The sequence below is a fragment of the Balearica regulorum genome, chromosome 16, assembly GCF_011004875.1.
Source record: "Balearica regulorum gibbericeps isolate bBalReg1 chromosome 16, bBalReg1.pri, whole genome shotgun sequence".
Classification (NCBI taxonomy): Eukaryota; Metazoa; Chordata; class Aves; order Gruiformes; family Gruidae; genus Balearica; species Balearica regulorum.
The window spans coordinates 8382553-8452341 of record NC_046199.1 but is presented as its reverse complement, the minus strand read 5'-3'; the positions used below and the strand labels follow the sequence as shown (position 1 = coordinate 8452341).

At 48.7% G+C, this 69789-nt stretch overlaps 4 protein-coding genes across 7 annotated transcripts in view; 2 read left to right on the top strand and 2 right to left on the bottom strand.

The window, feature by feature from the left end:
- The window catches only part of TGM2 (transglutaminase 2), a 14625-nt gene extending 3205 nt beyond the window's left edge, over nucleotides 1–11420 (top strand). For both annotated transcript variants that reach the window (XM_075768745.1, XM_075768744.1), the window contains 11 exons: nucleotides 1908–2150; nucleotides 3216–3334; nucleotides 4231–4359; nucleotides 4642–4822; nucleotides 5848–5983; nucleotides 6112–6215; nucleotides 6350–6589; nucleotides 6759–7031; nucleotides 9651–9811; nucleotides 10057–10193; nucleotides 10507–11420. In XM_075768745.1, coding sequence (XP_075624860.1) covers nucleotides 1908–2150; nucleotides 3216–3334; nucleotides 4231–4359; nucleotides 4642–4822; nucleotides 5848–5983; nucleotides 6112–6215; nucleotides 6350–6589; nucleotides 6759–7031; nucleotides 9651–9811; nucleotides 10057–10193; nucleotides 10507–10663 — 1880 coding nt within the window. In that variant the 3' untranslated portion in view covers nucleotides 10664–11420. The remainder of the gene's footprint in view (nucleotides 1–1907; nucleotides 2151–3215; nucleotides 3335–4230; nucleotides 4360–4641; nucleotides 4823–5847; nucleotides 5984–6111; nucleotides 6216–6349; nucleotides 6590–6758; nucleotides 7032–9650; nucleotides 9812–10056; nucleotides 10194–10506) is intronic.
- A 6109-nt stretch (nucleotides 11421–17529) lies between these two features.
- Nucleotides 17530–45767, bottom strand: RPRD1B (regulation of nuclear pre-mRNA domain containing 1B). Its single transcript, XM_075768743.1, has 7 exons — nucleotides 45381–45767; nucleotides 43482–43611; nucleotides 42260–42393; nucleotides 35097–35209; nucleotides 33247–33373; nucleotides 32032–32207; nucleotides 17530–20067 (listed from the first exon to the last, which is right to left on the bottom strand). The coding sequence occupies exons 1-7, from the start codon at nucleotides 45529–45531 to the stop codon at nucleotides 19918–19920; spliced, it is 981 nt and encodes a 326-aa protein (XP_075624858.1). The 5' UTR covers nucleotides 45532–45767; the 3' UTR covers nucleotides 17530–19917.
- A 38-nt stretch (nucleotides 45768–45805) lies between these two features.
- On the top strand, nucleotides 45806–60987 carry TTI1 (TELO2 interacting protein 1). 2 transcript variants are annotated; one of them, XM_010300350.2, is made up of 8 exons: nucleotides 45806–48402; nucleotides 48904–49092; nucleotides 49885–50030; nucleotides 50883–51023; nucleotides 52416–52620; nucleotides 53361–53448; nucleotides 59458–59946; nucleotides 59984–60987. In XM_010300350.2, the coding sequence occupies exons 1-7, from the start codon at nucleotides 46104–46106 to the stop codon at nucleotides 59690–59692; spliced, it is 3303 nt and encodes a 1100-aa protein (XP_010298652.2). In that variant the 5' UTR covers nucleotides 45806–46103; the 3' UTR covers nucleotides 59693–59946; nucleotides 59984–60987. The 2 variants fall into 2 exon arrangements, with proteins under 2 accessions (XP_010298652.2, XP_075624857.1); XM_075768742.1 differs by lacking the exon at nucleotides 50883–51023.
- A 3664-nt stretch (nucleotides 60988–64651) lies between these two features.
- The window catches only part of VSTM2L (V-set and transmembrane domain containing 2 like), a 16815-nt gene continuing 11677 nt past the window's right edge, over nucleotides 64652–69789 (bottom strand). For both annotated transcript variants that reach the window (XM_075768373.1, XM_075768374.1), the window contains exons 3-4: nucleotides 69348–69398; nucleotides 64652–66083 (exon numbers count right to left, since the gene is read on the bottom strand). In XM_075768373.1, coding sequence (XP_075624488.1) covers nucleotides 65772–66083; nucleotides 69348–69398 — 363 coding nt within the window. In that variant the 3' untranslated portion in view covers nucleotides 64652–65771. The remainder of the gene's footprint in view (nucleotides 66084–69347; nucleotides 69399–69789) is intronic.

The window sequence follows — 69789 nt, the reverse complement described above, 5'->3', positions numbered from 1 at the left end:
GATTTGCTCAGGAAACACAAACCCTGGAGAAAGGAAACGTTCCCATTGAGCCTCCCCAGCGCACAGCACTGCTGCCTGTCCCCCCTCCAAGCAGTATACAGGAGCCAGGCGCAGCATCCGGCGGGTCCCTGTGGCTCTGGGGGCTTCTCCTGCTGCTGCTGTGGCCCTGGCAAGAGCCTGCTGGGAGCAGCAGGGACAAGGACATCGCTCCTATGGCCAGCTCTGGCCGCAGCCACTGGGCAGGGGCTTGGCCCCCGCCAGTTCAGAGTAAAGGGAGAGGAAGCTCTTTCTTGGGCAAGAGTTATTTTGGGGCTGCAGCATCCTGCCGAGTTAACCAGGCCAGAACTCAAACTCCACATGGGTTTCCTCGCAGTGTAAAACGCTCTTTTTCTTTTCCCCTAAAACCTCTGATCCCACCACGGAGTGACAAAGACGAACTCGGAACCCCCCAGCTTCACCCTAAACCAGCAGCTCTCCCATTGCCCCCCCCGGTCCCAAGGCAGCCATGGCAGGGGTCCGCCTGCCCGCTGCTCAAACCCGTCGGGTTTTTACGAGGTCAGGCTGCATCCTGGGCAATCCCAGGCTGGTTTTGCAAGCGAGGAGAAGCTCCCCCCCAGCACAGCCCCCTGGGGCAAAGGCACAGGCCGTCTGGCTGGAGCACAGCCCCGGAGCTTGCAGAAAAAGGGACAAAGGTGCTTCAGCTCTCGCGAAGGCACCCGGCTGTGCAGCCAGGGCAGGGGCTGTCAGACCTGGCCCCCCCTGGGACAGTGAGGCCGCCGAGGCCACGTGCCACCTCCCGCAGGAAAGAGATGAGCGGCTCCATGCGAAAATAGAGCCCATATTTTTAAAGCAGGTGTGTTTGAAGAGCCCTGCTGAGTCACCTGGGCGGGCTTTGCAAGGCGAGGAGGAGGAGGAGGAGGCAGGCTCCCATGGCTGGCCATCCCCACGGCAGCGCCAGACTGGCCGTTGCCAAAAGGACACAGTTACCTCAACCCAGCCTCACTGAAAGGACAGAGAGGAGAAACTGTGTCACTCTCATGAGTTCATGAGTATTTTTGGTGACTCGCCTGGCGTCCTGCCCACGCTGCGGGCGAAGGCTGGCAGGGAACCAGCCCAAGGCTGTGCTCCCGGCGGGGGGGCGGGGAGCCGGACCATGGCGGCACTGCTGCACTGGCTGCCAGCCAGCCCTGCACGGTCACCGGCACTGGCATCACCACAGGGCCAGGTTCAGCAGGAGCTGGGCGTCACCGCTCCCCGGAGGAGCGGTGTTTGGAGCCAGATCAGTGCAGGTGGCTTGGATGCAGCCGCATGCTTGGAGGGGCCAGCAGAGATCATGCTGTCCTCGGCTCGAGTGCTGCGGCCACTGATGTAATCACTGGTTGTGGGATGTTTGCAGCAACGCCTGAGGCTGTACGCACGTAGTGAGGCTCCTGCTAAGAGCACCCAGGTGATGGGGGCTCTGGGGTTTGCAGCTGTGCTCTACCGGGGCTCCCACACCATGGGCCGTGGCAGGACCGGGCTGCGTGGCACAGGGACTTGGCAGCTCTGCTCCGAGCAGAGGCAGGAGTGGGTGCAGCTGAGGGGAGGAGACATGGCACCGGCACAAGCCCCCCCTCCACTCTGCTGGCCCTTGGCACCCACAGGGCAAGTCCCTCTGTCCTGCCCCTTCCCAAACAGCAAGAGACACACATGAGCTTCCTACAGCTGGGCTGCCCCGTGCCTGCAGTACCCGACAAACCAAACAGCAAACGTTCCTGGGTTGCAAGACCCGAGGTCCAGGCAGCCGGCGGAGGGCATAGGAACACCACAGGGCGCTTGCAGGGCAGATCCCCTCGGCACAGCCCCCACGGCATGGGGCTCCCAGGGCCTTGGAGCACCGGGAGAACTGACGTGCTCCTTCTTGGCAGGGCCCTGTCCCATCGAGACGTCGGGAACCAGGTCCCACTTTGCTGTGACTAGCTTCCCAGAGGAATCAGGCTGGAGTGCCGCGGTGCAGCAGCAGGATGGAGACTCCCTCTGTGTCTCACTCTGCTCCCCCACCAGCGCCTGCATCGGCCGCTACAGCCTGACACTGGAGACCTCCACCGGCTACCAGGGCTCCAGCTACCGCATCGGGGACTTTGTTCTGCTCTTTAACGCCTGGCACCCAGGTGAGGCTTTCACCTTCCCAAGACTGGGGATTTCCAGGTAAGAGGAGCACAAGCCACCCCCAGCTCTGCCGGGCCAGCACATCCCCACAGGTCTCACCCCATTGCAGACCCCGGGTACCCCAAGCCCTGCCCTGAGCTCAGGTCGAAGCAGAAACCTCCACTTTGCTTCCACCTCCACATGGTCCCCTCAGCAGGTTGAGGCTGCAAGCAACATCCCCCACCCCAGAACACGTGCAGCCCCTTTTGCCTGCACCCCAAACACCTGACGCCCCATCTGGGCCACCCCCACCCCACGAAGCCCCACGGCAGCTCACCTCTGTGGTGCTGGTGTGAAGCCCTGGGCACCCCCGGCAGGAGGTCTCAGGTGGGTGGTGGGTGGAGGAAAAGCCCCTTAATTGTCCCTAATTGCCCCCACCAGGACAGGGTTTAACGACCCGGGGCAAAACAACAGCCGGGATTTTAATCTCTCCACATCCTTCCTCTGCCCCGTGGAGCAGCCTTGCTCCACCCAGCCAGACCTGCCCTGAAACGGTCCATTTCCTGCATCCCAAAGGCTTGGTGCCAGCTCCACCGAGATAAGGGGCTTTGGGAAGATTCGCTCACCCAGGGCTGTATGTGTTGGGTTTTTTTGTGAAAACATTTCCAGTAAATAGTGATTTTTTTTCCAGCAGTAACTGCTGTGTGAGCAAAATGGCTTCAGCTGCGATCTCAGCCAGTGTGCCCTGTTCCCACTGCTCGCTTCTCTTACCAGGAAGATTTCCCCTCCTGGGAAAAGACCCAACTCGATAAAACAAAAGGGAGGAAAAAAGAGACAAATGAGAAAGAATGCAAAAGAAAACCACAAGCTTGCTGAAAATCTCCCATCAGCTCAAATCAAACTGGGGTGAAATTCTCCAGCAGTTTTTTCAGACAGGAGCAGTTCTGGCCCCTCCTGCCTCATTTCCCACCAGATCCATCCCCGGTCACTGCCCAGCACGTCGTCCCTGGGGAGGGAGGGGGGCGGCTCTGAGCAGGGCCAGGGCGCACGGGGCAGAGCACTGTCCCCATCTCTCGCTCTTCCCGCAGAGGACACGGTCTTCCTCCGAGACGAGGAGGAGCGCCGCGAGTACGTGCTGTCCCAGGAGGGGCTCATCTACCAGGGTGCCCGTGACTACATCACCTCCATCCCCTGGCACTTCGGCCAGGTGAGTGGGGCACGGCCCCCCAGGACCCCTGGGACCCCCAGCCAAGCCCAGACCATGCAGCCCTGGCGTGCAGGGTGCGGGGGCTGATGCCACGTGTGTGCCCCCGAATGTGCAGCCCAAACGCAGCCAGCACCTCGGGGAGGATCCAGCCCCACCACGCAGCCGTGGGACAAACCAAAATCTCATCTCCAAGAGGGGAACGTGCTGACTTCAAAGCATTGGCAGAGTGAGGGGAGCGTTCCTGCACGGCTTCTGGGGGCCCCAGGGCCACAAACTCCTAATCGGGGCAGCCACGCTGTGCTGGGAGCCGGTGCCCGATAACGTGCTCCCAGGCGCTGTGCCGGCCGCACCGATAAGGCAGCGCCCACACCCCGAGCTGCAGCCCCCTGTGACCACGCTGGGCCCCGGTGCAGGGGGAGCCCCAGCCACCCTCCCTGAGCTCCGGGCTGTCCTGGAGGGGCTGTGGGGGCGGTGGGAGCAGGGGTGCCCGTGGCCCCCGCAGGATCCTTGCCTGGATTTGGGGCAGGGCTGCGACTCACCCAGTGATGGGAAATAGGGGGTTTTCCCCAAAGGTCAGGTCTGTGCCTGACCCCTGTGCAGCAGCATCTGCAGGAAGCAGGATCCGGCTCCGGCACGAGGGTGGGAGCTCGCCCTTGGGCTTCACAGGCTGAGCCTCCACCGGCCGCAGTGCCAGCCCCTTGTCACAGTGGCACAAAGGGGGGATGTCACTCAGCGGGCACTGGCTCAGGGAGGGGACCCTGGGTATGCGTGACCCCCACGTGCCCGGCAGCTCTGCTGGCAGGGCATCGCGGTGAGCCAGGGAGGGAGGACAGGGGCGGGAGAGCCCCCGTATACCATGGGGACCTCACACACCTTTTCTCCACTCTCTGCACCAGTTCGAGGATGACATCTTGTCCATCTGCCTCAAGCTGCTGGACACAAACCCCAAATTCCTGAAGGACCAGAACCGGGATTGCTCCCGCCGCAACGACCCTGTGTACATCGGCAGGGTGGTGAGCGCCATGGTGAGTCCCACGGAGCTCTGGCCACCAGCGCACCCGGCAGGGTGTCCCCAGGGTCCTCAGCACTCCGTGTCCCCCAGGATGCAAACATCCTCGCATGGTCCCCCCAGCTACAGCTTGCAACTATAGCTGTGACAGAGAGGTGGCATTTGCCATTCCAGGATGGCTAACGGGGGTGACAGCACGTTTGAGCTGGGGGAAGGCGCTTTCCCTCCCTCGCCAGCCTGCTCCTGCCCCTCAGTGCCCTGCCGTCCCTCCATTGCGGCCCTTCTTGTTGTGCCGCAGGTAAATTGTAACGACGAGGACCGGGGGGTGCTGGCAGGGCGGTGGGACAACTGTTACGAAGATGGGATGAGTCCGATGGCCTGGATTGGCAGCGTGGATATTCTCAAGAGGTGGAAGAAGTTTGGGTGTCAGCCAGTCAAGTACGGCCAGTGCTGGGTCTTCGCTGCCGTGGCGTGTACCGGTGAGAGCAGATGTCTCCCATCTCCCCTTCCCTGCGGGATGGGGTCACCCGTGTGTGTCCCCCGTCTCCCATCTCAACCCCCTGCCCTCCACCCTGTGCTTCAGCAGGAGGGAACCACTGGTGCTGATTATAATCATCCCGCAACGATCACTTAGCAGTTAAGCTCTCTGTTACTCTTAATTTGTCAGGAAATGGAGGGAAAAAATGATAGAAAAGGGCTCTGGCTTTTCAATTAGTGCCGCCTCCCCAGCCTGGCAGAGAGGGCGGAGCTGGATGCACGGCCCAGGAGAAGGAAAGTGGCTTTAAGGTCAAGTTTGCAATAAAGTTGTTAATCCACTGAGATAAAAATAATTTCACTGCCATCGAGGCAGTTGGGCTGGGGCGAAAGAAAAATTCCAGGCTCGCTTCTGTTGAGAAGTGCACACATGCACTTGCACGCTTGCACAGTTTCGCCTTGAGAAAAATGCTGCACTTGTGGGGTTGCATGAGCGTGAGTGTGCGTTTATATATCACAGATATATGAGTTCCTTTTCAGAGTTGAGAAATAGCAGAAAACTAAAGTGGATTTTCTGCGACTCTCAGAAGTTTATAGCTTTCCTTTGAAGCGTTATAACTACCTCGCTGTTCCCCAGGGAGCTCCGCTCACAGTAAAAGGCAGCTGTGAGATTAAATAAGAGGTTGCGGCGTGCTGCTGCCCATGCACTCCCTCAAAAGCACTCGCAGCCTCTTTTGTGCCTTTTTTCTACTGCAATATCAAAACCTGGCAGACTGTCAGTGCCACGTGCCACCCATCTTGCCTGCGGCACGCCAAGTCCCATGACAACTGCAGGAACCGGCTTGTCCTGGGGATCAGTCCCCGGGCACCTCTTTGTGGGGAAGGACAGGAGCTGTGCAAATCCATGGCTCCATGCAACAGGAGCTGTGCAAACCTGTGGCTGTGCACACCTGGGACTCCCCAGGGCAGGAGCCATGCAAACCCAGGACCCCCGGTGTCCCCCATCTCACCCTCCCCTGCCTCCCTGCAGTCATGCGGTGCCTGGGGGTCCCCAGCCGGGTGGTGACCAACTACAACTCAGCCCACGACACCAATGGCAACCTGGTCATCGACCGCTACCTTAACGAGATAGGGGAGGAGGACCGGCGCTCCAGGGACATGATCTGGTAAGCAGCACGGCGGGACCCCAGCCTGCCCACCTCTGGGGCGGTGTTTGCCCCTTTCCCAGCTCCTCCTGAGAGTCCGGCAGGCGCTGGGGGAGGCTGAGGCCCCTACATCCTGGCTTCCTTTGCAGGAACTTCCACTGCTGGGTGGAGTCCTGGATGGCCCGTCCAGACCTGGCACCCGGCTACGATGGGTGGCAGGCGCTGGACCCGACACCCCAGGAGAAGAGCGAAGGTACAGCGTGCGCTGTGCAGGGACTCCGTCCCACCCCGCGCCCCTGCCACAGCAGCATCTTCCCCCACCACAACCGTGTCTTGCCCCTGTGGTGGTCAAACCCCGAGCGGTGATGGCGGCTCCGCTCCCTGCAGGGGTTTTCTGCTGCGGGCCGGCCCCCGTCAGAGCCATCAAGGAAGGCGACCTGCAGATGAAGTACGACATCCCCTTCATCTTCGCGGAGGTCAACGCCGACGTGGTGTACTGGGTGGTGCAGCACGATGGGTCGCAGAAGAAGAGCACCCACTCCTCGGTCGTGGGGAAGAACATCAGCACCAAGAGTGTGGGCAAGGACAGCAGGGAGGACATCACCCATACCTACAAGTACCCGGAGGGTACGGGGCAGCAGCGGGGGCAGAGACGCTACAGGGGGTCGGCTGTTGGGAAACAGAGTGGGGGAATGATTAATTAACGCACCAGGAGGGCTCCAGGGATCAGGGCAAAGCAGCCCAGACCATGCCCTCCCTGTACCCACTGGGAACCGTGGTTTTCCATGCACCGCAGGGTCTGAAAAGGAGAGAGAAGTGTTTGCGAAGGCAGAGCATGAGCAGAGCTCTCTCAGGGAGGAGGATGAGGGGCTGCACCTCAAGATCAAGCTGTCGGAGGGCGCAAACAACGGCTGCGACTTTGATGTCTTCGCCGTCATCAGCAACAACACAGACGCAGAGCGAGTCTGCAGGCTCATGCTGTGTGCTCGAACTGCCAGCTACAACGGCACCGTCGGGCCCCAGTGTGGCATGAAGGACCTGCTGAACGTCACCCTCGCACCCCAGGCAGGTAAGAGACCTGCTGGCAGCGAGGTGAGGATGCTTTGGTGAGGGCTGGGGTCAGGTCAGCAATTTTCCCCGTGTTCAGCTGCATCTTGGGGGTCTGCAGTGAGGCTGCGGTGCTGGGGTGGGGGCCAGGGATGGGTACCCCAGGCAGAGCGCTGCCGTGCCTGGCCACGGGCTGGGGCAGCCCTCGCAGCCAGCGGGAGGGAGCCACCACCCCCGGGTTTGGGCTCTGCATCAACAGCTTTCCAGAGGGGAAAGCCCTGGTCGCAGCCGCCACACAACAGCCAAGAGCACTGAGTGCTGGGCACGTTCCAACAGGGGGTCAGGGCAGGGAGCTGGGACCAATAGGAAGGGTCAGGACCAACTCACTCAAGACCACCCTTCCTGAAAACATGATGTGAGCCAAGGGTTTTGCTTTCAGCCTTCCCCTCCTTGCTTCTCCAGCCTGGCACGAGCACTGCCGGCGCTGCAGGCATGATGGTATCCCCTCTGCTTGTATCCCCTCTGGCTGTACCACCGCCTCCAGTTTGTCAGGTCAGCACGCTCCAGGCTGGCGTAGGGCGGCAATCAGAGGTTTCTGTTTAATCCCGTGGAATAACAGCAGCATTAAAGCATGGCCTGGGTGGCAGGGACAGCCAGCACCCAGAGCTGGTGTGTTGATCCATCCGGCAGCCCTGTGCCACCTGTGCAGTGTCGCAACCATCTCGGCAGGCGAGGGCTCACATGAGCTGCAGCTCTGTCACAAGGCTGCTTGGGTGAGCAATGCCTCCTTCAGGGCTTCATCCTTATTTGTCTGCCACTGCGGATTTTTAATCTTTGATGAAGCGATAAGGAGCATTGCTCAGGCAGGGGGCTGGAAACGCATTTAGAGCGGGACAAAAGTTACAGCCGTTGCATCCATCATGCCGAGGGAGCAAGCTGTGCACATCACAGGGTTCTCGTCCCAGGGTGCTCTGCTGCACTCATCTGCATCCCTCTCTTGCTCTTCTGTACGCCTCTGCTTTGCCAGCCGGAGCTGGGCTAGGTTGGCGTCTCCAGCAGGATTTTTCCACAGGCAGGGAGAACGGGACTGACCCCAGGTCAGCTCCGATAGCACGGTCCCAGGCTGGTCGCAGCAGCGCTGAAGCTCTTGGCGTTTCCTCCTTGGGCGGGCGCGATGTCTCGCAGCGTTTTGCCACAGAGCTGTCCTGGCACGGGCCTGCTGAACCTTTGTTTGTTTTTGTTACAACTTAGCATTACTGCCTGGTAATTAAACAAAAGTTTTGATTTATGTCAGTTTTCTGTAGACCCTTTAGGGCATGGAAAACTTAATACATCTGCTGTCCTGGAACAGCCTAATTTTTAATCTACGCCAAGATCTGCTCTTCTAACGGGGCCCGTAACAAATGCAGCAGTCAGCTCTCTGCTATTTGTTGAGCCGCATTAAGGGACTAACGAACGTGCCCGCTCTCACCGACGAAGGGAAGCGGGACACTGCCTTTGCTCACACTTGCAACCCCTCTTGGTGGTGGTGGTACCAGCGGGTACCAGCGCCCACAGAGCTGCTCTGGAGCCTCCCTGGACGGGGACAGCGGGGGCTGCGCGTTGCCCAGCCCGCTGGAGGAGCCCCGCTGGCCCATCCAGCATCATTTTCTCTGAGGCTTTAATTACGAGCTCCTGAAGCTTCTCCCCCCCCCAGCTCCTGCCTGGGAATATAGGCCTTGGGACTCCCCAAATTGCACCCTGTAGGGAACCCCTGCGCTCCGTGCCGGTGCCGGGAGCCCAGCCGGAGCAGCGCTGAGCCCGTCCCTCTCCCCTCAGCCGATGCTCCAGCACTTCATGTCCGGCCCCAGACTTCGGTTCCAGCGGCCACGGCCTCTCCAGGGTCCTTCCCCAGGGCGGCTCTGCAGCTGGTTGTCTTCAGCCTCCTTCCCCCCTCAGCACAAGACAGCCCAGTCCCCAAAGGGCTTTAGGATAAACAGTGCTCAGAGCTGAGCGAGGCCAGCTGCCAGGGAGCAGGGCTGTCTCACGCCGCCAGCACCGGCTGTAAGGGTTGGCGAAGCCCCTCTGGAGCCCCAGCGCAGGCACGTCCCCGGGGTCCTGCCCTGGCACGTGGCTCCTTCCCCTCCCCAGAACGTCACTTCTGGCACCTGGTGTCAGAGCCCCGGCCAGGCTGCAACGTCCCTCCCTGAGCCGGGCGCTCGCAGCCCTGCTTCCCTGCACAGGCGGGAGCCAGCACTGGCACCCAGCACCCTGGCAGCACCCAGAGGACCCAGCTGGGCACATGGCGACCGGCTGCAGTTGTCTGTGGCTCGTTTGGGAAATACTGGAGATCTAAGGGTAGATGACAGCTAAATATAACCAGTTTTCTCAGGGAGCAGTTAGGCAACACACCCCCCAGCACAGGCTTGCTCACGGGTGCTCGAGCCGGCAGCTCGCGGTGCCTGCCCTCCCTGCAGTGCCCCTTCCTCAGAGGGGTTTGCCCAGTGCCAAGGGGCCCCCAGCTCCCCCAAGACTTTCCCACCCTCGCAAGGTGCCTGGAGAAGCTCCTGGGGAGCCCAGGCCAAATAGGTGCCAGCATGGGGCCATGGGCACTGGGTTGGGAAGCGGCTGAGCCCTGACCCCACTCTGCTTCCCCTTCCAGAGGAGAGAGTGCCCTTGCGTGTCCTATACGAGAAGTACGGGGAGAACCTGACCCAGGACAACCTCATCAAGGTGGTGGCTCTCTTGACCGAGTACCAGACCGGCAACATCATCGTGGCCGTCAGGGATGTCTACATCCAGAATCCAGAGATCAAGATCAGGGTAAGGGCTCAGCTACTCTGTCCCAGACAGGTTTTGGGGGGACACCTCTATTCACAGGGGATTGCTGCAATCACCTTGGGGGGTTGGTCTCAGAGACGTGAGCCTTGGGGCTGGAGCAGCCCCACCACAGTGGGGCTTGGGCAGCATCCCTGAGGACCTGCATCCCCAGGGACCTGCCTTGGCAGGGGGAGCACCACGGCCCCCAGGCATGGTGGTGCTGGGGGTCTGACTCCGCCTGCTTACAGATTTTAGGAGAGCCGATGCAGAAGCGGAAGCTGGTGGCAGAAATCAGCCTGGTGAACCCCCTCGCAGTCCCCCTGAGCAACTGCGTGTTCGTGGTGGAGGGCGCCGGCCTCACTGATGGGCAGCAGATCAAGGAGCTGTAAGAGCTTTTCCTCCCTTCACTTGGCTGGGCCGTTGGGAATGGGGTGAGGGTGAATTTTTGTGCCTGGAGCCCCCCAGGGAGGGCAGCCCCCTGGCCTGGCTCTGCTATGGGCAGGGGGAGCTGGGGCTGCACCGGTCCCTGCGGGGCACGGGGGCTCAGAGCATCTCTGTCCCATGCCTTGCTGGGGAAGGGGATTCAGTCTCGCCACAGGGGGGTCCCTGTACCGCCCTGTGGCACTGCGAGCACGGGGAGGGTGACAGATCGCTGGGAGGGAGAGGGGCTGCCCCGCTGACCCCCTGCCTTCCCCCAGCGAGGAGCCCATGGAGCCACAGGCAGAGGCCAAGTTCAGGCTGGATTTCGTGCCGCACCAGGCAGGGCTGCACAAGCTGATGGTGGACTTCGAGAGTGACAAGCTGACAGGGGTGAAGGGCTACCGCAATGTCATCATCGCGCCCCAGCCCAAGTAAGCGGCCATAGCAGCCCCCCCCCCCGACCCTGCCTCCCCTCTTGCTTGGGGGCTTCCTGGCCCCCCACTCGCTTTAGCCCAAGACGGTCCCAGCAGCACATGGAAGGACAACTGCCAAAGCCCAGCCCGACCCTGACATGGCAGCCGCGGTGCTGCGCTCCTCTCTGGGAGCGCTCGGTGCTGCAGGAGGAGAAGCAATGGGAGTGGGGACAAGAGAGAGGGGCCGGGGGTGTTTGGGGGCTCCCTGTGCAGCCACTTGTTTCACCACCTTTCCCTCACCCCATGGGGTGGAAACGTCCCTGTCCTGCTTGTCGCCCTGCCTGGGCGCAGCAGAGCCCCCCAGAGCCCCCCCAGCCCAGCAGAGCTGGGCAGTGGACACCCCCCTCCTCTTTCTGCAGTGCTGACAGCCCCGGGCTGCAGAGCAGATTTCATAAACCAAACAGAACCACCACCTTCTCCAGCACTGACTGCACCTCAGCCTGCTCACACATGCCATTACAATTCTCTGAATGCAATACGGTAGATAAAAGATTGTATACTGTGAGCACAAAGCTGTTTATATGCCATATGTATAACAAATCTATTTATAGCCCTATAAATACATACTACATATAACCTTAATGCATAGGTAAAACAAGGTATTCGCTTTAATAACCGTTCCTGCTGCTGCAAACACTGTGTAGCGAGGGACAGGATGTTACCTTGACATGAACTAACTATGCAAGCACTGAATAAAAACTCTATTTTTCACTTTTAAAGCCAGACCTGACTTCTCTTGAGCATCCTCTCCAAGGATGGTTGTAGCCAGAAAGAGCCAGCGCGGGGCCCCGCGGTGACCCCCACGGCTCTCCCGGTCCCACAGCACAACTCGGCAGCACCCACGGCACAGGGTAAAACCGTGCTCAGCCTCCCAGGGAGTGCAGCGGCCCCTGAAGCTAATGCAGAAGCCGTGCATTCCTGGTGCATTTCTCCCATAGCAGGAATGGCCCAGCGCCATGACAGGAGAGAAAACCCGTACAGGAAATTAAACGAACAGACTTTGCACGCCCAGGCTCTCATCGGGGCAGCCAGCGGCAGCTCCCAGTGTGGCCGGAAAAAGCGTGGGCCATCCGTCAAAGCACGGCTGTGGGGGGCACGAGAAACCCAGCCTGGGGGCGAGGGGAAAGGGGTGGCTGAGCACAGGGGTGCAGGAGGAGAACAGGGATTTGTCTCAAGCCTGGAACAGAGGTCAAGGCACTGCTTCCCACACCAGAACACAACCCTCCTGCTTTTTCCCCCACAAACATCGTGGGAACCTCCCTGCCCCTGTTAAACAAACACCAGAAAAACCACGACAGAACTGGTGGTCACCGCTGCAGCCAAGTTTTCCCACATCCACAGCAGCCCCAGGCAGAGGGGATGTGTCTGGCCCAGCCTCCGACCATCCGACCTGGGGGACAGTCTGTAGCACAAGGCGACCCTGCTCAGTGAGCTTGTGCCCGACTGGTCCCAAAGTCACCCCGACACCACCAGCAGCTGCCAGGCTCTCCTGTCCCCGGAGATCTGGGGTGGATGGGGAGCCGGGAGCATTTCCTACCCAGGACAACCTGTCCTCTAGCTTCATGTTCTGTTTAAGATCAGATAAAATCTCCATGTACAGTGTTCCAGACACAGCTGCTCACCTCTCCCAAGCCTGGCAGGGGGTCGCAGCCAGACATCCCAGCGCCCTGGCTCTGCTTGCCCCAAGGGGGGACTGGCAGGCGCTGCCTGTGCTCCATCCCAGCCCGGGGACAAGCAGCAGCCTCGGCGCCTGCTCCAGGCGGGGGTCTGGGGTGGGCACTGCCAGGCTCCGGCTTCATGCACAGCAGCGGATTATTTGGCCACCAAAATCTTTCAAGACAACCCTCCAGGATGGCCACGTGATCCCTTTACCTTGTGGGGGTTTAATCACCACATCTCCGTTATTCCACATCTCTCCATCCTGCTTTTCTCAAATGCAAGCAGAAAATGCAGCTGGGACCAGCCTACTGCAGGGCCGGGGGGGGGGGGGGGGGGGCTGCTGGTGCCGCCGCTCACTGGGGCAGGTGGGGAGGAAGGATCCAGCCCCGGGAGGGCTGAGGAGCTGCCACGAGCAACTCTCCCGAGGGACAGAACCCAAGAGTGCTCACCCTGCGGGTGGGAATCGGACAGGGGCTCCAGGAGAGATGGGGATTCTCTCCTCCTGCAGCCGGGAGGGTGAGCGGTGGGGATCGCACCGGCCCCCAGCTCTGGCAGCACCAGCCCCCGAGACACAAGTCCCAAGAGCACAGATGGCCCCAAAGGAGCAGCGGTGCCCGAAGGAGTTAACAGCACGAACCCAGCGCTGCCTTCCCTTGTCAGGAACATTCCTCAGAGCCAGCGATGATGCACAGCCTTACTTTAAAGAGCATTTGTTACACAGAGGTCTGCTGAGCCAGGCTTCAAGCTGCTCAATGCCTGGTTTAAAAATAACCGGCAGCTCCTCTGGTTCGAAGCTGGGTCCTGATAAAATAAACATTAGCACAGCTATTTCTGAAGGTCACTCCCATCCATCTGAAGCTCGGCAGAGCAAGGCTGCTTTGACGAGAAACGAGCTCGTAAGATACTCCAAATGGTGTATTTATGGTTTGGCTCTCTTTGGGGCTGGTTTCTCCCCCATTATCCAGCAACCACCCCCCCTTCCAGAGTGTTTGCAGAGCTTAACGAATTACTTAAGGTACCACCATCAAGCCCAATGGTGTTTGCCCCACGCACCATCTTAGCTGTCCTTCAAGGACTGTGGCAACAGTGTGACCGGTCCCACAGCCACCGCGGTGCCATTCCCGGGGAAGAACAGGCACCGTCGGCTGCCATAGCCTAGGGGCAGCTTCCCTGCGCACATCCCTGGATCCCTGAATGCTGTACTGTGCCTCATCCATGAGACTTTTTGGCACTCTTGCTGTGCAAGCAATAAATTATAAATTAAATATTTACAGCATCCATTGCATGAGAGAATTTGTAATTCAGCATCAGCCCAAGTGCCAAAGCAATGTGAGACTATTTACGTTTAGAGGAGAGGTTATTAATACATCTCAGCTCACCAGAGATGCTGACTTGCCAAGAAGTGACTGTAAACTCATTTTAGACTTGAGGACCTTTAACTTACCTTCATTGATGCATTGAGACTAGAACAAACTACCATAAATCAGAGCACGCACAAGTACAATTCCATGGGATTTTCAAATCCCACCGCCTCTCCAAAGCTCTCCCTTCTCCTCCACAAACACAGATGCGTTTTTACACTCACCCAACCAACGGGACACCTGAGGCACCAGCAAGCAGCAAGACAAAAAAACCCACATAATAAACCCCAGATGGCAAGAACTGCTTTTGGCTTGGCCGTCAAGTAGAGTTACAACTCAAACAGCCTTTCTGTGCCTGCCTGAACCCGTTACACAGCTCCCAGGAGAGAGCAGCCCACAAGCCCAGCCATGTGGTTTCGGTCTGGACTCTCCTCCACTCCACAGGGCAGGTCCCCGTCCTGCCCGGGCTGGACTCACACAGACAAACCAGTAAGGGGACTGGTGAGAGCCAGCCAGGCGCAGATGCGCTTTCGGTCAGCTGCTTGTGTTTTCCCAGAAAGAAAAGACAAGACCCTAAATCTGCTTATGATTTATTATTAGTTCTCACACTGACTCATGTCAGCAGCAGCACAACACTGGACCGCAGTGACCCAGCCAGGCTGCGATACCACACTGAGTCCCCGAGCAGAGGAAAACTCTGAGAAAGTAACATGTATTTGCAACCACTTTTAAGGGTCCAGGATTGATGGGGCTGCAAAATGCCTGCTCCTCAGGCTGCTGCGTGCTCCGTGGGTATTTCTGTGCCCAAAGTGATCGCTTACCTTAAGCGAACATCTCCCTCTCTGGAACCCACGCTGGCTGGTCCCACGGAACCTCCCTGTCCGCTCCCCGGCTGGCTCCCTACCTGCTGGGGGATGGAAGAGAAGTGGCCCCAGCAGCTTCTGCCACTGCAGGTGCCGCACACAGGGAGGGTTATCTGCAGCGCTTCACCGGCAGATTCCTCCACAAAGCCCAGAATAGCCACAGCAACACAGCCGAGGGGAAGGTTGGGGAGATTTGGGGTTTTCCCCACTGCTGCCAGGAGTGTGGCTGATCAAAACCAAAGAAAAGACCTATCTGAAGCTACTCAATCTCCCAAGACAAATAGTAAGCTTCCCTCACCCCAGAGCACCACAAAAACTGCGAAGACACACAGTTTTAGGTGAAGAAAAGTGTTTCATAGTTAGCTCTGTGCCAGAAAATACATGAAGCAGACGCAGGGAGAAAATAGCTGGGTGTCCTATTTTAATACACGCTTTAGCCTCCATTCCCTGGACAGCAAACAAAATATCTCAAAACTGGTATTTGATGACTGCAGCAGAGTAGATGATTCTCATCTGCTGTGGCAATTAGTGGCAGATGTCCCATCATCTCACTGGAACGGCCGCTTCATTGATTCACAGGGCAGAAGCCGGGCAGTTAATAACAGGAACGAGGGGATGCCAAGCACGGGATGCAGGGCATATTCCCCGCGCTGCCCCTGTCCCCCTGGGTGAAGCCTGCCTCCACGCCTCGTATCCCGCCCCTCGCATCGCCGTGCTGCCTACCTGTGCAGGGCATTTTACAGCCAGGAGCGCTGATCCCTCCATAAGGGCCTCGGATGCTCCTGCATTAAAAGCATCCTGCATTCTGGACCAGCATCACCATGAAGTTTCATCTGCTCCAGCATATGCGGAGGCTTGGTATGGTATTAGCCTTTATTGAACTCGTTGCTAAATGGTGCCATGTGAAGCCCCTACTGAAAATACAAATAAAGAAACAAATTTTCTACCTATTGTTGCCTTCCAGCTGACTTTCTGCACAATTCCTGCAAGTGGAAAAAGAGGAAGGAAGGAAGGAGAAGGGAAAGGCTGCAGCGCCCCTCTAGAAGACACAAAGATATTTATGTTGTCATTCACACCCACCTCCTTTCAATCCTCTTACCACGAGACCTTGCTTTTCACAATATAATCCCTTAAAGCAGCTTATTTGCTTCCTGGACTTGCGAGGGAAGCCCTGAGCCTCCCCGCAGGCTCGGCGTGGATGCCATCCCCTGCGTGCCCTAGATCCTCTCGCAGCCAGCATAAAGCCATGAGACCCAAGCCTGCAGGTATTTAAAAAAAATCAAACTTGGATTCTTTGTCCAACCCTCCCCATCGTCCTTCCCCCAGCCTCCTGCTCTGGGAAACCACCCCTGGTATTTCCTGTACATTGAGACTCTTTACTTGCCATATTTTAACGGGTACATTTTTATCCTTCTGCTTTACAAACCACTGATTCAAGTTTCACTTTTGTTTTACTTGCCTACGGAGACAAGAATTTACTTTCTAAGATGGTACAAAAATAATACTTTCAGTGCTAACACAAAAGCTTTTATCTTTGCACTGCAGCAATGCTGAACCTCCCAAGGCTTCCCAATTCTTCTGGCTCATTCAAACATCTCCAAAATATGACCAGCCCTAGGAAGCTTGGTGGGCCTCAACCTTCCAAACCATTGCAAAGCACACACAGGAAAAAAGGCAGCTGATGCCAGCGGCACCCCCCCAACAGCAAGTGAAGTTACTGGAGTGTTCCAGTCTCACTTCGGCATCTATGGCGATGTTTCATTCAAATGTTTTACAAAGTCCCTTTTTTTCCAGGCAGCACAAGGTACATTTTAAGCTTTTTCTATCTAATCTTAAAGATAAATGTACATACAGTTAAGAACTGACCAGCCACTCTGAGGCTATGCTAGCCTTGCTTTATCACCATTATAACCTGTGATCTTACAGACCGAAGCATTCACTAACTAGGATCGAGGTCTCACCTTCTACAGACACGTAAGCCAACATCAGTTTGTTATACAGCAGTACCTGGCGAGTGGGGGAGCACACCCCAGTGCACTGAAGTAGTTAACTGCATAGAAAGCTGCATAACAGTCATATATTTTTAGAGCCAGTTGTTTCTGTTCTTAAAAAAAAAAAAAAAAGATTCTCAAAGGCAAGAAAGGACATCCAGTACCCAGACGCATTTTATGTCTTTGAAAACCTCCCTAGCTCCTACAAACATGATACAAAAGTGGCTTTTAACTGGAAGGAATCACATCAGACTCCCTCCTACTTGCAGAAAGCTGCATATCAAACTTCTGCAAGCCTTTTATGAAAGTAGTACTAAATACAGTCTCTTTAATGGAAGATTTATAAATTGGTATCAAAACGTAAGCAGCTTTACAGACACTCTCCAAGGCGTATGAAACAATTACTAAGTTTGCCCACAGAGATCATTGTAGAGTAGTTAATTGGAATGAAGAATCCCTGAGCCCCCCAAACCTTCCAAGAGAATTAACACCCCATAAGACAGAAAGACCCCCCTCCTCTAAAGCAGAAAGGCTCTGACTACGCAGCATCACAAATCCTGCGGGAACAGCAGCTCTTGATGCTTGTATGGGAAAGCCAGTTTCCTGGCTTCCAGCTTTTGTTTCTTTGGATCTTTTTAAGAATAATTATTTACATGTCCTCCATATAACCTAAATTCATTCACGAATTAAGCAGCTAGTCTTCTGCCCCTCAAATCAGAGGTTAGTGCAGGGAAACGTATTTTATTTTTGTTTGTTGCAGTAATCACCTGAGAAAGCTGCATATTGATTTGGCTTAGAAGCTGTCAGAAAGCATGACTGTTAGACTCAAATGACACTCTGCACCTCCAAACTCTAACATAAGGACCCTTCAGCAGTCACTGCCTCTGATTTTAGAGGGCAAAAAAACCAAAGCAAAACCCCGGGGGGGGGGGGGGGGAAGTAAAACCACTACTATTCAACGACACCCTCTTTATTCAAAAATAGATATCTATGAGACATTTCAGAATATACTGCTGTCACAAATGGCAGCCTATATGTCTAAATTAATTGCTAAATCAATTCATATACAGATTTAAGCTTTTGTTAAAAAAAGACACACCTTGGGGAAATCTGTTTAACCTTGAGAGACTGTCACCCAGTTCACCAGATGCCCTTTGCCCAAAAAGTAAAACAAATAAAATTAAAACCCACAAGACTTCACTTAAATTAAGCAAAATAAAACACACACATATATTTGGAAAAAAAAATAAATCAAAACATTTCAATTAAAAAAAAAAAAAAGACATACAACTCTCACAGATCTGCCCAAAACAACAGCGTGAGATGTCAACACATTTGTCTACATAATTGTTTTTATGACAGCTTTTTTGTCCTATAATGGATACACATTCAATCAATGGTCAAAATAATTATTGGTTAAAACAGCCTCAGGGTAACTCTGAGCTGAGACAGGATAGAAATGAGTATTTTGGTTTGGGTTTTCGAGGTTTGGTGGGGTTTTCTTTTGTTTTTCATTTTTGGCAAAAGCAGAGAGAATGTACAGTGCTTTATCTAAATAATGTTTGGACCATAAAAGGCTGTACAATCAAACCAAGTCATGGAAAGAATGGTTCTGCCACTGAAAAATTTCCTGTAAACTAAAAACACATTTCTTGGCTGGGCAGTAAGGATGCAAAGAGTTTAAAAAAAACCAAACAAAACCAACCAAACAACGGACAAAATGAAGTGTCAGTAAGAAAAGGACACGAGCTTCTTAACAACTTAATGACCAAAAAATGCTGTATTATTTGTTTTAACTGAATGCTGAATAGGCTACTGAATACCCTGTAAAATAAATTAATGAGGACGCAGAACAAGCTTTGCACTTCTGTAGGTTTCCTCTCATGTCTTTGACAACAGCAGCTTAAGACTATAGGGAGGCACAAACACAGCACGTCACTTCAACTAATTTCAGCCTCTGTGTTACAAAACCTGTATTATCAGATCAAGTGTTTCCAGAAACTTAAAATGTTTTATAGTGAGAGGTGCCAAATTTAAACAGAATTGTTATCTAAATTGGAATGGTTTTCAGTGATCAGAGTCCAGCTTGTTAGACCTAACACACAAACTGAAATGTAACTACATCTGTGGCAGCTAAAACATTAGCTAGGAACATAAAGGAATTATTAATTAAGAGTATTTTAAATTTGTCTTTTTTTTTTTTTAAACTTTTCCCAATTATAAAAATCAACTCACAATAATCTGTGACACAAAATTAAGTACATCCTTCTAATATCTACATGCATGGACATGGTACATGTGCATACAGGATATGTGCATATATATGGGTCTATTTCTATATAAATAAATATTTATACCACATTTAACTTCTGTTCATGAAATATCTTCACTAAAGCTATGGAGAGAATTTATAGAATAGTATTTTCAACGTAACCATCCTCAGAGTAGATCAGGCAGTGCCCGTCACTGGAGTATCACCAGTTGCAATACACCATTCCAACCTCTCAGTTTGTTAAACCAAAGCTTCTGTGATCATCTAATTTTGTATAAAAAAAAGAGGGAAAATGTGGTATAAATCTAAGGTAGCTAGAACAAAATTTACTTCCACTCTCATTTAGGTAATATCCAGTTCTGCATTGCTCAGCAGAGTGTAAATTAGGAAGCTCTCTCATTCACAAAGAAAAGCTGGTTATTTTTATTGCCTGTGGTAAGTTTTAACTTATGCACATGCCCGACAGGAACTATCTTCATGTCAGTCCCCCAACAGAATGAGGAACTGTAGATTTAAGAAAAATATTTCTCTGTACCATTGCTCAGTAGATGCCTTCTTATGCTGACATGGTACAGAGCCTGCATATACACCCCCCCCTCCAAAGCCCTCTAGCCACTCTACTGCTCTCAGAAATGAGGTTCAGAAACCCAACTAAAACAGACAAGACTTCTTCAGAAATAATATGGTACTTTTACAGAGAAAAAATGCTATATGGTCAACCTTTCTTTGAAAATTTTGTAGGTATGTATGTACATGATTCTCATTACTTTTGTGGGGGTAACAAGTGCTAAGAGCAAACAGCAACTAAAGAGTATGGAAAAAGATGAGAAAAGTTTGCCTATATGGAGTATCCCCACTCCCTTTAGAGCTCACAAAAACTCGCTTTTTTTTTTCCTCCCCTCAACATGAGCCGGTGTACACAGAGAGAGGGTGAGCATGAGCAGCCAAGAGGTTGAAAGCAGGGTCTGCAAGTTCCTTCCTACTGTAGATCTTGGAAGACTGGATTTCCAGTCACCACCAGTCTTCTTATTTCCGCTGGTAATATTGGAAACTGGGAGACACCATTTATTCTAGTCTGTTGAAAACAGGTCACCAGCAGACGGCAGAGGTGCCAGACCTCCTGTGACGTTGGGCAGCAGTGACAAATCTGGAAGGCTCTGGATGTGAGATTTCAGTTCCTTGCGGACCTGGGTTACCCGAGCAAGCTTCTGTTTATATTCCTGAGGGAAAAAGAGAAGAGAATGAAGATTAAGCACAGGTTAATTAACAGTGCTTTTACTTAAGCTAGGAGTATTTATTTTCCAGGTGAGGATTCTGGGAGAAGGTGGCAAGGTACTCATTCTCTGAGCAACTGCTGGCATGACTGCAGACCCTGTCATCTGCACCCAAATTCACAGCCTGGTATCAACAGGAAGGCCACAGGCTTTGGCATCCCAAACCCACTACTCCTGCCCTGTGCTATTTTAACAGAAGCTATATAAAATGCCCCCACATCTGCACCCACTGGGGCCTGGTAGAGTGTTTGAGGGAAGTGCCACTACTCTGACACAGTAATCGGTATTACTATGCAGCTAAAATGCCTTTTTTTTTTTTTCCTGCCCCCCTGCTTGATCAATTTTGGATATTTAGGTGATCCAGTGCTCCCTTTCAAGTCATGAAATCAAAACCAAGTTTTGGTTGTGAAATTGGGTCTCCTCTATGAGTTCAGACAACTCATGTTAGCAAGCATAGCAGCTGCAGCACTTGACTGGCACATTAGCAAACACCACTACAAAAGTATGCGTATGATCACTAAACGTAAATCAGAGAAAGACACATCCACACTAGATTGAAACCAAGCAAAATAGACACTAAAATTTTCAGAATTTTATTACAAAGTGAGAAAAGCAGTAAGTTAAAAAGTCCCTGAAGAGGAAACTTGCAAGTAATTTTTCCACAAATAAGGTCTGGATTGAGCATTGAAACTCCAGTAAGAAATATTTATCCATCTTCAGAAATCTCCACCATCTACGAGACATCAGATGACAGTGACTAGTAACGCATAATGAGAAGACAGAGGAAGAGTTTGGTTCCTGAAAATGAAAGAACGAACCGTACCTTGTGAAGTTACATTTAGAGGCCATTTAAGAGCAGATCAACACATACTCAAGTTATCTAATACATAAGCTCAATTAAAGATATTTATATAATTTTCAGAAGGCTTGTTATTCTAAACATTGATGTAACAATCACAGAAAACAGCTATTTAAGTAATTAAAAAACAGTATCACATAATTTCTTTTGGAATGTACCAGTCTTTACCCAACTACACACAGCATATTTTTCATGGCATCTCCAGAATCCAGGAAACAATGAGCTTAAGAAAAAGAATACAAAATAGGCATCAATACAAACAGTTGTAATACTAACTTCTCATTTCTTAATTACTTGGCAAAGAGAACAGAAGTTTATCTTTGAAGATCAAATAAAACTAGGCACACATTTAATCAAAACATCTTTCTGAGGAATTTGCAACTTTAATCCAATCTTTCTAACCTTCTCAGTGATGGAAATTCTCTTCACCTTCTCCAAACATCAAAGCAGAGCAGTCCCTGCAGGGTTACAAGCAATGAGTTTACTCTCTTCATGTTTCATTACTTTGAATTAGAATACTGAGAGCAGCAGTCGATTGCAACTCTGAATACTCCAACACATGGAATGACTATATAAATATATTCCATAAATTTCCTGGCAGCACCAAATAAGAATGTCCTTTAACAGCCTATTCCAAACTTAAATCCTTTTACAAGGCTCAGTGAGTTAACATACCGCAATAGCCAAACACTTCTGTTAATGTACATGGGATATATCCTGAAATAATTACGTTCACACAAAGCTCTACAAGCTTCATAAACTAGAGAGTACTGTTCACAAGCCTACAGGAGAACAGCAACCAAAAAAAACCCAAACTCAGGAGAAGGTGTGCCCATTCATTTAGAATTGCAAGGTTTGGTTTTGTTTTAATGGACGACAAAGAATCAGGATCAAAATAAGAATGTATCCCACATCCCCAGCCATAATATTTTGGAAAATACTTAAATACAGAAACAATTCAAGAAAGTCACGTTATGATGACAGAGAACAGAAACAGAAAAACCCCCAGATTTTGGCATACTTCTCCAAGAGAACATAGAAACTAACACTGGGGAAAGAGAGAAATGGTAAATGGAGTGCTCTGCTCAAGGCTGGCAGGTCATGATTAATGAGAGGCAGGGAGGCAGCAGACCACCAGCTCCTGCACATATGGGATATGGACAGCAAAAAAATTTCTTGTATTATTGCATTCCAAATGCTTACAGATAGAAGGTGGAACACGCTGGAGTCAGAAACTACTTTTTTTTCCCCCTCAGAAGATTGTCTTAAAGAAAAATTAAAAAAAAAAAAAAAAAATCACAATTCAGGACATTGTCAGGAAGTGATGGGTACTAAGCCAGGAAAGAAAGGGCAGCGCTTTCTCAAGAATGCCAAACACTGTCAAGAGTGAATATTGGCAATTTTTTTTTTTCTGTAGTAATTCTTACTTAAGATAGGAAAGAAATCAACAAGGGCAAGGCATCTGGCAAGTCCTCCAAGTCTGATAAATGGGGTAGAAGATGCAAATTCCAAGCATAAGCCAAGAAAAGATGTCAAACACTGCTTGAATTGCGCAAGAATTCTGTAAAAACAGGTACAAGGCAACATCTGCCTCCACGGAAGATTAATGTCCTGCTATGTGCAGGGCAAAACGGACAGGACCACCAGGATACGCTACTTCCTACAATTAGGACTAGGACACTATGGTTTTTTTATCTGAAGACAATTTGTGTGACTATTACAATCGTATAGATCCAAACAGTATTTCTTTCCTGATACAACTATTTAGAGGAGTGAAAATTTTTGCAATGCCTTGCTTGATAGCCCAGCCCTGAGAAAACACACTGACAAATGAAGAACCACTAAGATGTATGCAAACCATACTTCGGTTCTGGTTTTTATGCTATGGTAAACATACAGACTTAGGAGCAATTCCTCTATACATTAACTGCACCAACCTGTTCCCAGATTAACAATTAACAGCTTCAAATGTTTAGGAAAATATTGCTCTTAACATATCCCTATTTTTAGGGATAGTCTACATTGAGAGCTACATGGAGTACTAAGCTATCAGAAATGTCTCTTTTCAAATTCAGAAGGTTTTTGTATATATATGATGACAAAGAAAAAAAAAATCAAGTCACCTTGAGAATCCGTTCAATTCTAAGTAATTCTACCCTACTAGTAGGCTGATGCAGGCATTAGCTAGTCCACACAGAAGTTTTTGTTAAAGCAGTGAGGATTGAATCCTACCTGTTAGAAGGACAAAAAAGGAAAAAAAAGGGGAAAAAAAAAAAGAAAAAAGGCAGCAACAGCCCCAAAACCATGAAAAACTCTGACTTGGAAAAATGTCGCTAAATTCAGGAACGAAAACAATGCCCTAAGGGAGTAATCCAGGAACCAAGATTTCCTAGAAGAGATGAATACTTGCCCGACAGATTTGATACACAACACGGACTATGTTAAGAGAACCGTCTCGTGCATGCTTAACACTTTCCATCTGCTCTGGTACCGAGAAGTTGTGCTGATTCATGGCAGAGCAGTAAAGAACTTGAGAGACTGGACACCAAAGCTGGGCCAGGGAGTGCTGACTGAACTGAAGCACGTGGCAGATACACCAAGCCAAGAACAAGGCAACGATCTAAAGACAGAGTATCAGAGACAGCCTGGAGGCAGCTTGGCACTTCTGGGCAGCTGCTACTCAAAGTAGAGAATTCCCTCTGCAACATGGAAGAAGCACCTAGCAGGGATATGTAATCCTACACGTGAAGTGCAAGGGACGTTTATTTGGATTTGCCATTTGTGCTATTCAAGGATACACCTCAGCTCCACTTGGGAATACGCATAAGCAGAGACACGTAACCCCCTTCCAGGCTCAGGGGCTTTTCTTTTTCCACAAACCGATTTGTGGCCATGTTCTGCAACACAGGACTCTGGAAGCAGGTTTTATGGAAAAAACATGCTTTTCATTTAGTCCCTTTACATGTCATGCTTTTGAAACTGCATCTTGCAGATTTTTGCATAAGGTTCCCACCTTCTATAAAACTGAAAAAATATGAAGGGCACTTAAAAGAAACCACTGCTTTCTGAGGTCTTAGTTTGTACTCCATGTGTCTGGCTAATTGCCTCGCTGCATAGTAAGCTTTCATTAAGATTAATAGTATTTGGATGCCATTTCCTTTTTTTAGGCAAAATAATGAGATCTTTGCTGTAAGCAGGACTTTCAGTATGATGCAGAAAAAACTGGCACTGTGCCACACGAATGGTTTTACTAATCAACATTCCCTTTCAGTATGTGGGATTCTACATCCACAGCAGCCAAGTAAATTAGATACTTAGTCCTTGAAACAAATGCAAAATCAGAATTAAACACCACTGAACGAATCTGACGGAAGCTTTTCATTCAAAAGAAGATTTGCTTGAACATTATAAAACTGACTGTAATCAACATGACAGGAAATTCATTCTGAGGAATGCTGCACCGCTTGGTTCACCTTGTCGAATTACACAGCATGGACTTCATTTTATTTTAGCTTAGAATTTGCACTGGACACTTCCATTCCTGTTCTGGGTCAAGCAGTAACATGCTGTAAGTCATCACAGCAATTGCATCTACTGAAAAACATCTAGTTAGGCATTAATAAGAATTTAGAAAGTGAATAGGAAGAGCAGTCAGTCAGTCTCAGTTTTGATATGCTGTAGCTTGAGCCAGATGTATGAAAGCAAAAGACCACAGAATTCAAGGGAAAAATGCACCAGAGGCTCAAAATAAATTTGAAGAGGGTCCTTAGTGAAGTGGGAGGTTTAACAGCAATATGTTTATACGCTGATGGAAAATACCTATTTAAATACATTAAATATACAACATTAATATAGCAGGTTGATTTTCCTTAGCTTTTGCTGCTTGCCACTTAGCCTATGTAAAGTACATCTAAGAAATACTGATTAAAACATGTTAGAATAAGAAGAATGTCACAATGACAGCATATTTATAAGAAATGACCAATATGGAGGGTGTTGGGAGAAAATTACTAAAAGTGGAAAACTTTCTAAAGCAAGGACAGACAAGCTCCTGCTCACCAAGTATGTGAACAGCACATGTAAACCCTTGTCTTACATCCTGACAGAATATCAGATACAGCACATCAGAATTACAACAGTAAGGGGGTTTTTGGTTTGTTGGGTTTGGGTGTGGAAGGGGGTGTGTGTCCCAAAGATTGTTCTTTCTTATGTAAGAAAGCATGGATTATTAATCAGTATTTCCAGTATATACACACCTACAGGACAAGCCAACATTTTTTTAGCATAGATAATTTGTTAGATAACTTTTTTAAAAGTCTGCTGTTTGATTTCAGGTCTGTGCTCCAGAACAACTGCATACAGAAGATCCCCAGTTTACACACTACACAGGTACCCACTCCACGTCCTGCCAGGCTATTCCTTTTGGCCTTTTCAAAAGCAGTTAAAACTTTCCCCTTCTCCAATGTGTCAAGTGTATCAGCACTTTTCTCCTGCCTTCAACCCCACCTCCTTCCACATTCTCTCAAGTGTCAGGTTTGAACAAGCCCAGTTTTAAACCCATATTCTATCCTGTATTTCATACTGTACAAGCCCCCCCCAGTGGTGGAAGGCATTGGTCAGTGCGCCAAGCAGAATTACTAACAGTTCAGTTGCGGGAGGGGACAGAACAGCTTTCTCCACATCAGTTTTAACCACCCAAACCTCACAGAAAGCAAATTTTAAAGTCTGTCTGCAAAACAGAGGTGAATTTGTCTTGTAAAAAAACCTTACTGTCTTAGAAATACAGACTAGACTAGTCTTGGTCAAAAGAAGGCAGCTGACAAACCTTCACACAAAAATCAAGAGAGCAAAGAACCAGAAACAAAACATGAATTATCCATAAACTTGCTTATTTCCATGCAAATTCAATGGAACACAAATGAGAGGTTAGATCCAGAGCCCAAAGTCCCCTGAAATAAGTTTGTCTGGACACTTGCTGGACTAGGAGGTGCCATGCCATCTTGAAAAAGACCTGTCCCTGCTCTGGCGCAGTTAGGCACCTGCACAAGCCTGGCAGCAATGCTGCCCTGCCTCTCCTCCTTTGCAGGGCTAATCAGTGCAAGCCCAGCACTGCGCTGAAACAGCCTCTCGGCAAAGCAGCCACAAACCCACAGAGAAAAGGGTAGAAATGCTTACAGCTGCACAGCACATCACCTGTGTCCTGACCTCCTGACTGCAGAAGCATGTGGTTTAGTGCCAAGGGGACAGATTACTCGCCAGCACCTCGCAGAACTCAAAAGCAGCAGAACTCAAAAGCAGCGCTGCAGTCAGGGTGGCAAATGCCTTGAGGGGTTCTTAACAGCCACAGAGTCAATTTGCCCCTGCAAGAAGTTAGGTAACAGGGCAATGCCTTCCACTTCACAAGTTCAGTGCAGAAGAATCTACCTCAAAAGCAAAGCAAAACCAAACGCTAGCGGTGAAGCCGGTTTTTCTTATTTTGCAGCAGTACTAAACCAATAAGCCCGAGTTTTTATACAACACATCTGAAAAATGGAGTCCAGGAATCAGAGCTTGAATGGTACATTTCCTTACAGAGCTACAGTTCATTTTCATACCTTAAATTTGTTCAGTCTTGCTCTTTGAAATTTGACAAGGCTTCTTTCTTTTGAAGCATCATTCATCACACTTGACCAGAGATGGCATTTCTGCTCTTGGCACAATCACATGCTCTGAAACCATAACTTGTCTCCTTGCTCTCCTCTCTACTGAGGACAACTCTAAGTTGTCCAAGGGAAGGTCAGCAACAGAGGCCTTTGCAGAGCATTTCTCCAGCTGCTGGAGATGCCACCTCCTCATCTACTGGCCTTTGCAACGTTTAAAAGCTTTCTCAGAGCTGGCCCAGGCTGCTACAGTACAACAGCAATGAAACCTGGCTTCATTTGCAGCATATTCTTTCCACAATAAATATTGGGAGGGGTGTAAATTATGTTCACGAAAAAAATCAACATTTAGGGTACAAGCAAGCAGCTACATATTCACCTCTCCAAGCATTTTAATACTTTTGATTGCTAAGCAAAAGAGTAGTTATATACTGCTTCACTTCAGTAAAATACATAAACCATTATATATTAATATTGGATGATTTTTATTTGCTTTTATTTTTTAGTATGATTTCATTTGTAGTATTACTATAATTATGAATGCTTACAAGTATCTACAAATTGAAGAAATTCTTTTATATTGTGCAAAGAAACACAGCTGTTGCCTTGAGCCACGCACTGCACAACAGAACCAGATTCACCACATTAGTTTATTGTATCACTATGAAACAGCTTTCCTTCTTGTCCCACACCCAAAGGCACGACTGGCTCACAGCTGGAAATACTGATGTACAGTTAGTCATTTTTTGCTATGTTCATCAGCAGTTCAGTTTTATAGACCTGAGCATGACACACTCTGTCTGGGTGCTCCTGTTCAGGATCTTCTTGCCCTGCCCAGAGCGCAGAGCAGGAGACCTCCCTGTGCTGCCGAGTTCCCATTGCTAGGTGCATACAAGTAGCAGGAGATAAGTACAAACATTTTCGTTTCCTGGCAGAAAAACTAGAACTTCAACTCTTGTTCATGCCAACAGTGACATGCAACAAAAGTCTAAGCAATGGAAGCAACACAGCAATAAATTGCATATTAACCTGCTGAACTAAATTGTATTTCAAGAAAATGTGTAGTGCCGGGCAGTTCAGAAAACCTCAAGTGAGATTGTACTTAATCCTTCAGAGATGCATTATCAAAGACCATTTGCAAATTCATATGGGCACAGCTTTAACACCTTATTAAAGGTGCCTTGAAGCCATGAATATTAAAAACCACCCACATCTAAAAACCCCCATGGCTCTCAGCAGGATTCTGAGTCACAATTTCTCAGGTGCAGACAACAATCAGAAAAAATCCCCTAAACTGGATGTTAAATACAGTATGTTCTTTATATTTTTATATATGTGCACATATACAAACAAACAAATATAATTGTACATTTACACACATACCCCCACATACACACTGGCAGTATATACACGTAATGTATATACTATAGTATGTTCTTCATGTCACGTTTTACAAATGCAGGTACAGAAGATAGATGGAGGGCACGGGGAAGAACTCAGCATCACTGACTGCAAATTAAAACAGAAGCTCCAAACGCACATTCTCCTCTATTTTTTTCCCCTTCTCCCCATTAAAATACCTCTCCACTTCAAATCTTCTATTGTCAGCAGTTACTTTAGATACTCATAAAGCTTCCACACAATTTGCCATTTTCTAACACTACTTTCACTTGATTCTTCTAGTCCCATCTATTTAGTTGACTTCATTTTAGTCACCTGGTACACCAACATGGAAATGTTCTCCTGGATATCTCCCCTCTACATTTCAGTTTTACACAAATTGATTCCCTGGATTTTTTCCTACTTGCCTGCCATGCATTCACAAAGAGTACACCGACTTCAAAAGACAATCCTTCCTCTTGAAGTTCTGCAGACTCAGGTGCTGAAGGACAAAAAAACCTCCCCAGCTGACTGTACATGGCCAAAAATAACACAAATCAGAGAACTTTCATTGGAAGTTAAGTACTCACATGAAATACAAAGACACCTTATCTCATTCTTATAGAAACACCAGTTCTTGTTTCTATGTCTGTCTGAAACTGGATTTTATTTCCTGACACCCATTCTGAAAGCCTATGCTGACTCTGATCCAGTCCAGGCTATGGAAGATCACACAGCAGCTGCAGTATCAAGCACAGAATTTCTGACTGAGAGGAAGCACCATTTAAAAAGAAATTCAGTGTTCAGATGTTGAACAACAGAATTCACCACTCCTTTCAGTAAGTTAACCTAAGGAATATTTACCCTTAAAAATATATGCCTTGTTATAGGTTGTTCAGCATCAGCTTTGGTTCAGCTGATTTTGCTCTGCAGCTGATTGCCAGAATTAGGAGGAGAGGGTAGAATTCTTTTAAGTACTTTTAGACTACAATCAAATTATCACAATCTCCCCCCCATAAAGTTATCCTAATTATTACACTTTCATTTTTTTCAACTGCTACCCTAAAAGCAGAGCTTGTCCATACGTTATGATCTTCTGGCTCTGTGCCAGCTTTCTCCCTTCAAATTACCAGTGCTTCTTAGCATGATGTTTCAATCCTTACTCATGCCAGTCTATATCAATGCTGAAGTGTAATAGTGTCATTCACTGTCCAAAACCACCTTTCTCAGCATATTGTCCCTTAATTAAACAGCTTTTCTGCAACTGATGACAAAAGCTCTGTGTCCTGGGGTTTTGACATTGCAAAGTATCTTGAGCATTAGCCCACTAGACATAAATACACTGAGTTTATGTATATGTTTTGAGAATTTGCTGTGTTTCATGAGGGATAGTACTAATAGGATTAGTAAACAACTGTAGCTCTTTAGACCACACAAGCTGCTTTTCAGAAGATGTAGATTAGCTACTTTCATTGCTATCATAGTGAAAGACTTTGCTTTGTGAGTAAATAAAATACAAGACATATCCACAGTGATTTCCAAATCAGACATTTCCATATCTTAAAAGACAGCCCTGAGTCATATTACTATCAGAAGTCCCTTTCCCCAACCAGCAGCATTGGCTAGGTTAGGATAGCGAAGTAAACAATCCATCTTCTATCTAAAACTGCCATCTCATCTGAGAGTCAGGAAACTCACTTCACAAGAGAAAAAAAAACCCAAAAAAAACTTACAGTCAATAGTAGCAAAGATTCCAGAAAAGATACCTTGAGAGAGCAAAGCATACAATGAGAAGACATGTAAAATCAGATTGGTTTAAGTTATTTTCTTATTTCAGTCTTTGCCTGAGTAAATGTTTTGGTTTTTTGATACATTCTTAATTGCTACAGGAATTTCAGATCCTTCTATTAAAATGCTTATTAGCACTACAAAGAAAAATCCAGGCTTATCAATAATGGTACTGTGAGAACATCAAAGACTGAAACAAAACTGACAAGCAGATATGGCCTGCCATATCTGTAACCAACATCTTCCACTATTTATTAACCCTGTACAACTCAAGAACAATGGAATGCTTTAATCAGGGCATATGCCTCAGTTACAATTTGAGTTTTGACATGAATATGAATTGTGCCTTCATGTTAAGTAAGGATTAACGAGTGGCATTTCCTGCAACTCATTTTACACTTCTACAGCACGAAGGCCACCTTGTTTTGGCAGAATGGCAAAGATGCTAACCTAAACAGATATTTTAAAAGATAATTCTTTAGTTTCCAACATGTTAAAGCATATGTTTACACCTAACATTGGGCAAACAACCTGTCCTGTTGCCACCACCAGGATTATTCCTATTAACAAAGTAGCTCAGCCAGCAAACCACTTAATTTCCAGGATTATGTTTCTGCCTCTGCCAGAGTGACAATTTTCAAGTAACATTCCTTACCAGAAGGATATTTTCCAAAACAAAAACCACCACAATTGTCACAACATCTTGGCTAGTCCATTAGAAATTTTAATTTAATGTTGTCATTGTGAATTTCTTAATTTCACAATCTGAAACTGACTCAAATTTATGGATTGTTCTGGGCTTTTAAAAACATTGCTGTGCAGCATTTTTCTACCTATTTCTTGCACTTTTTTTAAAAGTAAACATCAATACATCTATCATTTATATATTTTTATATATATATACACACACACATATATATATGTCTCTACTAGACAGGTGTCCTCCTCCTTTCAGCAAGGGGAAAAAAACCCGACCCAAGACTTCCACCAGTATTCAACAAATAAATCAGGTGCCAAACAGGATTTGGTTTTATGGCATCTCTCATATCCATGTCTGAAAGTGCCTTTTAATGACTCAGTCATAAGGCAGATGCTATGCTTGAAGAAATTCAAGCTAAACAAGCTAACAGAATTATTAACTATCCACACTAATTCTGAATGCAGCATCAGCACTTGTTTGGCCGATTTGGAAAAAATGAAAAGCAACATGTTCACAGTCACAAGACATTGAGAAACTCTAGTATAAACACACACGACAAAGAAAACATTCAAAATTAAATTTACCTCAGAACAATGTTGCCTAGCTATCAGAGGATTAGGTTTGGCATGACAGTAAACACAGCCTACAATTGCTACAGCACAGTCTCCTTCCAGAAAATTTTTGTCCTCTACAGCAACTCATGTCCCACCCAGAAACATCTGTTCATAATAACCAGCAGCCGACAGTGTAGAGGAAGCCCTTAATGTGCCGCCAAGGGGCAGTTTAACAGATGGCACAGTGACATACAACCACAATCATTAATTAAACTTCCACACTAGTCCCAAGATGCGATGCTGAAAGAACTTCCTCCAAGAAAGAACATTTCGGATAAATGGCTGGCTGCCACAGCCCCTGCCCGCACTCCAGGACACGCAGCTGGTGCTCATGTCCAGTCAGCGCAGTCCTCATTTTACAGTGTCCTGCCCTCCTTGTTCAAGGGAGCTACAGCAGGAAATGCAAGTCATCGTCTTTGGGTGTCAGCCCAACTGACACTCCATCACAGAAGCTCTAGGTAAGAGTAGCTGTTAAATGATGGATACCAGAAGATCTTGTTTAAACTGCATCCCCTTCTCAAGAAGGAGCTGGGACAGCAGATGAGGGGCACCTAAGCATAAGAAAAATAAAAAACCCCAACCAATAAAAAAACCCAGCTAACAATGGCAAAAGGAGGTTGACTTTTTGGAAATGGGAATTTACTAAAAAAAAAAATAGAGTAAATCTGAAGAAATTTGAGCCTATTTTTCTTTAAAAAGTATTGAGTTCTGGGCCTTCCATGTCTACATGTATTAAAACATACTAGACTGAACATCAGACCAGATTGTCTTCTCCAGACTTTTTACACCGCATTCGTACTCCTGTTTTACTCCAAATGTAAAGATAACACCTAGAATCATTTCTCTTGAGAGAAACATACAGATTAGGAGTCAAGCGGGAGCATTTGATGAGGCAATCGACTTGCTGGCACCAATGTAATCAGTACTCACTTCTAGCTTCTTCTCTTTCTCTGTCAATACATCCTTCTGATTCTGGGTGTACTCGATCAGCATGCGTGCCAGCTGGCGCCGGTCCTCCAGCTCTGCTGCCAGACGGCCATTGTACTCTGCTAGTAACAGGCATGCTTCGTCCACGGTCTTCGAAAGACGTTCGGCTGCCTCTTTGTCTACATGCACAAGTGTTGGGTAATTTAGAGGACAAAGTTTAAAACTTTTCATCTTTGATAGGGGGGCTACAACTCACCAGCCACACACAGAGTAATATCTCATTCATAAATACACTTCTGGCTTGACAGGAAAATAAGAGTTCTTATCACAGGGCACGTAAAGGAAATAGGCAGGACTAACAACCCAACAATGGTGGTTTTTAGACATCAACATGTCTTACTGCATTTCATCCTTGCAGAGATGTCAATGACTTGGGAGGGGGAATGGGGGGGGAGATAAATCTATGAAGTTAGCCTCTATAAACAGGTTAATTAAACTAAAAGTTTAGGCTGTACTTTCAGAATTGAGTTGGTTTTCACTTTAAACATGGTGTGCACTTTTTAATTCCTCTTTTCTCTGAATCAATAATGTATCAATACAAGCAAACATGTGAATTGCACACTAGTCTTCACAGTTGGACACTGCAAGAGTGTATTATAAAGGACTGAATAAGTGTCAGTTCATAAGGAGTTCTAAATTAAAACTACTTCCAGGAACAAGAGTCAAATCAGTTCAACCTTTAAATGCTTCCATTAAGACCACTTTTCAAATACAATTGCAAAAGTGCGTTTAAACTAAGACTGACAGACTAATGGGGGTAGCAACCTTCCTTTTCTGTAGCAATCAAGAAGTACGTGTGTATTCAGTACAATCCGATAAAACTCAAAAATATCTAACAGTCAAGGTGTTCAGCATCAAACACACTCATTTGAGAATTCTGGCCCTATTTCCTTTACATTCTTGCAAATGCTGTTGATGCTCTCCAAGTACAAAAGCCCTGGTCCAAGCCAAAAAAAAAAAAATGGAAGCAACTATCTAAGTTTTATCTTCAGTTTTACTCCATGGGATCGCTATCTATTAATTACCCAAAACCTACAAAACAATGACACAAAAGCAGGAATTCACTCCACCATACATTGTGATTATATAAAGAAAAAAAACCCCTTTGATTTCTAAGTTATTCTTTGGACGATGTTCATTCATCTTGCAGTTTCATACCTGTAATTTTCTCCAGTAATGAAACATCTTGAACTTCCTGAGGCAGGGAAGCAATTTTTTGCCGCACTGTTGCATCTCCTGATGCTGCGTTTTCCAGGTCTTGTAGGGCTTTGATCAAATCCTCAGTCTACAAGACAAGTTAGCTAACATTAAAACCTGGTATGCCATTTCCTGTGGATGTGGCCACTGCATCTGAGGTCATCTACCTTTGAAAGCAACCATTTTTGGAATACTTTCTTCAAGTAATTTTTACACTGTTGCTTCCTAACACAGAGAGCATTCACTAAATTTACGATATCCCAGTGTTTAGGAACTTATGCATAATTACAGTAGGATCATCTTTTTCAAGACTCTGCCGTGAAAAATTTCTCATTCCAATTAAGAGACACGATCATTTAAGACAAAGCTGAAACGTATGTGACCACACCAGTCTGAGAAACAGTCATCAGCCCTTTGTGTTGCATCAAATTGGGATTCTATCTTTTACCTGAGCATCCCTGACACCTTCTCTTAGACTAGCAGGAGTATACGCGTACCTCTGCTGTATTCCAAAGGTGCATTCTGACACAGAAAAACAACAAACCCAAAAAACCAACCCTAAACTTGTATGAGTCCAAACAAAACTGTGTCAGACTTCCATCATTATAAGATTTAAAATTTTGTAACTGGTTACCTACCATAAACTTTGATGATGATGAAAACTATACCTGTTAAAGCAAACTCTATATTGTCCTAATTTTGCAAAGCCATTGCTATCCTCATTTAGCTCAGCTGGCTTTTTGAAGCCATCTGCAATTAAACTGGACTCCACCGTATCCCCTCAACTTCCCCTCTCAGCTGGTTTTAGTGCATTGAAGAAAAATGTGTCAGTTTAAATGAATACACTCAAAACGTATTCTAGCTTAAAAAGATTGTGGATGAGGATAGTCTTCAGAGGACTTCCCCCTTGACACACCGTATTTCCTCCTGCTTAACAAAAAAAAAAAAAAAAAAAAAAGGAGAAAAGAGAGTCCCTGAAGAGGAAGAAAAAAGTGAAAAAAAAAAAAGGTTTTTTTAAAAAAAACACTCGAGTTTTAATGGGAAGTTTTTGAAACTGGAACACTAGCCCTGTAAATACCACCACTGATGTTTAAACCACATTTCAATTGTTTGAAAATTTTAAAATATTTTTTTACTCTTTGAACAAATAAGTCCATTACCTAATATTTACTACTTCTTTGCAAATTGCTAATGATTTCCAATAGTAACAAACACAATGCTTATCATCAAGAGAAATCATAATCTGCAAGCCATCTGGAGGTAAAAAAAACCAACAAAAAATTTCACTTATTTCCTTGGCAACTGTTATTTATTTTTACTTTTCAATGTCTATAGTCTACAAGATGGGTGGTGTATTTGTTTTATCCTTTTCAAATAGACAATAGTTTAACTAACATTTCAGCCTCAAAACAAAGTCTTCAGAATTGGTTTTCTTAGCCAAGTCCATAAAAATCTATCAAAGGTTGAGCTTTTTAATAGCTCGCAGACAGAGATGTCCTAAAAAAAATAACTGTGTTACAACTTTGGGTTTGAGATTACACACTGATCTTAAGACAGAATTTAAAATATGGTCTGTTCTTCTAGCAGTCCTTTGAGATTCTTTACTGGTACCACTACTCAGACTTTGGTTTAGACTACCTGAAATCACTCGAAGTGGCAGTGTTTCAACATGAAAAAGAATCTGTTCCATTTCACATGGACTTCTCAACCCCCAACTGAATTTCTCCATTAAAGCCATTTCACTTGTTGGCAGCTCCACCTTGTGGCTGTACCACACAGGAGGTGGCTTTCAGAACTCCCGTTCCACATACCAGCAATGGCCCAGCACTAGGGTCTTGGGGTGAGTAGCTCCCAGGGTAATCGTCATCTTCCTCCTCTTGTATTTGCTGAAAAGTCCGCTTTAAAGACTTCTTCTCCTCTGCAACTAAAGACACATATAAACAACTCATTTAGATGTCATATCTGCCCACCTTAACTGTCTCCTCTTCAAAAAACTGTACCAGATGCTCTGATGGTTAAGCTCTCTAAAGAGAAGGAAGACCACAGTTGGACTCTAAAGTTGGCATCATATTCCAAACACTCAAATGCAAAACAGCAATAAAAGGTTGATTTTGCCCACACACGTATCTCTGTACATGTAAGTACGAGGATACGGTCTTCATATAAGCAGTGTGCACTGCACATGTTCGTGTCTCCTGCACTGAAAGTAGGAAATGCAAGCAAATGTCCTATTTGTCAATAAATGTCAGGTCTTCAACCCTGCTCAGGTTCTCCAGTTAATACCATGTATGCAGGAAAGGATTTCTAACAGTAGAAATGAAGCATTGATGCTGGGATACATATGGACAGAAGAATTTCAATTTATCTTTTCGCACTGAGTATATACTCACTATGGTCCCACAATCAACTAAACTGCTGGTTATTCAACCTTCTGCTCTTCCATCAAAGTAAAGACTTCAGGACAGCTCTGTAAAACTAAAAAACTCCAAGATGTGACAGCAACAACAGCAATGGGCAGAGCATGAACCGATCTCCAAGCAGGTAACCTATAACACTTCAGAAATAAGGATTTCATACAACAAGGTTCATTTAACCAGCACTCTCTTAGCGTAGCATACCCCAGCTTGAAAGAGAAGAGAGAGTTTATTTAATGAATCAGAAGTCTTTGATCCAGTTACAGAGCCTTCAGAAGACAGATCATTCTTCAGACTCGCCACCAAAATTCATAAGAGCCAGGGTAATTTGTAAGAAAGTTTTAGACAGAGTCTTGTGAACATCTCTTCAATGGAATCAAGTCTTGCTAAGATAATCATGCAGTTCAAGGGAAATAGCCTGTATATACTTTGATTCACAGGAAAATCCAAGATCACTCTTGATTTAAAATGAAATCACTCTGCCCAACTCTAATGAGGAAGCAAACAGAAAGGTCTGTCCCTAAATGCAGAATTTTACCTGCCTTGTCAGGTGGGACATACATCTGAAAAACTTTATTGTCATGGACAGAAAGTCAGAGGTGCTGTACATCCTGCTTATGTGGGAAAAAGCTAAATGACCTTTGTGAGGCAGACAGAAACACGTCTCTCAGAACAGATTTACTCAATGGAATGCCAAGCAGCACAGAAAACAGTTACCCTAAACCAAATGAATTTTTGATGTATGCTAGAGCAAAGCTATCTAGGCTAGAAAAAGGTACATTCTAAGTATTGTATGCATACAATTGATGTAATAGCGCTTGATAATCTGACTCGAAGCAAGTAAGGTACCAGACCAACAAGAAAAACGGCTGCTGCCCGCTAAGGTCTGCAAAAGACATGAGTTGAACAGGAGATGTGCTTTCAACAAAATGGCCAAAGACAGCATTTAAAGTTACCCAGTGCATCGTGCCATCAATATTTATTACCTGTGTGTACTTATTATAAAGTAATTAACCAACAAAGGATAAACACAAGATAATCAATAGAAGAATGTATGACCATAGTGCACACAGAAGTGAAAATGAGAACTGGGATTCAAATTGCTGGAGCTATTCCTGCTGCGTTGCCAAATGGTCTACCACAAGATGCAGTATCATGCTTGCTTACTATTCTAACACAGAGGATTCAGAATTTAATTTTCTGTCTGAACAAGATCAAGCGAGTTTGATTGGAAAGACTCTGAAGAAGGTGGGTACGTGAACATCTGCATTCCGAAGCACCAGTCCCTAGCTGCCGTTACCTGAAGACAGGGCACTCCCTGAGCACATTAACAGTGCTGATGGGACAAACTCGCCAGCAAAGGAGCAAAGACAAAGCAGTCAGCTTTAAAGTAGCATTTTGGGCATGAGCAGCATGACATGAATGTGGACTGCTCCACTTTTTTTCCTTGGCATTGGTAAACAGGGGCAGCAGAAGACCACATTGAAGAATTCTAGAAACACCATCTCCATTTCATCAAAATAGAAAAAAACCCACAGGTTTTTTTTCAAACTCAAGAGCATATGATGGAAAAGGACCCCTGAAAGAACAGGAAGCAAGGCAGAAATTATAACACACCCTGCCTGGGTAGCTTTCAAAATCTGCTAGCCAGAAGTAATTTAACCATTGCAGACTACATTTCTCAAGAAGCCTGTCAAATTCAACAAGACAAAAACAAGCAATAAGAGCATCAAAACTAATCAGAATTCAACAATGGTATGTAACACACATCTTCTGACACAATCAAGATATCCTTGTAGAATATGGACAGCTTCTTCCAGGAAAATCAAGAGCTCGTTCTTGACACAGACATAAAGAAGATAGAGAAGCCACTACTAGAGATGAAGTCAGCTTTCCTGCTTCATTGGGTCTTCTTCACAGCTCAGAAATAGAACTACTCCCTAAAAGCCTTCAAAGAGCAAAGCACTTTGTTTCTTCAAAATGACTGACAATTGCTGTCATAACAGCTTTGCAGTGAAACTCCAGGTTGTTGTTGATCCTGTTGTTGCAATGTCCAGAGAGACTTGTAATGGTATTTCTCCACCAATTTTTCCATCTTCAAACTATCTCTGGTGGCTTGAGGAAGCTTACAGCGTCAAAGACTTTGGTGACAAAGTATGAGCTTTTCCTATAAGCTGGCAACACGGGAGATCTTCCCATCTAGGGTGTTCACCTCTTTGTTCTCATCTCTTAATGACTAGTTTTACATGTAAACAAGCTTCTTTGATTCGCCTCCAGGCTCACAGTAAAGAGAAGCCAACTGTGGAATCTGTATACACACAAAAATGATAAATAGGAGTTTAAAACTTTGCTCTGTTAAAACTAGTGTTTCTATGGGTGGGTTTTTTTTAATATGAAGGCAATACAAAATGAACGTCATCTCTCATGAGGACTTGGTTACATTCAGCTCCTCATTCAAGAAGCAGCCACACTGGGTGGTAAGGAACTCCCCATGTAGATAATGCATTTCACTGGAGGGAACTAGGCAAAGGGTTCAGATTTTTAAAAAACACAAATAGTCCTTAATTCACACAAGGATTTATCAGTCTCGACAGCTACGTCATGTGCCTTTTCTGACGGTTAAGCACACAGTTAATATGACAAGTTGCATGACCAGAAACTTCTGTCTACAGAGAAACATGCAAGGAAACGCCACTTAACAGATACTCCAGTTCTAGAATAACAGGCAAACCTGTAAAACAGGGGTTTCTGCTTCTGAAGCTCTATAGGTAAGTGTTTACTTGAAAGGTAGACCAGCTGAATTTAAGTGGGTTTTTACATGTTGGCACAGCTATTATCATCAATCAGCATAACAAAAAATAAGCCTCCCAAAACTAGAACTAAAACTAAACTTTTGTAGGGTTTAGGTTTCAAGCACCAGGGGTTTAGCAACTTGCACAAGATCCAAGTAAACTTATATGAAAGACACTTTTGGAAAGTGGTTTAGGACAAAAAATTGAATACAACAACAACAAAAAATAGCCAGCTTTCCTAAAGAAAGCAGGAGACCATCACAGAACACCGGAAGACACAGAAGAACAAAATAAGAGAAACCTAATGGTCCAGTCTACCTTCCAACTGCCCTAGCCCTTTGTTTCTTTGAGGACAGATTGCTCATGAATGTTAAAGTTCGCATTACAACATAAATTTTTTGGTTGCCTCTCCTAGGTCAAGCATAACTGGAGTTGATCTGCTCCAAAATTATACCTAGTCCTGTCCCCAGGTGCCTTTATTTCAGTTATGCTTGGAAGCATCCCTGCCTGCTCTCCTCTCTGATGTTTCTCTCCATATTTTAATATGGGTCTGAATTCCTGTGACACAATTTGCAATATAAACACAATCAGAGCAGATGGGTAGCAGTTCAGTTCTGTGTGACAGCCCTATATCAGAGCACATTCAAGGACTTCCTTGAACTGCTTATTACAAAGACAATGAGAAGAAAACATGTCAGCTATATAGGTTATATTACCTAAAGGATTTTACATCAAACCTCTACAGACCTAGTTTTCCCAGGCTCTAAGATAAATGGGTGGTTCTTCTCTTCCCTATTGCTTGTAAAAAGAAACATTGTAATAAAAATAAGATTAATGAGAAAGCAAATGCAAGCTTAATTAATACATTTAGAGTTAAAACAATACAAGATATCAATATTCTAAAGCTCATTTCCATGTATATGCATATTTACCCAAAAGACTAAAATATGGTAGTAAGCTGCACTTTGAGGAAGTCAAAACCAGGGAAGATAATGCTTAGAAATGGCCAGTACTCTTTCCCCTCCAGCTCTTTGAAGATAAAGCTTCATTATTTGTGCAATCAACCCTGTTCCATGGCAGGAACTTAGCATGTGCTGCCAACTGAATTGCTATACATTTACCCAAGGCCTCGCTACTAATAAACCAAGAAACAAGCTTCACCATTGAAACACACACCAGTAAGCTTTAAAGATGTCTTTCCTCACCAATACAGGACTCTGCTTTATTTTGGCAAGTTTCACAATTTTCACCAGTGTAACTGGTGCTCTGTGACCCAGGCAGAGCCATCCTGTTCAGAAAGCAGCACCTACCAGCCCAGGAATTAAAGACACTGCAATACAAAAAAGCCGTAGAGAGCTACCAGCAGAGAGCTGTGGCCATAACTCGAGCTGAAGAAAAAAATACTCGTTGTTATTATTATACAGCACCAGACAGCTTAAGGAGCTTCAAAATTTTCTTTTAACAGCATAACATTGTACCAATCTAATGATAGTAATATTGCCTATTTCTCAGCTGTGTCTACCTTGGGTATACACAAAACCAGGAAGTCAGAGTGGTTTTCGAGCGGTGCACTATGGTTTTCCACTTTGATGATTAACATTTTATCTGTAAAACATGATACATTATCATCCATCTTGCTTATGTTCACCTGTTTGATAACAGAACATAGTAACTACAACAAAGCCTTCTGTAACATAGTCACCCACCAGAAACTGGACCAACACCAATTTATCTTAGAAATCCATAAAATTCCCATGTGAAACTACCTCTTACCATTATGAAGCTAATTTGAAAACAAGCCAGTCAAAATAAGGAGAAGAACTAAGGAGAAGTCAGCTGTTTCAAATTTCTTTTTCTCTTAGTTTAAAAATCTCAATTTCTTTTTTTCCAACGAATTGACAAGGCAGCAGCAATATTCACACTCATGAAAAGGCCTGAACTGTTCTCTCAAAAGATGTTACATTAATATCTCCAATTACCCAGACAAAAACTAAGTTTCTTGCCAAGTGAACATGCACACACAGCAGTTCTTAAAACATTTGTATTTTTCATTCTGTTTCCCACAGACACAGGTCTGTTATGCTTAGGAAGGGTTTGATTTTATATAAACATTTTTAAGGTGAGAAAATAACAGTAGCAGGATTGATTGATACCACCAGCCAAAGGAAGGACCATACTGAGCAATAGTTGTTTGCCAATTCACCAGGAAATCACAGCTGTGTTTTTTGGACACACAGTGTCATTTTGTTTAGATTACAAATTAAACACTTGTGAAACACTTATCTAGGTACCTTAAACAAACAATTTCAAACTGTCAGTTAATCAATTCAACAGGAATTCAGGCATGTAAATTCTGTCCTTTCATGACAAACAGGTGTCTCTTATGCATTGCACCCAGACAACAGAAAAAACCCAATTTGACCTAGTTCACGTAGAAACTGTACACGTTCCACCCCTCCCCTCTCCCACCACTCAGAGCAGAGACTCCTTCTGTCCTCACACAGAAGAAACAGCCTCTTTGGTCAGGTCAGTTGGTCTCCCAGAATTTGGGGAAAAAAATGGCAATACCTTCTGAATGTCACACTTAAATTATGGTAAGCTGGAAGGCCTCTGTTGTAAGCTGCTAAAGACCCATCCAGTACTTTGCCTGAAGAAGCATGTTAAAACCCACAAAACTACATCGATACATGGACATCTTCACATGCTCATATGTCTCATACTAATGCACATCTTTCATATTAATTCCTTATTAATTACCAACTCCAGTAGACATATCTTGCTTGTTTTCACCACCTAAGAATGGCATAAGAGCACTTTATTAATGACTAAGCCAACTCTCTCACAAAGTATCACACCTCTGTGGGGAATAGAGCAAGACTTCATCAAAGCAGCAATGTGATTTTAGCTAATTTGAAGACACTGACACTTCCTCTAGCCGCTAAGAGAACAAATATTCCCCTGACCAGAACACTCTTGATTTTTAATGACCCTCACCTTCCACAGGTTAGGCACCCTACTGCTCCCTTCTCTTCATTAAGTACTACCAGTTAAATATTTTCAGACCATATAGAAGAGGCGGTATCTGCCAAAGCAGTATAAAAGCACAGTAAATGTAAAAAGCTTATACTCGGTTTCTCACATCTGTCTCATGCAGTAATAAGGTTCTAACTGTGATGTTCTAACAATGTTAAATGATGCAAAGTTATTGTTTTCCCCAAATGACAACAGCTGGTATGAGAAAAAAGAGACCAGACAAGCTTCTGGGTGTGTATTCCAGCCTTCAATTATTAAAAATCATAATAAAATATAGTAACTATACAGAATTAAAAAAAAAAAAAAAAAGAGAATGAAAGCACTAACCAAACTGAATAAACCATTATAATAACCCCACTGACCGCTCTCAGATGTAATGTGTAACAATTTTAGTCTCAAGGTGAATGCAACAGCTCCCTGCACCCTACTTACTTGACTTTACATCAAAAGGCAGCCTTGGAGTATTCTGTCTGCGTGAGCAGAAGCAGAAATTACCATAAGCATAGCTTACTGCCAGCCACAAGTCACAAGGCAACACTCTTTCAAACTGGAACTGTGAGTTTAACAAAAAATCAAACTTCTCTCAAACAACCCCGAAGAATCTCCATGACCAGCTCTGGCAACAACTCAGCTACAGGAGCCCAGGGCTCAACTCTTCACAGTACTTTCAGTGAAACATGTATCGATTTAAAAAAAACCAAAGTAAAGCACACAACAAATGCAATATGCATTTACCTTTAGTTTGGGGGCTATTGGAGTCTTCCATAGAAAGTTTCAGTTGCTGTATGAACTCACTGCCATACACACTCCTTTCTTGCCAGATGTTAAGCAATCGTTCCAAGGGCTTTTTGCAGCCCTCATCTGCTTCTCTGTTCAAAGATTAGAAAATAATTAGAGTTCAACTGAAAAATATTCCTTAAATTTTAAGAGAGCATCTTCCCAACTAGCAGCTGCATCCACTGTAATATTTGCATGTTTGGAGAGAATCTCTCTCATATTTTCTGAGACAAACTGTGCAAAACGCATTTGTGGCCTATTTTCCCCTTTTATTGGGACCAAAGATTGCCTGAAAGTGCCCCACATTCCCACCCCAAAGTAAAAGCAGGAAAAGTTTTGAAGGAAGAAACTTGCTATCATTCAGAATTTGCAAGAAGAGTTATAAAAAAAACACCCCAAGTTGACATGTTTACAATTCAGAGTATTAACTTTAAACAGTTGTTTCAGTCAGCAATATCCCAATTAAAAAGCAAGTTGTTTGGATCATTAGACACTTAAATGCACTCATATAGCGCACTGAAAGTTAGACAGCCATCCAGAACAGCATACCACTAAACAGACAGAACATTAAAGTTGTTTAGTTGAGATAACAGGAATTATTATGCTTTTTAGAAAAATTCTTAACTAAATTATAGTCCATTTTTGACAGGATGGTAGCTGCACCACTTTTTCCCTTTTAGGTATAAAATTCTTCCTTCCTCCAGCAACGAGACTAACAATCATATAACTGTTAAAACAAGCGATGTAAAAAAACCCCATGCTCAAACCAGAAGACTGACAGATACTAGATCTTTTAAAGTCTTCTGACAATGGAAGAAAAAAAACCCCAAAACATTCATTATGTGGCTTTAACAAACATACACAATTCAATTTCACTACCCATGAACAGATCTACAAGATCTTTTGGTAACAATTAAAATAAAGTACATAGGAGTTGCATGCAGAAAACAAATGTGTAAAGCTGTGAGGGGCTTCACATACAAACAAGTTTCTCCAAAGAGAAATATTAACACTAAGCAGCTCCTAGCCACAAAGAGTCCAGTCTCTACTAGAAGGAGGATATAAGCATCCCTGAGGCTTGAAAAACCAAAACCAATAAAATCCAATTTAATTTAACTTTGTATAACAAGACTGCAAATCTCTAGACAGAAAAGTTTTAGTACATAACACAGCAACGTACCTGGCAACATGAGAAAAAGCATCCACAAGAACAGATTCAAATTCCCTAGTAAATTCAGGACCCTTCCTCTTACTGTTCTGGATGACATCGTTTGCTAAATATAGGAAAGTAAGTTTCCTACTCGATTTTGCTGGGAAAAGGAAAAAAAGAAGAAAAAAAAAAAGTTTGCATTTATTTCTCCCTTCTTTCACCTTGAATCATTAACATGGTTTTCAAAGTTGCTTATAGTTTTTTAGCCTAAAAACAAAGTTCAAAACATTTCCATGTTACCAAGGCAAATCAGAGGCCTTCAAGTCAAGTAGCTCTTGCTCTCCTTACCTCTGTTTGTTTTTTTTTCCTAACCAATTTATAAAACAAACACAGGCTTAATACTTTTTGCGCACAGTGACACAACAACTCTGAGGAAACCCATGTAAGAAATAAACTTTAAACGCATGATTAAAATGAGCTGTTCTAACCTAGCAGCAAGTTAATGTAGTAACAGACTTATTTTTCATTAATTAACTTCAGGAAAAAAACTTGGTATAGTACAACTTAATTCAGAACAGAGTGAAATCACAGGAGAAAGCTACTCTGGAGACTCAAATATTTTTCCAGACAATGCTGTGCCACAGCAACATTAAATTTCTTCCATATACCATAACTTTTTCCCATCTTGACACCATCAATTTCTGTTTTACTACGACCAGAATTGGTGGGAGATGCTGTTCTCCAGAGTGCACTGGCCACAAATATGCACACAGGAGACAGAAAACAAAAGCGCTTATTTCCACAGCAGGCCAACCTCAGATCTTTCAGAGATTCATACTTAATATACTATAATGAGCAACGACCAGCAATCACATGAAAGACTCCAGCTAAGACTTCACCAGCATCATCCACTCCAGGGGCTAATGCTGCCGGCTGCCCGGGGAGAAAGGTGACGTTGGCTGGATTCACAGCTGCCCCTGGGGACAGGGCATCAACACTGACAGTCTCCCCAGCTTCATTACGAAGCAATTTGGGAAGTTACCAGAAGCTAACTTTAGTTCGGTTCATCTGCAAAGGAAAAAAAAAAAAAAAAAAAACCACCACAAAATATTTCTGGATGATTCTACCAAACAGTTTTTACAGATCTCTGCAACCACTTTACATTGCTTACCTCCTAACCCTTTGGTGCAATTCTATAATGGATAAGCAGTATGAATCCAAATCCAAAATTTAAAAGCAAAAAAGCCAACAAAGCACTTCACAGTTAACCTGAGCACACCCAGGGGAAAATGCTTCGTATATCTTTGTTTTACAACCGAGCTGCCTGGCCCAGCAAAGCAGCACGGCTGAGGATCCCCTCTCCTCTCAACTAACACTTCACTGTTTTAAACAACGTTTGTATCCCCCGCGTTCCTAAACACCACCTGTACCAGCACACACCAGAACACACACACACACGTACCCGTGCGCCACATTCCCTACGAAGTGTAATAAATAACCGCAGCAGCAGCACGGCGTCCAGGCCCAGGAGGCCCCGTGAAGCTGGAACTCCCCGCCTCTCAGGCATCGCAAAGTTTTCGCTGTGCCGAGCCGAAGGGCTCGCAGACCGCCATGAGGAAGAACCGGCCCCTGGCTACGGGCCCGCTCAGGAGCGCCTCCGCCGCCAAGAACCGGCGGGCAGCTACCCGCTGGAGAAGGGGCAGCAGGAACGGGGTCCCCGGCAGCCGCTGCCCCTCTCAGTGTGTCCCGTTCCCCCCCAACCTCCACCGCCGGGGCGCAGCTGCCCGAGGCGGGTCCCCGCCAGAACCGGAGCAACGAAGAGACCCGGAGACCGCGCGTTCCGCCGGGATGTGGCCCGAGCCCGCGGCAGCGCAGGCTCGGGGAGCGGAAAGGCGGCGTCCGACGGACAAGTCCGCCGGGCCCGCGTACCTTTGCGGAGCTCCCGGTGCCAGACGGAGACGATGGGCCCTGCGTGCTTGCGGTGGTGGATGAGCCAGAGCGAAAGCGTCTGTACGCTCTGCTGGGAGTTGCTCAGCTCCGACAGCTTCTTCTCCAGCGCCGACTCCGAGAAGGAGGACATGGCGGCGGGCCGGCCCGCGCCGGGCCTGCTCCGCCCGCGGGGGAGGGCGCGACGCAGCCTCACCGACAACAAACCGCCGCCGCCGCCACAAGATGGCCGCCCGACCTCTCACCCCGCCGTGGCAGGTCAAAGGGCAGCATCGTACGGATCGCCGGAGGAAGAAGGGGAGAACCGCTACGCCCGGCACAGACCGCGCACGCAGGCGGCGGCGGCGGGGGCAACACAGCGCATGCGCGGCCACATCGCCGGAGCCCGCCAAGGCACCACAGGAGACGCGTGCGCACTGCACGCACCCGGGACTTGTCTCACAACGCTCCCCGCGTTGCGCTCCCGTGGACTCTCTGTCGCGCTGACGGCCCAGCTTCTCTCGACATCACTTCCGGCACGTGGCCGCCCCGCTACGGGAGCAGGTAGGCGCGCCGGCCCTCAGGGGCCGCCCCCGAGCACGGCGGGCACAGCCCGTCCGGCCGCCCCGGGCCGCTGCGTCTGGCCCAGCGCCGTGACAGCGCCCGGCGGCCCGCCCCGCCGCGGCCCCTCCGCTGCTGCCGCCGCCCTCCCGCCGGCGCCCAAGCATGGCCGTCTTCGACACCCCCCAGGAGGCGTTCGGGGCCCTGCGCCCCGTCTGCGTCCAGCTGACCAAGGCACAGACCATGGAGAACGTGGCGCGCCTGCAGGCCCACCTGGCAGCGGTCAGCGCCTCGGCCCTGCAGGAGCTGCAGGAGTACGTCCTCTTCCCCCTGCGCTTCGCCCTGAAGGTGCCGGGGCCCAAGCAGGAACGGCTGGTGCAGAGCGTGGTGCAGTGCATTTCCTCCGTCCTCGCAGCAACGTGTGTGAAGAAGCGGGAGCTCCTGCAGGAGCTTTTTTCTGAGCTCTGTACGTGCCTCTCTCCCCCTTCTAGCTCAAGCAAACCAGCTGCACGGTCAGAGGAGTTAAAGCTGGCTGTAATCCAGGCACTCCACACCCTGATGCATTCAGCTTACGGGGATGTTATCTTGTCTCTGTATCAACCTTCCACCCTTCCTCTCTTAGGATTTGCTGTATCTTTGCTTCTGGGCCTAGCGGAGCAAGAAAAAGCAAAGCAAATTAAGATCTCTGCTTTGAAGTGCTTACAGGTCCTAGTTCTGCAGTGTGACTGCCAGGGGCATCGACACCTGGACGAAGACGAGGCACAGCAATGTGGAGATTTGTTTGCTTCTTTTCTGCCTGGGATTTCCATTACGCTGTCTCGGGTTATTACTGGAGACATCAAACAAGGTCACAAACCCACTGTTTCTGCCATCAGACTCTTTTATCTGATTGTTGGCTTGGTAATGGCTGATACACAGTTAGTCAGAATCCCAAAGAATAAAGAAAAGCTGCCAGTGGAACAAAGCAGAATATCAGAACTAATGGTCCATAGAGGACCTGACTGGAGTAAAAGTACTGCTGAAAAACTCTCTCTCCTCCTGCATAAAATGGTTGAATTTTCTTCAGTTCACCCTCACTGGAAAGTGAGACTGGAGCTGGTGGAACTGGTCCACCACTTACTGAGGAACTGCAGTCAGTCGCTGGTGTGCTCATTCAGTCATCTTTTAAAGGCCTTGGTTGGGCTGGTGAATGATGAAAACAGCGAAGTCCAAAGCAGGTGTAATGAGGTTCTGCAAGGCATTGCGGAGCAGAGGGTGGTAGCACAGAACAGGGCTCTTGCTGATGTCCTCTCAGAGAGCCTCCATTCCCTCGCCACAGCTCTTCCTCGCCTGATGAATTCTCAGGATGACACGGGCAAAGTTTCCACTTTGAGCTTGTTGCTCGGCTATCTGAAGCTGTTGGGACCCAAGATTAACGTTGTCCTCAACTCCATATCCCACCTCCACCGCCTGTCCAAAGCGCTGATGCAAGTTCTGGAGCTGGACGTGACAGATGTGAAGATAGTAGAAGACAGACGCTGGGGCTGCGAGAGCATGTGTGGACCTTCGGGCTCCTTGCAGCACGCTGTACCGAAGGGCAGATGTCAGAAGAAATACTTCCGCTTCTTCACGGAGGAGAAAGTTTTCCAGCTCCTTCAGCAAGTTTGTCGTGTTCTTGGCTATTATGGGAACCTTTATTTGCTTGTGGACCATTTCATGGGGCTGTACAGCGAATCTGGCATGTACCGAAAGCAGGCAGCAATGGCCCTCAATGAGCTGATTGCAGGAGCTGCTGGGTTGGGGGTAGATGTCCTTCAGGAAAGGGAAGTGTCGCCAAACATGGATGATCTCAAAGGGTCCATAATGTCCATTCTCGATGAGTATACAGACCAGGCAAACTGGTATTTGATCACTAGCATTGATACAGAAGAAATCATCCATGAGCCCTCTGTGCAGCGTTCAGCACTTAGTGCCCGTCCAGGAGGCACGTGCAGCAGTGTTCTCCTTCCGTCTGCAGAGCCTCACGTAACGACTCACATCATGAACAGCAACATCTGGCAGATCTGCATCCAGCTGGAAGGCGTCGGCTGCTTCGCTGCTGTCCTCGGGAAGGAGTTCCGGTTGCTTCTGCTGTCAGCTCTCTACCCTGTGTTGGAGAAGGCTGGTGACAAGACTCTGCTCATCAGTGAGACAGCACTGGGGACACTGGTAGACATATGCGAGGCCTGTGGTTATGACTCTGTGCAGTGTTTGATTAATGAGAATTCAGACTACCTGGTGAATGGGATTTCCCTGAATTTGCGCCAGCTGGCACACCAGCCACATGCTTCCCAGGTCCTGGACACGATGCTGAGGCATTCAGATGCCAGCTTGCTGCCACTGGTAGAAGATGTTATCCAAGATGTGCTCTCTACACTAGACCAGTCTTACAATAACCAGGCTTCCACTTTTCTCAGGGTCCTCCACTCAGTAATGACAGCTTTAGGTATCTAAATGACATTTACTTTGCACAATTCAGTCTTACTGTAACTAAAGGTATTTTGTCTTTGACCTTTTGACTTGCACAGGAGATTTCAAGTAGCTGAGGTACGGCAGCGTTGGTGGCAACTGTGCTTGGCTCAGTTTGAGTAGCCAGGCTCTCAAGCAAAGAACACCAATAGCTTCACCTCTCCACAACCAGTTTCTGTTTCTCTGGCCTGCAGACTTGCAGGAACACAGCCTGTAGTGGTTGAGAAAGGATGGATTTACACACCCATAAGAGTTCTGTAGAAGCAGATGGAGTGTATTCCTTTTTTTTTTAATTGGGGTTTTAACATTTTCATACTGTCAGGGAGGTCACGGTGACGAGACAGCAGGTGCCCAATTCTGTAGTTTAGTTCCATGAGATCTGAGAGCCGTGTTCATCTCTCAAGGAATCTGTGGTACCTTGCTGACTTGCAGGAGGGGATCATGATTATTTAGTGACATATCAGTTCCTTTTTTGCAGTCCAGTGGTTTGGGTCATCCTGCGGTGAGGAACACCAACAAAGGCAGACTGCCAAGTGGCGGAGCAGGACTTTGTCCCAGGGGCAGCTGGTGGTGACAAGGCAAGAAGTGGAACAATTCTTCCTTGACTATGTCAGACAGAAGCAGATCGCGGAGGGCAATCTTCCTGACGCAGGGAATGAGGAAGCAGGTCAGTACTGTGCGTAACCGGAGAATACTGTGTTCAGCTTGGAGAAGGACAGTGACCTCTGAGGTTTCCTTTTGGGAGGGGGGGGAAACTTGGGACTAGGCTGAAAGCCTAGTACACTCCTGACAGTCTCAGGTCTGCTTTGAGCTGACCTTAGCTCATGGAAGGTGCTGCTGGGTGTTCTTGCTTTGTTCTGTGCACGTGGGAGTGAAATGTTTGCAGATCAAGGCTTGTCTAGCTCTAAGGCATAAGCAGACTTGTTTTTCCTTACCTCATAACAGGCCATTCGGGTTCAGGACCCAATGTTTCCTCATTCCAGGATCCTACTGCATTTTCCTCGCTTTCCCTTGGGACTCCCTGTGCCATTTTCTCCTGGCTAATGATGCCACCGCTCCTTTCTCACTTGGCCTTGGCAAGCCCTACAGGCATTCATATAGGGAACTTTTACTGGGCTATGCTGCAATCCTGACCTTTAAATACTTCATCTTTAAATACCCAGGCTTTTCATTTCTAATAAAAATCAATGGGAACTAAGTCCATGGTGAAGAGAGACTGCAAATGTCAGATCAACTGCATTGTCCAGTAAAGAAAGCAAACCTTCCCTAGTCCCACACTCTTAACTGAATCTGACACTTAACTTGCAGAACTCAAGCAGAGACTTGACTGTATCTAAATACGTTAAAAAATACCAAAGGCCTCATGTGGGAGTTTGCAGAGTAGTTGTAGGTGCGTATTGTGATCTCCCACAGCTTTCCAAGTCATTTTCATTGCTTCAATAATGGCTTTATCTTTCAGATCAGATTCCCTCCCTTGCTAAGCCAGAGCCAAACTCTGACACAGAAGGAGAATCTCCACTGCCAAGCCATGCTCAACTGGCCAAAGATGTGATGGAGAGGTGCATCCACTTGCTGTCTGACGGGAACCTCCGAGTGCGGCTGAAGGTTAGTAAACACCGGCTTTGAGGGGACAGGTGGTGCCCATGAAGGGGTTCTAGTTCATCAACACACGCGCGATGCATGTTGGGCTTTCTGCCGTAATGAGGATAGTGCTACCACGTGCTTATTCAGAACAGATCCTCCAAGTGTTGGCAAGAGAAAGGGAAGCAGTTTTCTAGGAGTAGTCTGGTTTAGGAATGGCAGCCAGGCTGAACAGAATCTTAAGGGTAGCTTCATATCAGGCACATTCCCTTGATGCTCATGATAGTCATGTCTTGTGCCTCAGCCTTTGGTGGAAAAAGCAGAAGTATCTTTCTCCCATCCAGGCCTCCCATCCCCCTACCTCAGACTGTGGCACACAGACTGATTAACATTTCTGAAGTTGCTGGGGTGATGATAAGCAGGGCTAAAAGCCTGGGCTTTTTTAATTATGAAAATCCTTTGAAGGTGGCCTCCTTTTAAACTGCAAAGCGAGACAGAAAATGCAGCAGTGAGGCATAACCCAGATTCTCAGCACAGAGGCCCCAGCCCTACCAGGTGATCCTGCTGCCCTGCCACAGGAGCAGAGGGTCCTAGTGCACGGCTCAGCCTGCAGGATCAGGCCAGAAATCACACCCTGGTTCCAGCCCAGCTCTGTAGCCCAGCACAAGTTATGTCACTGGGCTACTTGTGCCTTTCCAAACAGGCATGTGCTCTGCACTGTTCTGTTATCCCAGGTCATGCCGAGGTAAAACTGTACCCTTTTGTGTTAAAGCCCTTCTTCTGGCTCCCCATTATGACACTGGGGATCGCCCTGAATGCCTGGTGCTGCTGCTGTTGCAGCGCTCTGAAAGTCTGCTACCTACCCCTCCTGCCCAGGTGCTGGACGTGCTGGAGCTCTGTGTAACTGTGCTGCATCCTCACGGAAACCATCTGCTTCCCATGGCTCATCGTGTCTGGCCAGCGCTCGTCACCCGGCTGATTAGCGATGACCCTCTGGCAGTGCTCAGAGCCTTCAAGGTACAGCAGCGAATCTCTGCCAACAGCCTTCAAGCTGGTGCTTAGCAGGCAAGTGGCTAAGGCATTGCTGTGGCCTGCAAGAGAAGCACTGAGCTTGTGGAGTGATTTTTAAGTGTGGTTTGGAACACAGGGTCACCACCCTGCAGTGGGTAGGCTTGCACCACTCCCACTGCAGCTTGTCTGCAGATAAAACCTTGACACTGTTCCTGGGGGAAACAGCAATATTAGCTGTTAGTGCAGGGAAGAGGAAAACAGTTCTTTTACAGCCTAAGCAGCTGTCAGAGGCACCGTGTAGTGCAACTTGCCCTTGCTGTGAACCACAGTCTCAGCACCCCCCTTTAGAAGTCTTAGACTGAGAAAAAGGGATTGTTTTGTGATTGAGGCATTGGCAGGGGAGGGGAGAGGTTAAGCAAAGATTTAGCCTCATAACACCACTATTAAAGAGCTCCTGACCATGTCAACTGACTGTATTCTCTTCCTGACTCACAAGTTGGATGATAAAGCATGTTTCCAGAAGTTGCCAGCCCCAGGGCTTCCTCTGCTGTGCAAAATGAGATTTATTTTAGAATCCTTCAGTGTGAATAAAGGGGAGTTTAGATTCTCCAAATTCAAGAAGCCATACACTGAAATTTCAGAGTAGCCGTATCTCACATGTGCCTGCCCTAAAAGAAGGGAAAGAGCACTACACAAAAACTAATTAACTCTTGAGAAGTTCAAAGGATTATTACAGTTAGCACTGAGTTTGGGTTTTGTTATAAGAAATTCCCCAGGAGTGTCTTCCTTCCTAAACCTCAGGACAGGAAGCGTAGTGTCTGCATGAGCCAAATACAACATAACCGGCATCTCAGTCCTGCATGCTAAGACCACGAGCTTAGGGAAGTTCCAAGAGAGAACCATGTTCTGGCCATGTGGGTTGGCCCTGTGGAATTCCCCTTCATTTTTAGATGTATTTAAGGCCATTCTCTGGGCCAGTTTGGTTTTTATCCTGGATATACACCAATAGTGCAGGGTGGCCTATGCTGTAGCCAATTCGCCTTTCTCTTTGCTGGCATGCTTGTAAAGATGGACTGTTTCCACCACAAAGGTGATTTATATTTTAATGGCCTTTTCCATCAGAGGCTCCTCCAGCAATTCTGAATAAGACTTCACAAGCTTCTCTTACCTTTGCTGTGCTAATGAGAAGGGCAGTTCCAGGAGGTTAGCCATGTGAAACTGAAGAGCAGGGTGCAGGTCACTTGGCCTCTCAATCGAGGATTTGCCTTCTGCTCATTATGGGAAACTGTGGCAGCGGTGGTCCCATTGTGCTCAACCAGTGAGCTGGTGAGGATTGCCCAGCTCCTCCCAGTCCCATATGTGCACTTATTTTTTCAGTAACTGATGTTTCCTCCCTAGGTGCTGTGTACCCTGGCTCAAAAGTGTGGGGACTTCCTGAGGCAGAGATTCTCCAAAGACGTCCTGCCTAAGCTGACCAGTTCCCTCCTCAGCCAAGCTCCAGCAAGTGCCAGAGCCGGGCCTGTGTACAACCACACACTTGCCTTCAAGTTGCAGCTGGCTGTGTTGGAGGGACTGGGTTCTCTGTGCGAGAAGTTGGACATGGGTGAGTACCGGGAAAAGCAGAGGTTGTATGGGATCTCTGCCAGACTTACCTCTTCTCATTTTGTCTCAACTGACCAGGTCTGCACTTGCTTCTCGTCCTTCTGCTGCCCCATGCGATTGAATTCCTGATCTTCTCCAGCCTCATCCCCATTCAGGTTCTGCTGGGCCTTAATCTGTCCTCTTTGAGAGCGCTGTAAAGAGGGGCTGGTTGCTCCTTGCTCCCTAGGAGACAAATGGGAGAGAAGATTCCCAGCCTTGCAGAATCTGACTGCTCTTCTCACTTGTGCATGAGAAGTGGGTATGAAGCGGAGTGTCTGGGTTGCTGCCACTAGGCCTGTTGGGCTATGCTTTATTCTTAACTGAAGAACTGGAGCCCAGATAAGACTTCTGGCTAAGTTGACTGGTTCCATTTTGGGGCATCTCTCTGGGTGACCCTTTATATGCAGCACATCACATTCTTCTACTGAATTAAACTCTCTGAAATTCTCCTAGGTTAACTTTCTGGCATTTACTTTGATGAGGGAGAAAGTTTGCTGGCTAGTTGCTCTTTTCCTCTCTCAATGCCCTTGATTGCTTTCCTAGCTTTGCAGCAAGATGCTTAAGAGGCAAGGTCAGAAGAGCTCTGGGTCAGACGGTTCAAAGGCTCAGAAGCCACTTGCTGCCAATTTAGAGCTGATTCTGTTAGGCAGCAGCTGCTGAGTAGGTTACCTCCTATCCTTCTTTTCTGTTCCATTTCTGCAGGCGAGAGCGACCTGAATAAAGTGGCAGATGCCTGCCTGATTTACCTCAGTGCCAAGCAACCCACGAAATTGCAAGAAGCTGCCCAGAGGTAATGTCTCTTAAATGCAGATGTATCAGGTGTAAAAGTAATGCGGGACAGAGGAAGCACGATAACCTCTTTCCTTTTGCACCTTTCCCATTCCTCTTTCCAGCACATTTGAGTCCTGTAGAACAAGGTCTGTCATGGAAGTTAACCCCTTTCTCTGGTGGAGTTACTGCCCAAAATGAGCTAGAGAGGTTACCTTGCCCACAAGTTACAGCTGACTTTCAGATTACTTTGCAGTGCATTTGGGGACAGAGGGGCAAGATGTGCTACTTGCTTTTTTTCTAACCACTTCTTATGCTAGAATACTCAGGGCTCTTGGCCCACTGAAGGTATAAGATGGCTATGCAAGAGGATGTGTAAGACATTCCCATGTATTTTATCACTTAATACCTTCTGCAGGCTGGGGGATTTACTTCTGCTATCCTTCCATTTTCCCTGGGCTCCTGTGATCATATCAACCCAGGCTCTACCAGGTGGACTGGAGTTTGTTTGGGAACCTGTCAGTCTTGGCACCAGTCTTGCTTTGGGAAGGCTCGGAGAGGTTAAAAGAACGCATACGGTTTAGGAGAACACACGTCAGCTCTGTGAAGTGTTGACAGACTTTGCTGCTTGGTGTTCAGAATCCTGCTCAGCATGTTCCTGCTGTCAGGATAAGAAATCACTAGTGTTTCCAGGTGACAACATATGACAAGGCCAGATACTTCAGTAGACAAAATGAGTCCAGTTACAGAACATGCAAAGTGAATAAGAAAGCCGTGCACCTCTGTCTCTGCTGAAGGACAGAGGTAAAAGCCCCACTCTTTCTGTGTGGCCAACCCTCTCCTCCCTCGAGGGGAGAGGAAGCCGGCAGTGAGCAGGTCCAGCAGGCACTGCAGATTTCAGAGGGCAGGCTGCTGAAAAGGAGAGAGCTGGCACTTCCCTTTCACCTGAGCACAGGCATCCCAGGGGGTGCAGGGTGTGAAGGGCTTTTGTGTGGCTGGGCAGCAGTTTAGAGGGGGAGCGCTCTCAGAAGCTGTAGCCATACCTTTGTTTGTATTCCTGCACTGGTGAGAGTAGGTTTATTTTTACCTTAGTGGCTTTTATTGCATCGCAGCAGGCTTCAGTAGCATTTGTTCTGCAAAGGGGTTCTTCGCTGTAGTCTTGCATACCCTTAATACAATAAAGCGTTCATCTGTGTAAGCAGTGCTGGAATGGAAAGCAGAACACCAGGATTTATCTAGATATTTGGAATCTTAAGCTTTTAAATCATTAACAAAGCAGTCTGAAAAGCTGTGCAATTTCCCCCCACAGCAGGGGTGGGGGGGAAGTACTGAATTAGCCCTATGATGTGATAGGGTCATTAGAAGCTATATTGTGAAGCAAGCTCACTGTTATTGGAGAAAAAGGGCAGCAAACTTCAGGGCAAGTAACATTTTTCTCCTGTATATTATTTTTATTCTATTTTAAGGGAAAAATGCCACATGTTACACTGCTCTTCCCATGCCTTTGTTGCACCATACATTATATATTTCATTGACCAAAGCAAGGTCTTCTGTTAACAGCGCTCTCACATATGGCTGTGTTGGCCAGACACGTATATGCACTGAGGCATGCATCATGTCTGGCCTGATATTAACCAGGCATATGGCAGTACTTTTAGTTTTGTTTTTTGTTTAGTTTAGTCCTATCTGATCCCTGGTCTTGGAACCTGGATGGATCAGTTAAACATGTCACAATCACTTTTAACTAACACATGATACAAAGTTTCAGCTTGGAAAAGTCAAAATTCATTTCACCATAACAATCAGCTCCAGCGCCAGGATGAGAATCACTCCTCAGCCATGCTTCAATTTCCCTTCTCCAGCTGCTTAACCACCAGATTCCTGTAAGCTCTGGTCCTTTTCCTTGCTCTCCACGTGCCTGAAAGTAATCCTGCAAACTGACACAGGTTGTCACATGTAAGGACCTTTCCATCTAAACAAGGACAATGTTATCAGCCCGATACATGAAAAATCCTGCATTTTAAATGTTTCTAAAACCAGATAGACCAGAACTAATCTTAGCCACAGCCTAAGTGCCAACATACGTCACATAACTCAGCTTTATCACTGCAGAAATCATACAAGGTAAAAAGATGTTTGGAATCAGCTTGCCATATTGATTTATACTAACTGGCCTTTGCTCAGCTTTTTGGATTCTTACTCAACTCATGAGTTGTGACCTGCCAAGAACAAGGTCAGGTCTTACAAAGTCAGTTGCAACTCCAATAATTCCCTGCACTAAGTGTAGGTATGCAAAGGGCTAAGCAGGAATTTTTGGCCAAGGTACTGGAACCACAAAAGAAAAAAAAGTTTTGGCTGTCTTCCAGGGATGTTATCATGCCCCAAGGAAGCTGCTTAATCCCATTTATGGGACCCTGTAGTTTTATTAGATGAACCAGTGGGAGTAAGTGAATTTTGTAACTGCAGCTTCATGCAATACTCAACAGGCAAAAATAGGCACTGGGGAAAAAACCCTCCAGCATGTCTGAGGAAGAGAAAATTGGACAATAGGCTTTATTACAAGATGACTGCAAGAGTATTTCGGGAGAGGAATATTATCCAAAGCTTGGGAGAAAAAAAGAATATATATTGAAGAGGAGTTTGGGAATGCTGGGGAACACTAGATAAATCTTTGCTTTCATTGAAAATAAGCCAGTGTAACTGTGGGTAAAGCGAGCAGAAACACTTGAGGAGCAGGGGGTGATGGTGTGGGGCCAAGCACTGGGAACAGGGCAGGGGTGTAAACGGAAATTCATAATATGTAAATCTGAGCTTTTCATCACTTTATTAAGTTGCATCATCCCTGACAAGCTTTTCACTTAGGGGAAGGAAAAAAATCTTGGAAGGAAAAGAGATTCAGAAATTGTCATTGCCTTGTGTCAATACTTCACAAATAGTTCTGCATTTTTTTCAGTTTGAAGTAACTGTTTTGAAATTTACCCTTAATGACTAATAAATGTTTACAGCCTGTGAAGTTTACCATTTGACCTTTTGGTCAACAGTCTGGATAGGAATTTTTTTTCCAGGATGCAGAAATAATTTCGCCAGTTCTTACTGAAGTCTGTGGTAAACTACATCTAATTAAACATTCAGCAGACACGCAGAAGCCAGAAAGATTTGTCCTTTTGCCAGCCTGTGCACTGTGCTGTGGCTTTGCTTAGAGCTCGGGAAAAGACAAGGCAACAGAATAGCCAAACTCTGCTCTGTGCTAGTAGAATAAGTTGTTTAGCACAACTGGAACAAATATGAGCTATTTTTGGACCTTTTTAGATACCAAAGTTGATTATGCAGCGTACCTCTTTTGGTTTGATTGTGTAGTTTATTGGATACTTATTGACAGCTGTCATCCACAAGCTGGGCTGAAGTACACTAAAACAGCCACCTGCACAAGGCAAAAAAAAATCAATAAAATTATATTTAAGTTAAAAAAAAGCAACAACAGAAGACAAACCTGGATTAACCCCAGGTTTCTTTGCCATGGAAACAGGTTGCTTAGAAACTACCCCAGAGTTAGTTTGAAAATGTAAAAGTCAAGTTGTTCTTTAAGCTGCACAGTGTTCCAGGTTATCAGGAGATAATCACACGCCTCTGGCCATTATGGGCACAAGAGGCAGTGCAGTTCTCCAGAGACCAGCTAATCTCTTGAGGGTTGCTCTCTCCAGAGCAGCTGATTGGGAAGAGGTTGGAGAGCAGAGTATCTTTGCTTTGAATAGGAGAGGGAAAGTTGTTCATGTGCTGGAGAAGCAGAAGCCAGCTCAATAGTATTCCCAGTTCCCATGTTTACTTCCCAGTGATTCATCTTTCTTGCCTGGTCCTATCCACTCCAGCCATAAGGAGGGAGGATTATTTCTATGCAGCTGCCCACCAGCAGCAGCCCATCATAAGCTAGGGGGAACCACTGGGACCTGCTGTTTGCTGGCAGGCAGACAGCTGCACACTGACACTGTCATGGCCAAGCAAGCACCAGGAGAGCCCTGGCAGCCATGAGGGCTTGGAGAGCTGGTGCAGGGATGTCAGGTGCAAGCTCTAGACCCTGCCCCAGCAAGCCTGCTGCCCTTTAATCAGTCTGGCACCCAGGTAGGGCCAAGTCCTCCCTTTTCCAGTCAGTAGAGCTGCAGTAACAAAGCCAGGGGAGAGCCCCATGAGCTCACCTGCGTCTGGCCGTCCCCTAGAAAGAAGGCATGTTGCTGCTGCAGTTGTTGCCAAGCACAGCTGTCACTTTGGAGCACATTCATGCTGAGTTCCCCTGGAGCAGACAGATAGGCACCACAAGCACCTTCAGGAGGGGACCCTGCCAGCAGCTTGCAGTGGCAATGTCTTCCTTCATTGCTGTTCAGAGACCTGCACTGAGAGACAGGCAAGTGGTTAATGGTAGAAAGGCAAAAGCAACAACTTTGGCTGCTCATGGAGTAACAAGTCACACAGCCACAAGATTCTTGTGAAGAGCTGAGTGAGCTTGTTAGTACCTCCATCTCATTTCTGTGCTTTTTCAGGTTACACATGGCACTGCACTTCATTTCAGGGGAGAGCTGCTGAAAGGGATTTCAGCCTGCTCTACATAGGAAGCAAGATCACTTTAGGGATTAAAAGTTCTTCAGGGAGAAGTTTTGACAGCAAGCAGGTCTGGATTTTGTAGCAGGTGATCTTTGAGAGGAGTTCTGCCCTGTGCTTCTTGGGGGAGCAGAGACAGACCTACCCTCTGATTTCTCTTCACATTACCTCACCCAGCTATAGTTCTCATGGGCCCCATGATTTCAGTAGAACCTAGAGACCTGAAGATGTGCAGCCAGGCATTTACTGGCATCTTGGAAAGCTAACCCGTAAGTTTGGTGACTGCTGAGTACCCTTGGTGCTCATAGCCTCCATGGGAGCACAGCACCATGCAGGAAGTGGCCTTGCAGTGCCGTCAGGGCAACCTACAAATTCTACTTTAATTTTATACATGGTGTAGCCAGAGAACTTAATACCAGTTTAGCCCAATACACCTTCTCTGCATTAAACCCTGACACAGACCTAGCCAAGCCCAAAGGTTACCAACAATGAGAACTGGCAGGAGGAAATGAGTAAGTGTAGGTCATGCAAATCAGCTGTTTGCTGTTTTGCTCCTAGGAGCTTCCTGCTCTCCAGCAGAACTGCCCAGCATCTTTGTTACAGCAGCTCACAGCTGGAGTCAAAAGCACGACGTGCATTCTCAAAAGCCAAATCCCCCATCTTACCTGAGGCATTGAAATTCAAAGTAAAAACCATCAACACAGCAGTGAAACACTCACGGAAGTTGTCATTCCTCTCTTCCTCCATTCTATTGTTAATGAAGGTTTATTAAAAAAAAATCCTGCTTTGTGAAAGGTGCTGTGCAGAAGGAAGAAAATTTGAAGGCAGCTAATAAAGATTTGGGATGAGAGGAGACCTCATACAAGCAAAAAGCCCTCAGTACAGTAGGCTCTCCTCGTGACCCAGCCTGGACAGCCGTCCAGAAATACCCTTGGTTTTACCACCTCTGAAAAGAGACAGAAGTCCAGATGGGTTGACCCCCTCACTCCCCAAAAAGCAGAGAGGATAGTGAACAACATATACAACTTCTTTTAAGAGGCCTGCAGGAGCAATTTTCCAAAACACACCAGATGTAGGTAGCACGTGCCATACTCTGCAGTCACCTCTCCAGTGCTTGGGACTGGCTGATTTAGAAAGGCTTTTGCCAGCAGCAGCAGCCATGATGCTGAGACCAAAGCCATGGTCAGTTATTCACCAGCTGCTTGTCTGATGTCAATAACTTACTGTGTAGCATAATAACTATTTTTCTCCCACTTGCTGGTGATGTGAAACCACTGAACTGTCTTCTCTTGGGCACAAGAGCCATTTTAATGGCTCACTCTAATGAGCCTCCAAGTCTCAGTTGCAGACAACGTCAAAGCTGTCTGTTAATGACCCTCGGGTGCCAATCAAAAGGCCTTCTCCTTACTCTTCTTTCCTTTCTCACCACTGTTTTCCAAAGTGTTTTCCTCCACTTAATGCACGTGGATCCTGACAGCACCTGGCTCCTCCTGAACGAGGTCTGCTGCCCTCACCAGTACGAGCCCCCTCACATCAGCCTGCGGCCCGTGAAGCTAAGTGGGATGGGGAGGCAGCGGAACGAATTCACCGACAACGTGCTGCTCTTGCTGGAGAGGCTGAAGCAGCAGGAGAGCGCACCGCCATGGGCTGGCACCCAAGAGGCATCTCCTCCTTGACAGACCTATGCCACGGCTGGGAGAGGAAAGAGGAACCACCGGGGTAGTGCTCACCTGGAAAAATCCCATCACTTAGGCCCAGAGTCATTCCAGGGGCAAAGGGAGGACTGGCCAAGAAACCTGCCCCAGGGATAGAAGTTTATTTTTTTAAACAGTGTTTGAGGATGAGGTGGGTACATCACCTCTGTTCCTCCAGACTTCTCTGCACATAGTGCTGGAGAGAAGTCCAATGGTCATAAGCACATTTATTTCAAGTTCTTCAGTACTGCGAGAGAGTCATTTTCCAGAAAGGACTTCCCAACACTCAATGCTTGGGTGGTGCCCATTCAGCATCCCCACACACCGCTCTGACCTCCTCACAACTGTGATATTCCCTCTGTTCTCAGCTGGACAATGATTGCCAGCTCAAAACAAAAGCCTTTCCTAGCCTTAAGCCATCCCAGGGAGAGAAAATAAAAACCTCTTCTTTTTAAAACCAGTTAATACCAGAAAAAGTTAAAATGCATTTCCAATAAATTCATCACCAGTATTACTGGCAAGAACACCACGTCCTCTTAGAAACATCAAGGCTGTTCCTTATAGTTTGCAGTTTGCTAAGACCAGCTGCTGAGACCATCTGAATGCCTTGTGCTCCCCGATTCTCACCACTGAGTGCAAGAGATTCTTTAGAAAAATGGCCAGCCCTGATTTACAACTTGCAAGTGATTTAAGATGACTCCTCATTCCCAGATTACCTGCCATTCTCCTAGGCCATTTTTTAGACCTCTCAGATTTTTAACAGCCACCCCAAGGAGAACTAGATGAAGAATTTACCCGTGCCCCAGTACAGCCTCCCAGGCGGGTGCATACGTGGTCAGACGATGCAGGTGGTGACGTTAGGCCTACACACAGTGGTACCACGGCAGTGTCACGGTTTGCTTGAGCAAGTATAGCACAATGCAGTGCGCAGAGAGGACATGAGTCTTTGGGGTCTGCTTGGTGCCCCTGCCAAAGGGCACATGGCACGGGCTCACTGCTCGCCTGGAAGCTGCTGTAGTGTGCTCCAGCTCCCAAGTCCTCCAGGCTCCATCCCCAGAGACTGTCTGCAGGTGCTGCTTTACTTGGCTGCTTCCAGACCTCACCGTCTCCTGGATTCATCAGCTTCATCCACAGCTACTTCTGGCAGCAGGCTGCCTCCCAACAGACACTTGTGAAAGTTTTATGCTAGTAATGCAAAAGGACAGATCCTGACTGTAAATTTGGAAGCAAGCTCAGAAATGCAAGAACCAAAGCAATAAACTGATTGTTACATGGAACAGGCTTTGTGCATTGCTGTTGGGGATCCTGGGTGAGTGTCCAAAACATATTTCAACTGCTGGGACTGAGGGAACTTCTGCTGATGCCCACACACCCCTCAGCTGACATTGCCTCCCCTTCTCTCCCTGGTTTTGTTCAGGCTTTACTCCTGGTTGCTTCTCCAGGAAAAAACACCAGTCAGTGGGTTTTTTACCAGGTAGGACAGGGCTGCGGTTCAGCTTTTAGCCTTTTATGCTTTTTAAAATATATATTCAGTGCTTAACACTGAGATGGATTTTGTTCAAAGGAACCCTTCAGAGCTGATCTGACAGGGGAAGACAGGAGAGGCACAGAGGTGAAATATTACCTTTGGTCTCCAAAGCACCCTTGGGGTTGGTGCAGAATTTTCTGGATTGTTGTAGCACTTGATAAAACTCATCCATCAGGTGCACACGCAGCATCCAACCCATCTCTGCCTTGCCTTCAGCGCTGGCTGGAGCTCACACGTGACACATCAACAGCACCACGATGGCACTCGGTGCTCCTGCCCAAACCATCTGTTCTGATCTCTCCACCCACCACCCCTCCCTGCCCTCCCTGCAGCCAGCAGTACGGGGCTGTCATGGGCTGCGCCTCTTGCCAGGGAGGTACAAGCAAAACATTGCCATGGGAAACCTGTGCCATCTTCCTACAGCTTGGTACCAGCCCCCAAAACAGCCTGGTGAGAAGCACCTCTCCTATTGCCCGGCATTACTGGCTGCTCACGGGCTGCAGACAGGTGATTTATCTGCACATGCCCTGCGCTGTTTGAATCGGTAGCAGGAGTAGCCCAGCCTGGCTGGATTCACCTCAGCTGAGGCAAGGTGAGCTTAAAAGAAAAACCAATAACCTTTATTCTAGCTTTTTTTAGAATAAAGTTATACATGTTTCTGAAAGGAAAATCATAAAGCCAAACGGCATCTGCAGTATCCACCACAATGAAACACTTCCCCAGTGAGGAATCAGAATAAGTTTTCTTAATTACCCTCTTCCCCATGTGATAGAGCTGCAGGGGGAGCAACTGGGATCAGCTGCATCCATCAGGAAGGGGGCCCTTGGGGTGCCACTCCATGGGCTTCCTGGTGACCCCATAACTCAGCTGTCTGGTTTCAGGGCTCATGGAGCCCTCGCCACTGAGCTGGGCAGCAGTGCCAGCTGCATGCAAAGCTGGGTTCCCCGAGAGATGCTGATGGGGCCTCAGGGGCTGCTGCCACGCTTCACCCTGTGGCTGATGGGCACGTCACACCCAGACAGCAGGTCGCTGCCCTGGGAGCAGGGTGCTCCAGTCCTTAGGACAGCAAGGGCACACTCCTGCTGTGCCCCTCAGAGACAAGGCAGGACCCACCGCTCTTGTCCCTCCTGTGACACCCCTTCCCAGCACAGACATGCCACATCCCTGGAGGCAAATACCTTCCCACACAGCCTCTTCTCTTGCTGGGCATTACTTACCAGGCAGGGCACTGCAGGCAGGGAGGGCTGATGCCTGCTCCCACAGGCCACCCCTGCCTTGCCCAGTGAGCAGGTCGGTACGTTGGTCATGGCACTGGGTCACGGCGTGGTGCCCAGGAACCGGCCGCATCCCCCCAGCCAGGCCTCGAGCACAACCAACTGCACCAAGACACCTGCCGAGTCCCAGCTCCAGTTTCCCCCGGTGCTCTCCAGGCTTCTCGGCTCTCGCAGAGATTTTCCCCACAGCCGCCGTCCCCAGCCAGCAGTTCGGTGTGGGTGGCAGGGAGAGGCTGGCCTAAGTCACACGGCCGCCTGTCACAGCTCTTCTCAGCTTCGTTATCACCCCTGCTTTATTACAGGCAGAGTAAATTGCTTTTGTCTGAAGCAGGATAATGGCCAGAAGAGTGACTGCGTGGAAATGGCATTTTCATGAGGCTGGTTCCTCCCCAGCAGTGACTTGCATATTAAGCTCAGCCCGTTTGCAAGCGAGCCCAGGGGCTTCTCTGCTGTCCTGCCCGCATCCTCCTCCCCAGGCAGGCACCAGGGCTGGGGGTCTGGGACCAGGCCAGGAGCAGCACCCCGGGGTGCAGGAGGGGTGCCCAGCTCCAGCTCACTGAGCACCCTCACCGTTCCAGAGGGCAGCTGTCCCCTGCTCCGCAGAGCCAGAGGGGCTGCACGGGGACACGGCCCTTCCCAGGCGCAGTGAGCGAGGCCGCCAGTTGGCTCAGCCTGCTCTAACCCCACTCCAACCACCCTCCTCAGGCATGGGGAGCAGAGAAACCCACATCCTCCATGCACAAACCCCGCCATGAAAATGGGAGACCCCTGCACCAGGGCTTGGGGGCACAGCCCCACCTGCAGCCCTTGGGGTCAGGTGCTGCCACAGGGCTGCTGTGTCCTGCACGCAGATCCAGTGGGGTCCTCTCCTCTCATTCCTGCTCCCAAGATTTCATATAAACTCAGCGAAATTAATCTCTTCTAATAAAACCTGTTATTTTTAAAGCTTGCCTCTAGGTTTTGCAAATTACTACACCACACAGCAATTTGTTTACTCTCTATTTGAGGTGATTTGCAGCCTTTTACCCTCCCCAAAGCAGCTCCGGCTCTTCATTTTCCTCCTCTGCAGGTTGTTTTTTATTGTGCCGGTGGCCGATGCCTCCCACTCCCTCTCCTCCCCCCCAGCGATCCAGTTCCCTGACAAAGGGCACCCAAGTGCAGCAGGAGCCCCCACAGCTCTGCCAGGGAGAGCTATGGCACAGCGGCTGTTATTGCTTGTGGCGAAGCAGCATTGCCAACAACAGCCCCCTTGCCCCGCAGCTGCTTAATACTTTTCTCCTGACAAAGTACCCTGCGTGTTTACAGGCTCATGTGCTGTTTCCTCCCCTGAGACCACGTCTCTGCAAGTGAAACCCACAGCAGGCGGCAAAGGGGAGCACGGCTCTTGCCACAGCCTGCAGTCACCAGCCGTGCTGTGCCCTTCCTCTGCCACCAGTACTGGCTGACACCAGGCCAGCAGCTTTTGCTTTTGTTACTCTAACGCGTGACAAATTGCTTCATATCAGCAAAGTGAGAGGTGAGTGCTACAGAGCTCCAGGGATTAATAAGCTGCAAAGCAGCCAGGGGACTCCTGGCAGCTGGGGCTGAGCCAGGCACTGCTGATGCTGGGAGCTCCTCTCCCAAAGGTGGGGCAGAGCCCAGTCCCAGGGGACAGCCAGCACCCCTGCTTTGGGGACCCCAACCCTGGCCATGGAGAAGGTTTTTGCTCCAGGCACTCAGGCAGGGGTCAGGGCTGGCACCTAGCAGCACAAAGAGGGACCAGAGCCCCAGCAGCCCACCCAGCCTCCCCATTGCACCCAGCACCCCATGGTGCAGAGCGGTCCCCACTCACCTGGGGATATGCGGCCATCTCCCGCACCCACAGGACAGCACCACCCTGCTCCCAGGGAAGACAGGGCAAGGAGCTCCCCAGCTGCAGCTTTTAAATGCTCTGAGCCCTCAGCTGCAGGTGACGATGATGCCGATGCCGATGCCCATCCTCATCCTCGTCCCAATCCCCAGCCCCACCCCCACCCAGCCCCAGCCCAGTGCCCAGCAGCCCCCAGGGGCAGCCCCAGCTGTGACCCTTTTTAGCCAAGACAGTGCCCAAGTCCCATCCCTTCACCGTGCCAGGGACAGAGAGCGCAGACCCGCAGAGGCTTCGTTTAAAGAGCTTTATTAGCTGCAGCAGGTCTGGTGGTGGCAGGCGTGGTGGCGTGGGCAAGCGGCGGCTGGGGAGCAGCACCCGGACAGGGAGACTGGGGACCCCCCTCTCCCTCCCCACGGCTCCATCCCCAGCGGTGGTGTTTACCCACGGGGGGGGCACGGGGGACGGGCTCTGCCATTTGCACTGTAACACGAGAGCCCGTGAGCCGGACCCTGCCGTGGCGGTGCTGTGGCACAGGAGGAAGGGGAGCTTGGCCAGGAGCAGGGGGCCGAGAGCCACGCCGGCACGGGCAGTGGGATGGAACGAGGGCGGCCAGGGCTGACGGCCAAGCCCCCATTCCTCCGTGAAATGCAAAGGGCCGGGAGGAGCAATGGGTGAAAGCAGGCCAGCTCTGACAGCACGGCTCCCTGGGCGCAGGCTGCTCGGCTGGGCGATGCTGTGGCAGAGCCTGTAGTGCCACAGCTGTGCTGGGGAACATGCCGGGAGCGTGCCGGGAGCGTGCTGCTGCCGTCCTTCCTCCGCTGAGCTCAGGCCTCGACGTGCTGGGGCAGCTTTGGGGCAGGCAGGGGCAGGGAGAGGTGATATACACGGTCTGTAAGATGGATGCTGGAACTTATATACGTGCTGCGGGGCTGGAACAGAGCAACTAAACTGGGCGTCCTACAGGAACAGACGGTTGGTTCTGCAAAGCACAAGGGAGGGCAGGGAGGGTCCCGCAGGTGGGGGGGGTCTCTGCTGGGCACCCAAAGCTGGGGCACAACACAGCGCATGGCACCACGGGTGGCAGCAAGCAGGGAGGTGCCCACTCGCATGGGGCCGGCAGGGATGGGGACCACCACGCATGGGCATACGCCTCGGCCCCAGGCACGGTCCCAGCGATGCCCTCCCCCCCGGCACGGACACCGTCCCGCTCCTGCACCAAGCCCCTGCACCACCGCACCGCAGGGCTGGGGAAGAAACTGAGCCGGCAGCGGCTGCAGGAGAAGGGGTGGTGTGGGTCGGTGGGCAAGATGGGGAGCTCGGGCCAGTCTCTGGCGGGGGGTGCGGGACCCTCGCCGACTCTGCTGAGTCCGGGGCGGTGGGGGGCTCCGGCATCCCCCCGGTACCGCCCGCCTACAGCACGCAGGAGGCGTCCACCGAGCGCTTCTTCAGCTCCTTCCCGGCTTTGTGGTGGTGGTGGTGGTGGTGTGCGTGGGCTGAGCCTGGCATGGCGGGGTCCAGCAGCGGGGCGCCCCGCAGCTGGGTGTCCTGGGGGTGCCCCGCGCCCCCCACCGCCTCCACCCGCAGGTACGCCTTCACCTTGTGGTGCCGCGCCTTGCCGTCACTGGAGTCGATCACCCGGCACTCATATGTCCCCTCGTCCGCCGGCTTCACCCGCGACAGCCGCAGCTTGTGGGAGATGTTGCTGCCAACCACCTTCACCACCTGCGGCGGGGCACACGGGAGGTCAGGCGGCCCCCGGGACCCCCACGACCCTGGGTCCTCCCCAGCCCTGCAGAGCTGCCCCTGACCACGTGCCACCACGTCACGTCCCAGCCGGTCCCACCGGGGAGGATGTGGCGGAGCGCAAAGCCAGGCAATGAGTATGGGGACACCCCAGCCCGGGACCATGGGATGATGGAGTCCCCGGCATGCGCCCAGCCGCGCAGGGCTCGGAGATCGATGCAGAACCATGCCGGCTAATTAGCTTTTCTACCAAATTGATTCGCTCTCAGTATTTATCACCCAATGAAATTTAAGACTTACTCACTAGCCAGAGCTGCAGCTGCTGTTGGGCTGGGTCAATAAATCAGATTTATAACCCGCCCCGAGGCCCCTGGCTCTGTTCCCTATAATCACACTGGATGGCAAAGGCCATTTTTCTACTTGCCGCTGCATTTGTTAGCTGAACATTTTATGGTGTTTAGAAATGGGGCTGGGAGCCACAACCAAAGAGCCACAAACTCCCAGCCCAAAAGGCAAAGGAGGCAGCGCCGAAACACGGGCGGCAACGCAGGGATGGGGGTCCCGTCACCGGCCCTTCTGACGGGCTTAGCCGCCGCAGCGGCCAGTGCCTGCACACGCACGTACACGTGAGCACACGTGAGCACACGTGAGCAGCTCCGTTCGGCCACCCTGCACGCTGTGGGCTGCTGTGAGGTGGCCGGTGCCACGTGTCGTGGCTGGGGCCGCTCCAAAGGGCGGCTCTGGGGCTGCTCAGAGCCCACGTGCAGCCATCAGCACTGATCCTGCAGCGCCAGGAATGGGGGGCCAGGGGGCCCGGGACAAGGCAGGCTCCGAGCTGTGCCCAAGACGGGGCAGGGGGCAGGCAGGGGCTGTGCAGGGGGGGGCTGTGGGGTGGGAGGGAGACGAGCTGCCAGGCCCTGGTGTGAGCGTGCCTGGGTGCTGAGGCCGTCGCAGGAAAGGAGCTTCAAAAAAACCCCTTTGTGTCAGAAGAGCAAGAAGTCACCAAAATTAATGGCTGGGAAATTTAGAACTAATAAAAGAAAACCCCAATTTGCTGGCGCAGCCCAGCAGCCCCGCTGCCCAGCAGGTCACTGAGCCTCAGCCCGTGGCTCGGTTATGAGCGGGAGGGATAATTTTATGACTGGTCATAATGCTCACAGCTTCGCAGGCTCAGGCAGGGCAGCGACGGCCCGTGCTGCCCCGTGGGAACCGGAGGAGAGACCCCGGCACGGGCCAGAACAGACAGACAGCCACGGCGGTGCCCAGCCCCAGCTCCGCTCTGCAACGCGCTGCTGCTCGGCAGCAAAACAGCAGGGTTTTTTTATAAAAGAAGGGAAAAAAAATAAACCTCAAACCCATCATGTTTGCTACCTCACAACAAAGGGCAACAATGGTTTCCGTCTCCACATCCCTGCAAAGCGCGGTGGCTCCAGGCAATGCCGGTACCGGCACCTCCAGCACCGAGCGTGTTTTGGTGGGTAAAAAATGGCCAAGGGCACGCCTGGTGTGGTGGTTTCTGTGTGTGATTTACATCCTCTCACATTGTTTGACGCTGCCGTTTTTTCCCAGTCCATTGCCTCCGTGGCTGTAACGCACGTTTTATCAGAACCACTCATGCTGGTGTCTCACCCATGTTCATTTATCTCCTCCATTCCATAAACACTTAATGATCAAGGACATTTAAAATAACAACAACAACAACAACAAAAAGGTTTAAAACCGAAACCTCTCCCTGCTGGCTCGATCTGGAGGAGATGGCAGAAGTGCCACACCCCGAGCGTTTTGAAATAAATCCTGGTTACACACGCACACACATCGATTACATTCCAGCGTGCAATTAACTACCTAATTATGCTGAAAAATGCAACGGCCGAGCTGAGCGGGAGCGCCGGCCCCAGGACGGCTCCGCAGCCCCAGCACCCATCTGGGCCCCTCCTGCCGCCCCGGCCGGGCTCCGTGCAGCTGCACTGGCCGGGGGACCTGCTGTCCCTTGGTTCTAACACAGCACCAGCTCCTGGCTGTGCATCCCTGACCGGTGCAGGATGACCCCCCCATCCCTTGTTGCAAAGTGCCTGTGGCCCCCAATCAGCATCGGGCACCGGGACCCTGACATCCTCACCGGGGGAGCAAAGCCCTGCACCCTGGGAGCAGAGCTGGGGTGTCACGGGGTGGGGGGGACCAGCGGCGCTCCCGAGCCATGCAGGCAGTGTTTTGCAAAGCCTCCTGCTGTCTGCAGTGGGCAGGAGCATCGTCCCCAGGGGCTGGCAGCGCCCGCTCGTGGGGTGGCGAGCCGTGGCACCCCGGCAAGGGGTCCTGAAGGCACTTGTTGGGCTTCAGACGTGGATTGTGGGAACATGGTGGTGCCCATCACGGGAACAGTAGCAAATGGGGCTGAAACCTCGGGGAGCCACGACGTGAATAGAACACAGGGGATACGGTCCCGGTGGGGGATTCATTGATGGCAAGAGAATCTACACACGCTGGTCCCCACAGACGGGAGGTGAGAGGCGATGCCCTCCATCATGAAGCTCTTTGGCATTTCCCGGGGATGAGCGGTGGGCAGAGGGACTGATCCTGGGCGTGGGGGACCCTCAGCCCCGCGGATGTGTGTGGCCATGGCGAGCACCGTCCCCCCTCGCTCGCTCAGTGAGGGAAAAACAAAAGAGCCAGAAGAGGCTGCCGGGGCAGGGGTGATGGTGGGAAGCACTTTCCAGTATTGCTCCATTTCTGTGGCACCCCCAAACACAGAGCCCCCCGAGGTGGAGAGGGCCAGCAGGAGGGGGGAGGGGACACATGCCTGACAGCAGGAGGCCGAGAGCGTTTATTTTATTTAACTGATTAGTGTCTCCTCATTCTGTTCACGTGAGCCTAAATGGCTTTGGGATGCTAATCCGGTGAGTAAATTAGATTATTTTCTCAGCGTAAACGTGTCCCTCAGATGCCGACAGGAGCCAGATGGAGCTCACGGAGCAGGTTGGATCCAGGGTGGATCCAGGGTGGATCCAGCCCACTTGCCCTGGCATCACCACCCATGGCACGGCAGCACCCACGGGACCAGCACACCCCCCTCCCCGGCCTCCCAGGACACCTCAACCGGGGCACCCGGCCTTGCGCAGAGACACCAACCCCAGGACACTCTCCCACTCCTCCAGCTCGGTGCAGCGCAGAGTGCCAGCATCGCAGGGAAATGTTCTAGCCGAGCCCTCGACCACAGCCCCAGCAAGAACCATTAGCCAAACTCACGCTTATTTTTGTTGCGTCCTTCCCAGGCTCCTCCTGCGGCGATGTTTTCAGCTGTTGGGAAGAGCGGGATGGGGAGGGAGACCAGAGAGGAGAGAGAAACCGTCAGCTCGGCTGGGAGGAGGCAGGAGCCCACCAGACCCCTGCCCACCCCCTGGGAGCAACTCGGGCCGGCGTGGGCTGGCTGCCCTGAGCGGGACGGCTGCTCCGAGCGAGGAGGAGGAGGGGGCTGCCCAGCCCCAGCAAACCGGGGCACTCAGGGCAGATGGGAGCCGTACCGGCAGCACGGGGCAGCCGGGAAGGGGAGGGAACAGCAGCACTGCGGCAGCCGGGAGGGACGGGGTGCTCACCCGTGGGTCCCTGCCACAGCTCGGCTCCATCAGCGGGTGCTCCCCAACGGAGACCTGCTCACCGAGCATCGCCACTGCGGCAGTGACTGCTATGC

Coding starts and splice junctions, on each gene's coding strand:
- TTI1 (XM_010300350.2), top strand. CDS start 46,104: ATGGCCGTCTTCGACACCCCCCAGGAGGCGTTCGGGGCCCTGCGCCCC. Junction 52,621..53,360: donor GTGCGAGAAGTTGGACATGG/GTGAGTACCGGG, acceptor CCATTTCTGCAG/GCGAGAGCGACCTGAATAAA. Junction 53,449..59,457: donor TTGCAAGAAGCTGCCCAGAG/GTAATGTCTCTT, acceptor TGTTTTCCAAAG/TGTTTTCCTCCACTTAATGC.
- RPRD1B (XM_075768743.1), bottom strand. CDS start 45,531: ATGTCCTCCTTCTCGGAGTCGGCGCTGGAGAAGAAGCTGTCGGAGCTG. Junction 43,612..45,380: donor GCACCGGGAGCTCCGCAAAG/GTACGCGGGCCC, acceptor TCCTTTTCCCAG/CAAAATCGAGTAGGAAACTT. Junction 20,068..32,031: donor AGAAAGAGAAGAAGCTAGAA/GTGAGTACTGAT, acceptor TTTTTCCCTCAG/GAATATAAACAGAAGCTTGC.